Below are 54074 nucleotides of genomic sequence, written 5' to 3' on the forward strand. Positions count from 1 at the left end.
GTCCCCAAATAGAAAATGTTTAGAGGATATCCATCACATTAAATTAATTATTTATACAGAAGGTCTGGTAGAAGATGGATAAATATCATGATAAATTCCCGCTGTTCTTTTATATGTACCCCATAACTAAAGTTCAAGAAGGGGGTGTAGGGGCTTTTTTCAGACCCTCGTGCCATGAGGTGACAGACAGAATAGTGTCCGGTCTGTTCGTTGTGAGCGAGTAGGTTAATGCTCCCTCTCAGCTCTGTGCATTGCTGTATTCCCAGCAGGCGTGGAGACGTTCGGTGTGGGGTGAAATACTCCAGCATGTTTTTTCTGGGAGCAATTCAGCAGAAATATCTTGGCTGTGAGTCATGGGGATATTGAGAGGTGGGGCCGTGAAATCCATGGAATTTGATCTCAAAACACACTCCTCATCTCCACACAAAACCTCGGTTTATGGTGCGGAGAAATCTGGGCAGGTATGGAATGCGAGAGGCGAAAGATTAACCCTTCTACTGCCAGCTGGCTCCACAACAGTTTACGGCAGTGCAAATATTTGAATAGATCAGGCTTTAAACAAAAATCCTTGCCGGAGCTGAGAGAAACCAGAGAAAAGGGTTAATGGCTGGAGGTGATTTGGGTGCATTTTAATCCTCAATAACAGATGAGACTTCAGCAGTCTGACCTGGCCGGAGTCCATGCTTCACAAGGAGCCAAATGGCATCAACATAACTCAGTGTAATGGGTCAGCAATAAAAGATTGTAGACTGTAAACTTGTGAACAAACATGATTGCTGTAACTTAGACACTGTATTGTCTTTTTGCTAGTAGTTGTATCATTGCGTATTAATTGAACAATATGTTATGTATCCTACACTTTCACCTCCCTTGTTCGGTGAGGTTTGTGATGCCGTCGGAATTACACAAACATGTTCAGAAGATTTCTCAGAGAATTTCATACATACCTTAGTTTTAAACGTGTGTTTAAATTTAATATAAAAGTTGCAAGATTGGTAAAACAGTTTTTTTCAGTCATTACTACAACATCTAGACTTGTGCACATGAACCAAAACTGATTCTGACAATTTTTTCATTTAGTTTTTGGTCCATTGGTTATTGGACATCAAATTTTGTTTCCTTCCCTTTTGGTTCAGACAAAATTTGGAGGGCTTTTTCCATTCAGAAAAAAAATTGGGTGTTAACCAGGCCTCCCAGGGCGCTTCTGTAAAAGGACAGGGTCTCGGCGCACATCCTCTCCCCCCTGATTGGAGGAAGAGGTAGGCTGTCCGAGTGGTGGGCGCCGTGCCTCCACACTTTTCCAGAAGTCCTCCAAGAAGCCAGAAGAACGTATACAGATCTGCAGTGAAAAAGACGAGCAAAAACTCTTTTTCCACTAATCCGTTTGTGGACACCCTGTCCGCTGTTCCTCCAACTGGGGAAGATCGTGTGCGCGGAGACTCCAGCCTTTTGCAAAAACGCTCCGGAAGGCCTGGTCAAGGGAGGTGATACTGCGGACCAGCGCACAAAGAAAGAAAACAGAAAAAAAGAAAACGCTCTCTCGTTTGCTTCATTGCGGAGCCCTCCATGTTTTCGGACATTTGTCCGATTAATGAAATTTGCTAATTTTGTTATTATAATTCTTACAAATCCGAATGTGCAAGTGTAATAACAGCTCTCTTAGACAACGGGTCTAGCTGTAGTGTAGTTAAATGAACAACAAAATACCCTGAGGCGGGTGGGTGTGCCTGTGCATTATTGCATCCTAAGTACATAATATACCAAACAGAATAACGTTAAATGAACAGAAGTATAATATTTCATAGGTTAAGTACACTGGAAACATTAATGGTTAACATGAAAAGATTGATCAAACTTTGGTGTTTAGGTAAAAGAAGTAGTTGTGTAACTTGCTCAGACTGCAGAGGACTAAAAGGTTCAGTGAAGTCAGCACAATGATTTTTACTTGGAAAGATAACTATTTTAATAGGCTTGTGACATCGCAAACACTTGTTTTACAATGTAAATCATAAGATAAAGAGATCATTACATCTGAGAATGAAAACGGATCCTGCAACGTTAGCCATAAAGCTCGAAAATACAGTAAGAAGAATAAAAAAAGCAGGCATCCTGGTATAGGATTCAAACTTCTCAACGTATGAGAAATAAATCAGTGGAACGCGAGTGGATTAAAAACATATATAGACAATAAAGTAGGCAGCAAGCTTTGAAAGGACTGTTTGTCAGTATTTTTGTTTCCTTAAGTTATTAGGAACATTGAAACTAAACAAAACGTGGCCCGGGGCTGGACCTCAGAGACAGCAAAAACATAGCGTTAGACTTGTATAATTATCATTGGTGATATTTTGGGGAGTTCAGGAGACCCATGTAACAAACGCATGCTTCATATATACCGAAAACACGCTGCATGCAGACAAGGACACAAGCTGCATCAACACCACCAGGCAGGCAGGCCCATCTTACAGCACGCACCCATAATACAAACAATTAAATATTCTGTAACATTCCCTTATATCCCTACGACCGTTTTCCAGTTCCGGTAAGTATTACTGAACAGCCAGTAGTTCCAGGGGTTTTCTAGTAGTGGAATGGTGTTAGCCGGAACATGCGACATGTGTTATAGTATTCTGTGGGACTCCAGGTGTGTGAATGGCATCATTTACTTCAGAAGGTTTAATAGATTTCCACTTTCTGGCTATGGTTAATTTCACTGCGATAAGGAGGTGGATTGTTAATTTCCCAGCTCCTGCAGGGGTTCATGGTGGCAAAAAAGTCAAACAATGCCACTTCACGTGTGATATCTGAAGGATCCCCCATAACCTCGCAGATCATCTGGAATATTTCAAGCCAGGTGCCCTTCACAACAGGGCTGGACCACGTATGACCAAAGATTAGCAATGAACTCCAATCCGTGGTTCTAAATTATATAGACCCTCGGCATTACCAGTTGGCACAATGTGGTTTAAAAGGTGTGGTTCCTGAAACAAAACATTAATTGTGATATCTAGCATGTTAAGTAAACAAACATTAGCAGATACCGTCTTATTCTCTTTCTGAAGATTGTATCGCATAAAACATAGAAACGTAAGATGCTACTATTTGAACAATCTATTAAGTGACTGCATTCAAGCCAGATCACAATTAAGTGATTACTTATGGCATAGGTTTGGACATTCACACATACTAGGAATTATGCATTTGGTTAAAAAAAAGTGCAAATTCAGAGTGGGTGGAATAGCCTTGTCAAATAATTCCATGTCCTATTACCCTGCTAGGGGCAATATCATGACCTGAAGGTGAATCTGTCAGTCGAATACCAATTTTACTGTTAACTACACGAAGAAAAAAAAATAAACTAACCCCCAACTGCCCTATCCCAGGTAATAAATCGAGCCTCTGGTGATCATCCTTAAAAAGAAGCTCAAATTCCATAGGCAAGCTGCAGCAACCACGCAGAAAAATCGTTTCACAAGGTCAGGTGCATTAAGCAGCTGTTTGGTCCCTTGACAGATCCACCTGCTCTTGTAAAGGAATTACAGTTTAGAAAATTCATATGATAATGGCTGAGAAGAAACTTAAGGCTCCATTATGATTCTAAGAAAAGAGCGGTCCAGTCATTTTGTAATCTTTACGGCTCATGTACGCTTTATTAAATCAAGACCATACATATTGTATCGGTCAACCCCCTTTACACTACTAGTGAGAAATCACTTCCATGGAAGTTAACAAACATTTAAAATCACATTTCGTATTACTAATTTCTCAACAAAACTGAAGAAAAACGAAACATTTCACTTTGAATATAAAAATATTTTATTGCTTTTTTTCCCCCAGAACAAAAATATTATTTCATGTTTTCCTGCATTGCTCTAGAATGTATGGGTCTATGGGTTGCAAATACAATATCAACAATGGTTAAGGTCAGGGAGAAGTTATGTTTCTTCCTGTAATTTAATTCTAACCCTACCATGTAACAAAAACAAGAGTCAGCACCAAGACTAAACAAAGATACAAAACACCAGATAACTGTTGGATTATTAAATATGGTGGTATCTACTGAGCCGTGATATAACGCCAGTGTTTTATAAGTCCTGTAATATGAAAAGGCACTGCCATGACTGGTGTGCCAGTCACTAGAAACTGCGAAGCTTGTATATCAACCCCTTTATTCCTACCTGCAGGCTTGGTCTTGAATAGAATTAATAACCCAGAATGCTTACAGACATAAAGGACACCTGCCCATACATAGAGATTGTGAAGTGTGCTTACAATATCACTGTATGTGGGGTGGGGAGCTTAAAAACTGGAGGTTGTTTACACCATGATGCAATATGTGTTCCATAATAATGCATATTCAAATATCCTTTTCAGTACCCAGTGTCACATACTTGAAATTTCACTCAACAGAGTTTAAGTCTGGTTAATGACTACCCTTTTCTAGCATGGGCTTCATATTTAAATCACCATTCGTCTCCAGTCAGAACAAAATAGACAACTGGAACTCTGCTATATTCGTATCAGATCTCCATTGCTAATGCAATGATTTAAATACATGGTAAGATTCTTCCCTCCACCAGACTCCACTCATGTTTTTGTCTGCGATTTAGCTTTTGCCTTCCATTGCTCTTTCGTCTCATTCCACCTTTTCAGTCGGCTTAGTCTCTTCCCTTTGTTTTTCTTCTTTGGTGCCTGGCCTTTGGCCGCCTTTGGAGCTGGCTTTGATGAGGATCGGTCTTTTTTAAACACCTTGGATCGCGTTCCTTTATTCTCCTACAAATAAGCAAAGAACTGTTAGAAAAGTAGTGGCTGGGTTCTTGTCATCGTATGTACTTTAATGCATGACAGTATCCTCTTTAAATTCTCCCACTTGCAAATACACAGAGGATTTCTGAATTCCCTTATACATAAATTTGCTTCTTTTCCCACCCTATAGAAAGAAGCGGGGCTTGCAGATGTGTTCAGCTGAACAATGACCACATGTGCTATTTACACCATACAACGGTTTGGGGGTATAATCAGACTCCCCAAGCAAATGATTTCAACAGCGGCACTTTCCTGCCACTGATTGCGGCAATAAAACGGGACCACACTTTTAGCGTTACATTTTTAATTCTAGGCTACTGAATGCATATTAAAGTACTTACCCTGCATTTAGACCCCCTATAATACTTTGTATTTGACCTTTGGCTTCAGACTCAAAAGTACCTACTCGAAGATCCTTTGTCTCTCATTCAGGTTTAAATGCCTCACGCACACTGCTATTTCACCTAAATAGGTTTCTTCTCTAGATCAGTCATCATATGTACCTTAATGCACATATATATATACACATATTATATTATATTATATATATATTTTCATCCTTGCCAAGCAGTGGAGTGAAAACAGGACCACCGAGAGGGTGTTGTGGTGCAGAATCTGCGAAAGTGACTTATGTTGTAGAACGATGCATATTAAAACGCTTAAATATGTATTTTTCACTGGCCGAGACTTTTTGGATAAGGTTTAATGAAGCAGGTACTTGTAGTTAGACATTTGCAAGCGAGTAATTCTATAGCCGTGTAGCTATGCAGCTGAGATGGACCATCAGGCGTTTTCGTGTTCTAAACAGGCCCACCCAATGGAAGCTGCTCGCAGGTTAAGGTATGTGTGGCATCCCTGGACATGCACTACAGATAAGCCAGGTTACAGGGTTATTAACAGCATTACATAGAACAGGTAACACACCTAATTCGCCTAAACTCGCTTATGACGCAACTAAAACAGGGTCTTTGTATGGAAGCAAAATTGCACCATAGTGTCACAAAAAATATGTTAAAACATGAATCGGAACAGTTTTGGAAACAGAATATTTTGCCTTTTCGGAAAATCAACAACAAAGGGATGAAAAACGTGGTTCGCATACAGACTTTGATGCGGACTAATCACAGGGTTGGATATGTCATATACATATGACTTTCCTTACTTAAACACCATATTTTAACATCAGTTTTTAAAGTAATCCTAGTAGCAAGAAGAGTGATAAAGCCAGTTTACTTGGAGATCTGATTGGTGCGTCAAATGATAGCTTTTACTCTAATGTTGTGCTGTTGGCTCCTTGTACGTGACACAAGTAAAACTATCTTGAACCTGAGTGTGCAAAGTTACACTTATATGGAACATTGACAAGATAAAAAATTCTGGCTTCCCTGTCTGACGGCAGCACTGTTCTGGATGGTCTGGCCTGCAAAGGCTTCAGTAGTTAAGTGCTTATGTGAGGAGATCTATGAAAAGTCCCCCAACAGAAATTCATAGATCAATGATCCATGATTGCGAGAAGAGGTTTGGGGTGGAATTCTGATCTCCAATGAACAAAGACAATAAATAGTGCATTAGAATTATAATCCATAATTACTTAGATCTACTTTAAGCAATCAGTTCCCTGAGACATATCAACTATATATATATTATTGAAAATCAGGCAGAAGGGTACGTGGTTACATTAATACTTTTGTAAGCTGACAAGTTATCTTTAAGGAACTAGCCAAAAGGAGGACTTACTGGTGTGCATTCCCATCAACCTCCACCAGATTAATAAACATGTCAATACAGAGTGGCCTCAGTTTCCTTGCAGCATTAACTTTGGTTATATCAGTTCGGAGAACATTTGATGTAGAGGTCTATTCCTGTAAAGTATTACATCCTCCCATCCCCAGGGGCTACCGCCATCCATTTAGCTAACATGGCCTCTCGCACTTCCCGGTAAGGCATGTTTTTTTCTCTTCTGCTACCTTAACCCATTTTTGCATAAGGGTAATAAAAACTGGAGTTCCACATCAGTTTACATCATTATAATCTGTCAATGCAACTGCAACTTGAGCTGCAACTGCACACAACAACCCTGCTCAGGTTAGATAGCAAAACACAATAGAGCCTACAATAATTGCAACACTTTGTAAAGTTTACCCCATGGCAGACACAACCCTTGTTCCTTTCTGGGTCAATTACATATTGGAGGTAAAATAAGGTCATCCTGCAGCACAGAAAACACAGCTCCTTTTTAACATTTGTCAAAATTCTGTTTTCTTCTTTTACAAGCTGTGCTACATACGAAATTACGATTTCCCATGCAACAAAACTGTGCGTAATAGTCAAAAGATTGCAAAAATATTTTAATGGAGAATTAGTATCCTTATTAATACAGAATACTGTAAATATTGCAGAAATGTTTTTAAACCTTCAAAAATCTCAAAAAGAAACACAAAAAAAAACCATACGATTAGCGCCAACAAGCCTCCAAGAAGGAAGTTCTGGCTTTCTTACAAGCGTTCCATTAAGTGCTAAGTCATCTACTGCTGACACAGCCATAGAAATAAACGTTTTACATGGAGACATAATCAAAAGGAAGCAGACTTCTCAGTTTCAACGGTGTGGATTTTTTCCTAAAGGTATTGCTCTTTATACGTTTTTTATTATATATATATATATATATATATATATATATATATATAAATCGGCTATGCATTTATTGTGCCTATGGAAAATCCTCACCAAAAGCCTTTGGAAACTTCGCTGCTGTGAAAGCACAGTTCGTATTAGTAAATGGAAAATAGTTTTTTTTCTAATTTATATTATGAGCCTATTGTAGACAGTATCCGTCTCACTGAGGCGAAGTACATTCTCGTTTATGGCTGGTTTAGTAGCCAGAATAAAATGTCCTTCAAGAGGATGAGTTCAGCCCTAGTGTCAGGCACAACCAATGTGTGTATACTTCAGATACCGGAGCTAGAAAATCAGACTTCTGTGTCCTGGCTACCTCTATGGAAAGAAGAGGGCATACTTAAGTACACATCCTGCACGTGAGCTGCAGCACTCCTGTTGCATCACATAAATACTAGCTGAATATGGTTATTGTCTGCGATGGGATTGGTATCACATGCCCTTTTTCAGTGGATACAGGCTGAAAAGAGGATGGATGAAATTGAGACAGAATTCTCTATTCTCTATCTCCTTTATCTTCAGAACACATGCTTCAACTTGCAGGCACTGAAATGAATTACAGTCCATACAACATTGAGTTAATACTACCATGATCTCAATGTTTTCTGTTGGGGCTGTATGTTGGGGCCGTATATAGATCTTTCAGCCTCATATGGTAGTGAATTGGATCAAATTAATAATGTAATACATTTTGGCAGCTGAGACACACCTGGTTTGTGCACAGTTTTTGCCCAGGAGGGTTAAGATTGCACAATTCGCTAGATTATGAGGGATCCTGCAGAAAAGAGATTTCATTAGAAACCCTAGGCCGGCGCCCAAAGTAGCTGCCCGGCTGTGGGAAACAAACAGTACAGCACTGTGCATATTCACTGCTGCCACAGCGATTTTATTGTACAGAAAGGGGTCATTCCCCGAGGATTTATCATAATATTCAGAGAACAACAGGCGAGTAACTCATCATCTAATAGTCTGTTACTTAAAGATTTACTAGGTTTTATCGCGCTGAAAGGGTAGGAGGCAACCCTAGTAGACGTCATATGGAATTCTTGAAAGGTTGGGTTGAACTATTGTAAGGAATGAATACGTACAAAGTGATTTAAAACGACAGACTATATGGGCCAGTCAGTCCTTTTCTGCTATTGCTATCTATGTATCTAGCTGTGCTGTTAAATATGGAGCAAAGATTAGCTGCAAAATGAAGCTCTCACTTTATTGCATGTACAGCACAGTGAATAAACTTTGAACACAGATGCAAAGTACTACCTTCCACTAGTAACCGTTCTGAATCCAGCACTAAAACGTTATACAGTCACATTTACACTTCCCTTTTCATATGGGAACCAGCGCTTTACGCATTCACGGATTATAGCGGGTATAAGAAGACTAACACGTCTGATTTTCAAATCAAAGGAAATGAACATTACAGGGAGAGTCTAGTAACAAAAACCTAATGGTTAACCAGCTGGGGAGTGTATAGCGTTTCACGTGAAAGAAGTAGAAACTCTGTAGTATAACCAGAACGCCACAAACACTTAAAATGCTTCGCGCTTGAATTTTCATGGCCTGAATGGAACGCTTCTAGTTCTGCATGATTTTTAACGAATGCAATGCAAGGAGCACGCGTTTTACTGTGCAGTCTCCTGGCATTCAGACGGTCTTGTCTGACAAAAGGGCAACTAGAATCATATGTCTCTATTACCACCTGATCAGGAAATTTACCATGTGACCAAACACAGGGGTTAACTTGTAGGACAGCGAAACAATTTTGGCATGGAAAAGGTTTAGTATGCAGAATCACAAGGCAGTATGATAATGACTGCGTGTCTACTAGACTGGATTAAGGAAACCGAGAGAAGCCCCCTCTATAACTAATGTGCGGCTGCCAAAAACATAGAACGTGAAAATGATTACTGAAAGTAGGTCTTTTGTGCAATATGGGAACGGTGGAACACAGCCAGAGTCTGCTGACTAATACAATTCTCTAGGGCAGCCCAGAACTCCGAATCCAACAATGACTTCAAACTTCCAGACTCCCTCCTGCACCTCCCCCCTCTCCACTGATTTGGGAGTGGGTGTTTTGATTTTTTTTATGCAGTCTCTGAGCCCATAGTTATGGAATGTAAAGGAACAAGGCAACTTTCAGGCCAACTCATTAAAGGTTTAGCATAATTATATGTTTTTTACGCTAATACATATTTTAAAAAGAAAAGAAACAAAGAAGGATAAAACGCTGCGTGGTGGGTGGAACGGCCAGACCAGTAGGGTAAGGGTACATGATAGTTGGTGACTAAGAACACATTGTAGCATGCTGTCATCCTTACACTTACTGGAAAGACGTGGATCAGCCTTGGTGGGCTGCAATGTCAGGGCTATTAGCAAATCACAGGCTATGGGGAACATAAATGGCCACCGAAGAATTCCCGATTGTGTTCCACACTGGCCATTTCTACACACTGCAGGCCAGTCTGCCAAACGCTGGCTATTATATACCACTTAACTGAAGTAGAAGGTTCAGAAGGTAGCAGAATGTATCCTCTGTGTTCCAACACTTGGCACCACTGAATGGCTGTTTGAAGAAGTAATCAGTGGCAAGAAAGTGCTCCAAATGACATTAACGGGAACACTTCCCACACATGCTGGGTCTCAGACCCCTGGAGGAACACATCAAATTTATTGCTGGAGCTGACTGGCAGTAAATAAACCACGTGTCAGGAGTTGGCTTCAGCCAAACACATTCCTTGCATGGAAAGTAGCTGGGGGATAGGCAATGGTGCAAATGTGTATGGGGGATTCAACAGAATCCCTCTACATATTTACAACAGGGACTCCCCTGTGAAACGTTAAAGGGAGCACACAGCTATCACATGAATTAAAGTGCATATGATGGCTGGCGTGTCCACTTAACTATTTAAACCAATGTAACCTGTACGACAACTGGAGGAGCATGAAGGAGGGGCCCTAATTAACAAAATTAAATACGTTTCCATGAGATATAGGTAAAAGTAACTATTACTATCAGTTTAAAATGTTATATACAAGACATTTTATGCTCTAGTAAAGTATTTTCTTAGCTCGAAAGAGAGCAAGATTTTGTTTGGAAATACAGCTGCAGTGGCTTAATCCCACATGAACTCTCCGTAAATGGACAGGTAAGAGTTACACTGGGTTAGCTAGACATCCATGGGTTTTTCTCAAATTACTCATCTGGCAACCATTAATCTCTACCATATCTTCCTCTCTTACAGGTATGAATATCACATATGAAAACTCGATTGAAAAACAATTTTATTACATCTGGACTATATTTATTATGTAATGTATATTTTTAAAATACATTTTTATTTTTATCCAAACACTAGAAAACCCTATCCATTTCTAGCACTAGCATCTACTACATTGTAAATGATTGGAACATATTGCATCTGAGCCACTTCTTAATCCCTCATCTCCTGCTTTATACCCTTGTTTTCACCTGGTACAATTTTTTCATATTGAATATGAGCCACCCTGAACCCCCTCATCTGCTTTAACCCCTTGTTTTCACATGGGCTGTACCCCTTTTTCTGGAATTAACTACCTTAGTCCATCAGACTTTTTCAACCCACCTTTTTCAACCCACCTTTTTCAAGAAGTGTAAACCATTTGTTCCTAACACACAGCCAGCATTCTAATCAAGCCACCTGAATGACAAACAACCTCTACAGACCACCCTGACACGTTCATCTCATCCCTGTACAAGCAGTCCCCTCTTACCGTTTCACTTCCCCTCAACCACAGACTAGACTGTAAGCTTGCAAGACCAGGGCCCTCTTCTTCTTTTGTACTGGTAATTGTGCGATTCTGCTGGCGCTATATAAATGTAATGTAAATATACCAAATAGACCATTTACTAGTCCTTTAAGGATGAGGGTACCAGAACACCATGATGTCAGACTCACCTGAATGTTTGTTTTCATATGCAACTGAGGTGGAAAGGTACAAGGTGGCCATCCATTATGTGTGTGGCAAGGCAACAGGATATTGGGGTCCAAGGGCACCCAAGGGACAGAGAGGGAAGAAGGAGCCTTAGGGAGGCTACTGTGGGCCCTGTGTAAGTTGTAGGCTCCTCTTTTCATTTCTGAGATACTCTTGTAGATGTGGACGGAGGAGTCTCCAGATGCATGACTCAAGAGGTAATTTCCATCCTGCAGACTTGGCAATAAAGATTTAAAAACAAAACACATATAAGGTAGCAAAATCATGAATGAACACATGTTATTAAATGGATGTCTATCATATAATCTATTAAGGGATGGGAAAACTAATGAGCTAGAGTTTTAGATCCCCTGTTTTTGAGGCCAACCCGCATATTTTTTTCTCTCCTCTTAATAGACTTAACGGCTTTGTGTCATCTCCCACATTACATGTGACCTCTTATTCAAATGTTTCTATATTATATGTTATTTGCTGTGGAATGTGCACAGTTTGACATTTTTCCATTATAAATAATTTAGCAAAAGGATAATTTGGGTAAAATCAATAATGCATCTCTCAGCATTGTAGCGAAACCCAAGTTTAAGTGATGGTTATTAATATATTTATAGCTTACAGGAAAGGTTTGGGCACTGTACTGATCTTGTATCGTCGTGGGATTAAATAATGAATATTCCTCCAATAGCAGAAGTTGGACAAGCTGCTCTGTAGTCTCGGTAATGATATATCCAAGTTGGGCAACACAAACACACTATTAGTTGGCACAGTTCTGGTATGGATAAATTTGTAGAAAGGTTTCTTGGTGGGCCAAACAACTCTAATTTGAATGTTTCAAATCCCAGTGGCTTTGAAGACTCCATTCCTAAATGTTCACAGTGTGCCCCCATCTTTTTTGGGATATTTAATACAGATTTCCACCGGTGAAGCACTTCTTGCCCTTTGAGTCATTTTTAATTCTCCTACATCACAGAGCGCAGGCCTGGTTGAATATCTAGTATTAAAAGAACGATATTTAGAACAAATATTGTTGTAATACTCACCCAGTAACACGTTTGAGGATATGGCGGAGAATGACAAGACTGTTCGTAGGGCTACACACAAAGAAACAAAAAACAGAATTTTTATAGAAAGCAGAATTGTACAGAAATGTATTTGCCCCTTCACGATTTCTCCTATTTTTGCGTATCTGTCACAATTAAACGTACCAGATATCAGACAGAGTCAGAGTAACCACAAAATGCAGTTTTTAAATTAGGATTTCATGTACATAAGGAAAAAAGGGTATCCAACCCTACCTGGCCCTTTAGTTACTATTTAACTAGACACACCCAGGCATGATTACTGTCAGCCCTGATGAATCTAAACCTCAATAGATCCTGTCTTGTATAGTCTTGTCAAAGTATAGTAGACTAGAAGGTCTCAAAAAAGCAGCACATGATGCTGCGACCTAAAGAAATACAAGAACAGATGAGAAGCAAATTCACTGGCATCTATCATAGGGTTATAAAAGGGTTATACAGTCATTTCTAAGGCTCTGGGATTCAAATGAACCACTGTGAGATCCACTATTTCCAAATGGAAAAAACTTGGCAAGGTTCACCACTATTCCAAGAGCAGCCGGTTAAAACCCGAGGGCCCATTTTGCACAGACAAGTGTTAATTTTTCTGTTGAAAATGCATTTGTCATTAAGGGGGGTCCTTTAAATATTACACAAAAATAATGTATACTAAATTAGATTTCAATGTTTTATGACACTAAAATCAGCTGACCGAGTTTACCCGCTGTAGATTAATTCATAATATTTTTCATTTGTTAAATATTTTTTGCTCTCCCCTCTATGCTTTACTGCCCCAATCTCTCTCTTCTGATTCCTTACCCTCCACCAAATGGCCAATAAGAAGGCTGCATTTTCTTGGTTGCCAAACTACTTTGCTTTCCAAAATTCTTCAGAGACTAAATGGTAACCGAGCATGTTCCAGATTGCCTCCATTGTACTTTTGTGTTTGGGGAGGACCCAAGTTCCTAAAATGATTTACATTTCTGTTGAAATCAGATTTCAACACTGAGCAAAGGCGTGTTACTTTATGCTGATAGTATGATTTTATATTTACAAGCTGGATATCAGCTTTAAAATAATATATGCCATATCATAACCCTCCAAAGAATTTATAAATTAAAGATTATATATATATATATATATATATATATATATATATATATATATATATATATATATATATATATATATATATATATATATATATATATATATATATATATATACGTGCCAACAATTAACGCAGCGCTTCTTACAATACATATATTCAAGGAGCAGGACAAGACTACAATTGACAGACAAAGCGATACATTAGATGGAGAGAGCCCTGCTCGCAAGCTTACACTATAAGACTTTATCACTGCACAATGTTACAACTTTAATGCAAAACCACAAAAAAGCCAATTCATTTGTAAAATTATTTCTACACCTCACTTTATCGAAGGCCAAACAATTAGTTGAAACCAGTATCTAAAATGGATTATAGCATACAATGCACTTATGGTACCAGACTATGCAATATCTTGAGTGAAAATACAATTCAGGAAAATGACTTTTCATGTTGGGTTTGTAATGGACTTACTTGATGTTACCGAGTCTATCCTTCAGTGCCTCTGAATTGATTTCTTCCAACAAGAAGAATTTAGATGTCAAGGCATCGATGTGACCTGTAAGAATGTAAAACCTTCAGCGGGAGAATTTGCATTTTACATCTGTACCACACAAACGTAGTATTTTTTGTTGTGTTATGTTTATTAAAATGCTTAATCACTGTGCTGTAAAATGGGACCTTAACCTTTTTACAGGAGTCGATGTAATCCCCCATCCACCCTAAAGTCCACCCCATCCAAGTCTAAAAACAAACTTTTTAGGTAAAAATGGTGAGAGGGTTGGAGGAGATTTTCGATTAGGATGTGTGTGTGGAGGAGGGTTAAGGAAATAGATAATATAGATTCATGACCCATCTTAGCCTTGGGAAATTGTGACAGGAGTGGTGGGATCAGCATGGATAAGTAAACAGCTAAACCACAACATGTTAAAAGTTGCTTAACACAAAGCAAAGTCACTGGTGGTAATCTGAAATGCCTGCTAGCTATTTAAAGAAGCTTGAGAAAAAAACTAGAGTTAAAAACGGCATTATTTGAAAGCTTGCTAAGGGATATTACTCAGGAACATATTTTGTCCAATAGCACGTAAAAGCAGGCATGTTTCATAAAGGACAGATCATGTCAGACTAACCTGGATTCTATAAAGTGGTGAGCAAAAATAAAGACCAGGGTTTCCCAGCAGATGTGGATTATTTGGAATTTACTAATTAAAAGAGGAGACATTTTTGTACCTGGTTGAAATCTTGCTTAAAAAGATAGAGTTCAGAGAGTTTTAAATGGAAAATTCTCCAAATGGAAGAAGGTGGTAAGTGGAGTTCCTCAGACTTCTGTCGTAGGCCCACTGTTAACTAATGCCTTTATTAATGATCTTAGTGGGTACAGAAAGCCATGTGTCATGATCCCACAAAATTAGGTAAGGTAATACAGTCTGAACTAGAAGTTACTTCCCTGCAAGGAGCTTTGGTCAAACCAGAGCACTGCAAATGTATGCATTTTGGGAAATAAATATGTTTTATGGAAATTATTAAATGAAAAGGATTTGGGAAGAATTGTAGCGATAAACAATGTTCAATGTCAGGCAGCTGCTGCAAGGACAAGCGAGATATTATCATGTATAAAAAGAAGTATAGACCCGCAAGAGGTAAATATAATTTTGCCTTTGCATAAGTCAACACAAGTCTGTGTACCTGCGTTTATAAAGGACATTATGGAGCTTGAAAAAGTGCTGAGACGGGTATAACATGTTTACATTAGGAAAAATACATCTCAGCTGACATATACAAATACATACGGTCATCTTCGATGAGCTGTTCTTTAATAGGAATGTGAAAAGAACAAGGGGTCATACTTTCAGAGTTCAAGAGATTTTTACTTATAGGAACAAAACGGGTTCGTTTCTACTCACAGACGTGCTATCAAATTTGATAGATACCTTTAAATATGGACTAGATTTTTTTTTTTAGCAAAGAACAAAGAGGAATTGGCTGTAAGGACTGATCTACTGAGAAATAAAAACACAAAAGAAACCCTGCCACAAGGTTTAAATTCTGTGTTACTTGGTTATTTCAGTGTATACCATTATTTAAGTGCATGACAATAAAGAGACGTAGCCTTAGAGGAAAAAAATAAATAAATAAAAAAAAAAAACAACCCAAAAAACAAAGTGCAAAGGATATCAAGAAAACACTGTTTGTAACCTACTCTAGCTAAAGAGAAGTCCAATGGGAAAAAAGGAAAAAACTGTGCCAAACAATACACTACAATATGGCAAAGCCAAGTTTGTTTTATTGTCCACAGATGGTGAGGGGCTTTAAACATACCAGGCAAACAAAAGATTCCACATTCAAAGCTTTATTTTTTTTAATTAAAAAACAGCTTCAGTTTTTTGTTCTTAATGGACTGGTGAATTGTTTTAGAGAAACTTTTTTTTAAGACTAGGCATCTTTCTGTGTGTGGTGTCACCTGTGACTCCATCCACATAACACAGCGATGACATCATGTTCAGCCCACACAACTCCTAGTCTGTGTCTGCTAACATAGTAATTTGGGTTGAAAGAGGGACCTTAAAGTTTAACCCCTCAAAAACCCTACACTTCACTCCAAATTTCCAATCGTGCCTGAAAAAGAGTAAAAATTCCTTTTCCACTGCCTCCCATATCCCTGTATATTCTTCTATGCTATTTATATATATATATATATATATATATATATATATATATACACACACACACACACACACCGTTTTGGCTCGGATATAGGCCGCACCCTAAAAGTTAGGTGCTTTTTTAAAGAAAAAAAATTCTTAGTAAAAAAAAAAACCCAACACTTACATATGCTGCCACTCTGCCCCCACGAGATATGCTGCTACTCTGCCCTTCCCAGACATGCTGCCACTCTGCCCCCCCCAGATATGCTGCTGCCACTCTGCCCCCCCCTGAGATATGCTGCCACTCTGCCCCCAAGAGGTCCCCCCCTAGACTTACCGGTGCAGACTCCCCGGGGTCTTGCAGGGCCGGTGGGGGACAGCTACGCAGTAGGCGTACTCAACTTCCGGTGCTGGGACTTCCGCCGTGGGAAGTGCCGGCAAGGAAGATTGTTAGCGTACATCGCGCAGACGTTCACCGGCTGTGGCGATGCAAGCGTTAACAACCTCCGCTGCCGGCACGTCTGCACGATGTGCTTTAACAATCTCCCTTGCCGGGACTCCCCCAGTGGGAATTCCCGGCAAGGGAGGTTGTTAAAGCACATCGTGCAGATGTGCCAGCAGCGGGGGCTGTTTATGCACATCGCCGCTGCCGGTGAAAGTCTGCGAAAGGCTATCTGAGCACATCCGAGAGTAGGATAGGGTCCCCTGCACCGCTGCGCGGGATCTGTATCCTAACCCCGCTGCTAGACCCCAAATATAGGCCGCACCCCCACTTAAAAGACTTAAAAGTGGGGGGAAAAAGTGCGGCCTATATTCGAGCCAATACGGTATATATACATACACACACACTATATATGTATATATATATATATATATATAATCACATATACATACACAGCCCATATTTAAGGCAGCAATTGAATTTAATAGCACATCTTCTGTTGACAGTAAATTTCACAGCTTTATTGTTCTTACTGTAATTAACATTTATTGCATCATTAGGTAAAAATGGATGACCTCTTGTTCTTTGTACAGTCCTCTTAATAAAACCGTTAGAGTAGGAATGCATACTTCCATAACATGTCAAAAAATGGCAATAAATACGGAAGAACATCCAGCGAGGTGCAGAAATGAAAAGTTCCCCTTAAAAGCCACAGATATCAGATAAAAGCACGTAAAAGTCTGCACGCTGTCTTCACAAAGCGTACATTGATTCTAAACCCCATAAAACAACAGAAATCTCCTATGATCGTTGCAGCCTTAAGCATGACTTCATTAGGGAAAGGCTTAGAAAATGGCAACACCCCTCTTACATCCATGGAGGGGGGTTTCTAATAACGATACACTACATATTATAATACACAGTATGGATAATGAACATATAAAAACAGGATATTAGTTTGCTCTGCCACAGAGAACAACGTAAGGTGAAAGTTCACAGAAGTGGCACTTGGTTGTGTTGTGATGCATCTTCCTCTTGCAGATATAAAGAGTTACAAAACATCTGGGTGAGTGCGGGCATACCCCTCAGCAGCTGCAAAGTGTCTGGTGAATGAGTCATGGTGTGCGAGCGTTAGGGAAGGAACCCCCACCCACCAGACACACATCAGCAGAGACATGGATTGTGACAGTGGAAAAGTACCTATTGTCCCACCTAATACATCGCTTTCTAATTCAAAAGGACATTTCTTCACTGTAATCCAGATTCAGGACAGACCGTGTTTCGCATTCATAGATCGTCAACCATCACGTCAGTCACACTTACAGATGTACATTAAATATTCATTCTCCTCTAGCAACTGAATTTAAAAATTCGTACGTGGATAGTGACTGAGCTGCAGGGAGAGGCTCTGCCATAGCAACCGGGAAACAAAACATTCATTTCTTTCCAGAACAGGAAATCAGAGTCAGAGAATACAACCAGCAAACCGGATGAGTGCGAGCGGCTGCCACGGCGTGACTCACGCTGGTTATTGCGGAACACTGTTGAAAGAGGTCTCCTTTTCCAGCACGTTTCACATTCTTTTCTCCCCAAGCTTTGTAAGAAACAATGCATTGTTACAGGCCAGAGAATCCGTCTCTAGATTTAACGGCACGATGAGAGCGCTGCGAGAGGGAATGCAACAGGCATTTCTTTGACTTTTTTTTGTAAAGAAGCCAGCAGAAGTTTAAATTGTCTCCTTAGTTTATTTTGATCAGACAATACCGGACTGCTAGCAGCTTTTTAAATGTATTACTCATACAGAACCTAATTTTTCATAGGTGGCATGGATATCTATCTGCAGTATCCCATTGCATTTGTGAAGGGTTAGGGAACAGGAGTTTGTTAAAGTTTACAGTTAGATTGTAAGCTCTATGGGGCAGGGTCCTCCCTTCTTAATGCATTCATACCTATTGTTCTTCAATCAAAGGCCTGTATGGTTATTGCACCTGCCTCCATCGTATATCAGTAAAGCAACATAGGTGAATACAGACGATGGTGCTTGCTTAACTGAAGGTTAAGTAATGTGTTAATATGCCTTCAGGGTACTGCTGCAGATGATGTAAACACGGGCGCCATCTTTCATATTCCTCAAAACTATATTTAGGTGGAAATACTAGCAATCACTTTCAGCCACAGCCCTGGAAAATATTCCACCTGAAATAGTAATTACCGTATTTGCTTGATTATAAGATCAGGTTTTTTTCCCGAGCAAATGCTTGTGCTTGTGACAGCCGGGGAAGGTCTGCGCGATGGACGCAGACAACCCCCGCTGCTAGCCGCACCTCCTTACGGCTGCAGCGGAAGTTGCCTACGCGAATCACGTAGACGTCTACCCGCTGCCCGGACAACACACCGGGGACTCAGAAGCACCGGTAAGTTTGGGGCGGGGGGGTAAAAGGAGGGCATAAGGCATTTCTGTAGGCGGAGTGCTTTATGAAATGCCTTTTAACCCCCTTAATGCCACTCTGCCTCCAGAAATGCCTTTTAACCCTCTATACGCCACTCTGCCTCCTGAAATGCCTTATACCTCCCTATATGCCACTCTGCCACATAATATGCCTTTTAACCCCCTAAATGCCAGAGTGGCATATAGGGGTATAAGGCATTTCTGGAGGCAGAGTGGCACATAGGGGGTCAAAAGGCATATCATGGGGCACAGTGGCATATAGAGGGTTAAAAGGCATATCATGGGGCACAGTAGCATATAGGGGGTATCAGGCATTTATGGGGCAGAGTGGTAAGCCTGGGGGCAGATGTGCATAACTGGGGGGCAGGTTGGAAATCAAAAGGAAACAAAAAACAATTAGTATTAGTGCGCTCTAAAGCATTTCTTAAAAATCAGAATTGCAACACAGCATTCCTCAGTCACCCCTGCAAATAATACTCAATTACCACAGAAACTGTGATGAATCCATGCATTAACCTGTAATTAATAACAATGCACTATGGTAACGGTAAGAGATGACTTAATCGAGTGAGCTACCAAGGCCCTTGACACATTACTAACTATTCAGTTTATGTTAATCCATGTGAGTACCTACTGCTACAAGTCCTCAGACCACCGCCCCACAAGCAACGGACCGAAGAAACCAGCCCTTCTGACAAACGGTTTATAGAGAGAGACGAAACATCATTATTTCGCTATAAGGTCAGTTTCATGCATGTAGCCTTCTGGGCTTTTAAGGGGAATTATTGTCACATCGGCTGTAGCCACAACTGCAGTCATTTATGAAAACTAGTTATGTATTCTACAAACAAGACCTGCTTGGAATTAACACATTCTAACAATGGGCATCATAAAAACCTGCATTCACGCCAAAGATTTTGTTTGAAAATAAGGGACTTTTTCACTAAACAAAAATGAGCCCATATCACGAGAAATAGGTACTCCTAGTTTAATTCAGTTTATCTGTGAAATTTGATTGGTCTATATCATCCCCATGGAATGACTGACGTGTTCAGAACAGAAAAGCATATCTGAAGCAGCTACACGGATCCATCAGATTCTTGTCCCTGACAGAAATGCTAATGATTGGAGAAGCCCAACGATGAGCATCTCCGCAACTATGCAATACACGGTGCATATTTAGGAATGGCTTCTTCACCATGTCCTGTGCTTTCTCTCCGATAACTATATTTGATTGTCGCACAACCTCTTCCACCAATTGACTATGGTTGAGCATAAAAGTGTGTAAAAGTACGTATCTGTATATCTGTTATCATTATGATCTAAAAAGGAGCCAAACAACAACCTGATAATAAATGGCTTCATATGACCACTAGCCTTAAATTAACGTTGTTTGCATGGTGAGATTTTCAAAATCAATGCCAACATTTCATAATTTCTGCCAGGGTATGCAAACTTTTGAGCACAACTGTATACAGGAAATGGCCTTTTAACCCGCTTATTATAAACACGCAAAGTACTTATTTTGTTAGCGGCCATCACAGCAATGGGGCGACTCACCGATGTAAAACAAGGTGCTGGGGTGTACGAGGCTCTCGGTCCAAAGACGGCAGGTTTCACTCTCTGTCAGCACTTCTGCTCCATAATTGCACTGATAATCCATCTTAGTCAGTACGTAAATGGGGATGTGCTAAAGAAGGCAAAAAGAGGGCTACAGGGTTGGCTTTTCAGAAAAAAAAAAAAAACAACTTACTTGAAATCAACTTCAACAACGTACATAAAAACCTGGCCTCATCTGCTAACGCGTACTCATAAAGCATTCTTACTTCCCAGAATGAATAGCACAAAGCTGGCTCACAAGCGGTATTATATTATATTTACATAGTGCAAAACTAATTTCGCAGCACTGTACAATTAAGTCACACATAAGTCAACATACTTAAGCCTTCTCTTACCTGTTTTTTTTAGTGCCATACCGTAAGTTTTTTGCCATTTTAACCATATGTTGGTTTAATCTAGATCCCTCTTCTCCATGTTTTATGTACCTGCACAAGTTATACCTTTGTTTTTCCAAGTAGGGCTTTCATTTCAAACCATAGAAACATGCAACCAAAAAAAATAACTTAAAAAAACTATATATATATTTTTGACAGTTTTGCTTAGAATATCTCCTACAGAATATGTGGCATTAATGAACATGTTCGGCAACATCCCATGATAAGAGACATACCTCACATACATATATATTTTTTTTATGTTCTAGAGGGCCACATCCATCCCTTACATAGTATCCTATAGGGTAGTATTTTTTAGACTTCTGGCTTAAGGGGTTTTGGGGTCGTGAAGGGAAGATTCTAATTTTTACATGTAGTGCTAGGTAGGACAATGTGATGTAAGGGCTTTTAATATTTGTTTGCACTGTTAAATTAAGTGCAATTGCATCTTATGTATGCCAGTGATATCACAATGACATCATTCTATTGTTTATTTTTCATTTTTACTTATATTTCAGTATAATAAAATGGAGTGTTAGCGTGTATGTATGTGTAGGTATGTATGTTAGTGTCTGTATGTTAGTGCCTGCCTTGGGCATGTATGTTAGCTAGTGAGTGTATCTACCTTGGGCATGTATGTTAGTTCATGTGTTTGCTTAGGCATGTTACTGTGTATGTGCCTGAGTATGTTTGTGCATGTGTGTCTAGGTAAGTGCTAGTGTGTGAACATGTGTCTGAGTATGTTAGTAAATGTGTGTAGGGGTATGTCAGTGTGTGAAGATGTGTCTTTGTCTAACATGTTTGTGTGTGTGTATGTTAGGGTATGCGAGTATTTTAGTGTGAGAATATGTCTTTGTCGGGATAAATTAGTGTGGGTATGTTTGTCTGTGTGTGCTGGTCTGAGTGCCCCCTCCCAAGGTCAGGCTCTGGAGCCGCACCTGGTTCACCGGTGGAGCTGCTTGCAACAGAGACCTCAGCAAAGTAAGTGGTGGGGATAAAGGGGAGAGACAGTAAGAAAATTGAGCTAAAAAGAAAGATATAGGGGAAAGATAATAAGGAGAAATTGGAGATACAGTGAGAAGAGGATAATAAGAAGAGAGCTGAAAAAAGAGAGATAATGATAATTACAGATGCAGAAAAGTTGCAGAGATAACAAGAAAGGGAAAGGACAGTGAAAAGAGAGAGGAGGAGAGCTCATGAGAAAGGGGGAAGCAGGGAGAAAAAAAGAGACAGAGGAGGAGTGATGAAACGAAAAGGGGAGAGAGAGGGAAAAAGGGCCAGGGAAAGAGAAAGTAGAGAAATGGGAGCAGAGATAAAAAGGTGGAGAAATAAAGGGAAAGGGGACAGGGAGACAAGAGAGACAAAGAGAAAGAAGAGAATGATAAAAGGGAAAGATAAACAGAAATAGGAGTGATAACATAACTAAGTAATTATATAACGGCTCTCTCCCAGCGGGACCCAAAGCACTTTCAGTGCACTTTTGTAATTAAATAATGTCCCCATAAAAAAAAAAATCAAAAAAAATCTACCTTTCGTGTGCTGTTATCTTTTGCTCGTCGCTGTGTGAGTGCTTTTTGGACTCTACTTTGAATCAACAAGAGCATGTCATCCAAACTGAAGAGTCTATAGGCACAGTTGTCCTCAGGCTTCACTGTGTATGCAGCCTCATCCTCAATGGACTTCAGCAGCTCATCTGGAAGTAAAGCTACAAAAAAAAAAAAAGGACAGACAGGGTTATAAGAGAATCCATCTATCCTCCATCACAAGACAAAGTGGACAAGTACTTCCTGAAATAGCCACGGTATGCACAGCTAGTTATACCCAACACTATTGATCTAAACAAAAAGTTTGCTTACATCAGTCTAAGGTTTTACCGGCTATTAGGAAGACTCGATGGACAAGTCCACAGATGGACAACAGACAATTCTTCACAGCTACCTAATGGTTACATCTAAAGGGATCTACTCCACTATCCAATGAAAGAAAGGATCATGTATAGAGACAGAAAAAGAAAAATACAAAGCGGGACTTACATTTTTTAATGTCTGGTGGCTGATTCAGGGACTTTATCCTGTGAATGTCCTCATCTACTTCAGACAATTCCTTGCTAGAGGACAGTTGTACAGGTACAGTATTTTCCAGCAACTGCCCACTCCTCTCTTGGCTCACTCCACCAGCCTCTTGTGATTTTTTTGATTCTGGTTTCAGGAGAAGAGTTTGCATCTTTAGTATTTCACCCACAGGATCAAATTGCTTAGAGAACCTTTTAGCAGTTTTCTTTGGCTGACTCTGTGGTGGGGATAGAGGAGTACTGCACTCTACCGTAGAGACGTTCATCTCTTTGCTGTTATTTTCAAGGTCAATGTCGATGACAAGACGTTCCTCCTCTGAGTCACTGTGAATATGTTCCATTGTGCATGGCTGCTCGGCTACTACAGGCAAGGTGGGTTTTGAAAAAGACTGCATCATGTTTTTGCTCTCTTTGTCAGAGCCAGAATCGTCTTCGCTGTTCTCTTCACTCACCATGCAGTCTTGTATCTCATCTGACTCAAAGCCTTTGAAAGAATCTGTACCATCCGAGTCTGACCACAGGGAATGGATGCTAGTGTTTGCTGTGGGAGCAGAGATGTTCTTGTCATCTTCAGAAATTGTACGATTGGTGACTTGCTTCTCTTGTTTTAATTTTTCCAACAGTGATTTATTTATAGATGTATGTACAGATTCATTAGTTGTTACAGATTCAAGGGTCTTGGATGCCTTAGAAGGCGTTTCGACAGCTCCAAAGGTTTCAAGTTCGGTCAAGTCACTTTCAAAATCCACTTCCATGCCTTCACAAGGCTCCTGCATTCTTGATCGACTATAAGTCTAAGAGGGAGTAAGAAAAGAAGTGGCATACAATTAGATTTTATCAGCCACCCAATCAATTATAGCAGGTAATGACAGCTTTTTTTTTCTCTTTTTCTTAATATAGTCATAAAACATATAATAGCAAGATATTTATCACACTGCATACGTATCAACTGAAATCAAGAAAAATACAAAATTCAAAACAAAAAAGTATTCGGAAGCAGGATATCCCTTTATATGCTGCAGCTAGAAATTGATCCTTAAGAATATAGGTTTTTCTTTGGGAGGGGAAAGAGAGATAGGAAATTATTTTCTCCATTAATGCTCAGAAGCATATAATGGGTAATTTCTTTAGTCTATATCAGCTGTATTTGATGTTGGGACTTGAACAAATAAGGTAAAAGTATTATTAAAAATATGGTAGCTGAAATAAACGTATGACACTTATTATTAAAACAAGACAAAAGCACCAAATATGGTTTGAGCAGCGAAAAAAGGCCCAATAGAAGAGCCAACTGGTTCTTACCCGATGCCCAATTCTATATTTCTAACTAAAGATTAATTATAAATATAGAAAGAATACATTTACGTTTAATCAAAAATAAAGTATGTTTAAACAATGTATTAGCCTTTTACATCTATCCAATGAGTGTTTGCCGATTACTAATACATTACATTCTTCTCACTTCCTACAGCTATCAAATCGTCTAGAATTGTACCAACACCCACTCTTACTTCCTAGTGCCCCCTTTTTGTTTATGTGCTTTGCTGATTTCCTGCTGAAGCATCCGCAAAACCACTTTTTGGGGTGAGTTCATTATCTCCACCAGGTTAAGCAGTTCTAATACTGAACTAAAGCAAGATTTAAAGGCGCACTTCTGCCAAAAAAACACCACTAACTGAATATTCTAGCATTATAAAGCAAATACACACAGGCCTGTCACTTTCTTTCTCCAATGGGTTAAAAGTGTCAGTAAAACATATAAAAGAATATTCTCTGTAGATTTGGCAACAAAAATGTAACAAAAATGACTACAGAGACTACATACAGAGCCTCATCTGTAGTCATTTTTGCTAGGTTTTTGTTGCCAAAGCTGCAGAGAATATTCTTTTATATGTTTTGCTGACACTTCTAACCGTATTAACCCATTGTAAAAAGAAAGTGACACATAGCTGGAGCGGAAAAACACCAATGGTAAAATACTTGCTAAATACAGCAAGAATTCAGACCCATAAGGAACTGTGGTTTAAAGGTCACATGCTAAAGTCTGCTGTTAGACTGAATACCTAAATGTCATTTACTGTAAACCTTCGTAGTTTCCGGAGATCACATGGATTGATACCGACTTTTATTTGCGATTGGTATATCTCTAGAGCCACCTAGTGGCCAGCTGACCTCATTAAAAGGACACGCCAGACAGCATATCCACTTCAATGAATATAATAGCTGGTCCTATCTACCGGTAATTATTCCGAAGAAGGACTTGTTACTAGTGGGGTAACTGATCGATCAGTATTGGGACGCATACTTTTTAATATTTTATCAGTGATATTACAAAAGACCCTGATTATAGGTTAAGGCTTCTTGCAGATGATACAAATGTCTGCAACAGGGTAGACCTCAGTGGTGGAACAAGCTAAATGGCAATTGATTTAAGTAGGACTGAAACAATTGATAATTGATTGATAATAATCAATCTTTTTTTTCCCCATTATCGATTAGCAGGTCATTCAATTAGGTGGTCGGGGTACAGCAAGCACTATTGTTTTAAAGTAAAACACTTTAAAAATGGTTATGGTTTTCAGGATAAAAAATATCAGGATGAATAGCATGAAGGAGAGAAGGGGGGGTTACAGTTAAATCCCTTAAGTGTTTTAATGTATCCAAGTACAGGAGGAAAGTATTTCAAAAGAAGAAAAATGTTTAGAACAAGAGGACATATTTTTGATGTAACATACGGAAGTGTTACAATGTATCTACCCCACCTCAGTAAAGTAACAGCTTCTAACTAGAGGTGGGAGAGGCTAATACAGCGAGGGAATCTACATGTGCATATTATAGGCCTATGGGCATCCTGAATTCTAAGACAAGATCAATGGCTGCTTAAGATCGGAGTCTTACATCAGGAAAAATGAGCAGACTGGATGTTTTTGCTTGTCAAATTATATGTTTCTACGTAAAAAGAAATCTGTTGTGACTAGCTGTGTAAAAATAGTCTCCTCATTATTATCTCCGGCTCATTTTCTGCTTCCCTTGTCTGGATTCCCCGAAGCACAAAACTTACTTAAGTATGCTACCTGCGCACTAATACACCAATTTTTTTTGCTCGAATATAAGACAAAGTTTTTTTAGATGCAGGGGACATGGATCCTGCTCTCTGGCAGCTGGTGGTCATCTGCATGATACGCACAGACAACCTTCTGATCCTCTGTAATAGAAGCCCCGGCGGAAGTGCCAGGCAGCAGTGGAGGTTGTCTACTCGCATCACGCAGACGTCCACCGGATGTCCCCACTAGACACCAGAGAGGCTGGAGCACAGGGAACAAGTCTATGGATGCATTGGTAAGTCTAGGGGGCAGAGTGGCATATAGGGGGGGATAAGGCATATCTGGGGGGCATGTTGGCAAATAAAAATAAATAAAATGCATATTTCAGAGAAACTTGCCAAAGAGTTAAAGCCACCACTTTAGCAACTAAATCAAATTGTGTGACTTAAGTCTGGAACCTTCGAGAACCCCCTTAAGTACCTGAGCAGTAAAACCTAGATTGGAGAATAGTGATGTAACAATCGTGAAGGAGAACTGCCAGTAAGCTGAGATATACAAAGTACTAATTTGTACACAAACTATGACATACTTACTTCAAACTCTGGCCTGTCCAGCTTCATGGCCTTCAGCACAACACCAGATTTCTTTAACATGAGCAGATCCAGGGAAACCTCATGAAACATCTGACTTTTCTCTCGCATGCTCAGCTCCTTCGAGGGAAGGGGCGAATCCATATAAACTATCTTAGCCTGCTTGCCTCCTGGTGAGAAATTGAGACACATCACAAACGAACGCGTAGCTATGAACACCTGATATAAAACGCTTTCTAAACAACAAAGTTTTGCTAGTTTAAGTAATACTGTAAACAGATAGGTGCATGTAACAGATCTAACATCAGGACACTTTCAGAACACATCACCCAATGGCTCACAGCAGGAACCAACCCAATATAAAACATACTCATATGACACTATCCATCCTCACCTGCTGAAGTTATGGTTTCCACGCGTAAAGGAATCTCCCATTGTTCTTTATAGCTGGCCCCGTGGTTGTTAAGCAGGGTATACAACACCTGAGATGTCAGAACTACCTGTGGACGGTATTTTGTGGCTAGCTTTGTTGCATTAGGATCTGAGCTCACTGTCTGTTTAGGGAAAAGGAAAGAATAGAAGTACAGATATTAACATCCTGGTAGTTCTGTTCACTACACCTAGCAGAAACATAATCAGTTGACAGTTTGACTATGCTCGGCCTTGAAGGAGGAACCTGGTTTACTTGTCATATTAACTTCTTCCACATCAATTTGCTAACTGTGGCAAAAAGCAAAACCGGTGATATTTTTATTGGCTAACTGAATCTCAAAAGATTTCTAAATAAAGTAGGTAGATTTTGGCGGGGTGTCCTTACTCACCGTATGCATAAGGGCAGCTTTACTCGCCGGGCAGATATTAGATGACAGTCTCTTGAATGTGGTAGGAAGCTCCAGCTCAACAGTAGGAAATAAAACTTTTACAAATGGGGCTGAACCCTGTGAAACAAACAAATCCAAAAAGTATTAAGGGGTCTCCAAATAAATAATATGAATACAAACAAAAACAACTCTCAGATATTAGAGCTGCACTTCCAATGTAGTGTTTGATACCTTTCTTTTAACCTATTATCTAACGTCGTAGATCTTTAATGTTGGCTATTCAGATATTGTTATTGCCAACCATTATGCGGTGGTCTTGCACCAGTTCCTCAGTGCTCAATCTCAACTTTTGGTTTCACATGTAGATAAACTCCAAATGTAACAGTAACGAACTGGCAGCTAGTCCAACGGTTATATACACACACACATTATATATATATGTGCATTCATAGGAACCACATGCTTTATGGTCCTTAACCATAGGTGCAAATTGTATTAACTGAGGGGTCTGAGGGGTCCAGATTTTGGTGACCGATGTTATGGGTACTATTATGCTATGGGCACTACCAGTTTTTATGCTAACAAAGGCGTATCAGTGACGGTTACATCTAGGAGCTTGTCTTAGATATTTTTAAAGTGGTAAATCGCTTGGACACTGCATCTTTTGCAGACAGCCTCACCAACGATGAATGCACATTAAACTACTTAGTATGTACATTTATATGTATTAAAAAAAAAAATGAAAAAAAAAATATCCCAACAGAAGCATGACACTATGTAGTCTAGCCTCTAATGTTCCCGATCTGTCTCCCCTCAGCAAAGCCACTTTTACATCATGTGCATATGTTACACAATTTACAGTACAATCTAATCCTGAAATCCATGCAAAAAGGACTCCACTATTTAACAGAATAGGCCAAGAGATATTTATTGTTAAAAGCAGAAAGTGAGGAAAACAGAGTTGTCCGGTACCATAGTAAGAAGGCTCTTCTCCAACTTTAGGGTCAGGTTGGGGATAAACTTTCCTCCCAGGATACTGGTGACTTCATGAAGAGTATAACATTCTGGATATGTCTTCACATATCTTTGGCAGGCTTTTAGTAATTCCTGAAAGACAAAGTGATACAAATGCCATGGTAATTATAGTGACATGTTGCGCCGACACATGCCTTCAACATTTTAGCTGTCAAAATCAGGATCCCTGTGCTGGGTGCATGGCAAGAGGTGGTGAGAAGGATGACCTTAGATGTTTGGCCCCCCACCTTACAGAACGCAGCTGCAAAGCATCGCTAGGCGCTCACACGAAAGCTGCAATAGACGTCTTTGCAGCAACAGCAAAGACCCCCATTGATTTTACTGCTTCCTGGGCCAGTCACGGGATAGTAGATGATCCAAATCCAACCAGCCCATGATCCCTACTGCCCATGACAGTGCAGGACTGTTGGGAGGTATGTTGACCCATGTACATTGCCCAAAATCTCAGCTTCTTCTTAAACTTTCTGAATCATTTTAAGTAAAAAGCAGGATGATCTATAGAGCAGCATGTAAGCATACACCTAATACAAATATAACATCGGATAAAATGACTACAATAGTTAGTACAAGATGGTAGCAAACATAGTTCCTACTAAAACAAAGACAAGTCATTTACTGAAAGCTATACGAAGTTTTATCTCACAAGATTAGTTATATTATACCATAGGCTTCCAGTACATAGACTAATAGCAACGTGTCAGGATCTTCTTAGATTCAGCGAAAATACATCTGTGCATGCAACTTCTAAACACAAAGCTTCCTTGTGAATATGATTGCATGGGAGGGACCAACATACACTATATGGACAAAAGTATTGGGACACCTAGGGATCACACCAACAGGGACTTTGCATTGCATTCTAAATACATAGACATTAAATATGTAGTTACCCCCCCTTGCAGCTATAACAGCTACAACTCTTCTGGGAAGGCTTTCTACAATATTTTGGAGTGTTTCTATGGGAATGTTTGCCTATTCATCCAGTAGAGCATTTGTGAGGCCAGGCACTGATGTTGGACGAGAAGGCCTGGCTTGCAACCTCCATTACAGCTTATCCCAAAAGTGTTTGATGGGGTTGAGGTCAGGGCTCTGTGTGGACCAGTCAAGTTCTCCCACAACAAACTCATCCAACCATGTCTTTATGGGCCCTGCTTTGTGCACTGGGGCAGGGTCATAGAAAATGGCCTTCTCCAAACTGATCCCACAAAGTTGGAAGAATATCATTGTCCGTTGTCTTGGTATGTCCCCTTTACCCTTCTCGTCCAAAAATTCCCACAAACGCGCTCTAAAATTTTGTTAAAGGTCTTCCTAGAAGAGTGGAAACTGTTATAGCTGCAACAGGGGAGGGATGAGCTACATATTAATGTCTATGCACTTAAAATGCAATGTCACAAAATTCCTTGTTGGTTTAAGGGCCAGGTGTCCCAAGACTTTTATCCATATATATGTAAACTAACCTGAGTATAGAGCTGGGCATCCGCAGAAAGCCAGTTGTAGTCCTCTGCACAGCTGCGGGCGCTTTGCTGTAGAAACTTCTGGAACTCTGCATATTCGCTGCTTACTCTAGATTTCAAGAACTAAAAGCAAATTACAAAATCAATGTTATCATCAAAATCATAACAAAATACAAGGTTGTTATTTGATAAAAAAACAAACAAGCAAAAAAGTTTCATGTGCCTAAAAAATAACATGGAACAATGTAATCCAAGTACATACAACTAATATCATGACCGGAGAGAAAGCAGAACGAGAAGGACAGCTTTTATATTTGATCACCCATCTAACACGAATATCACTTGCTTCATCTATGAAGAGTTACCCCCTGTTTCTGTGTTGCAGTGCTCCGTTTCTTAACCAATAACTGGGTTAGAGAAAAATAAAGACAATCTTAAGGATGAAGAAGTGTGCGTGTCTGGCTCTCTTCCACTGCTCTGGCTCTCACAGGTTGTACTGAAGACTGGCAGACTACCAGTCTTGGCACCTTGCAGACGATCAAGGTCTAGAGAGATAGCACATTAATAAACAATACCTACTAGCAACAGAAAACACCTCTGAACACTGAAGAACTTTACAAATGGTAGGTACATTTCACTGCATACGATATGAAATGGACCTCTGTATGGGACAAGGTAAGGCTTATCTTTACCAATATTCTCCCTATGTATCACATGCTAATATTAAAGTCACTCCAGCATAACCTTCAGTCCAAATTAGCCGCTGTGCTGACCACCTGGAAACATGGTCCGTCATTACGGCTGACAGATGGACAAAACTCGACACAATAGTCTCTGCTCTCCATGCCAAGCAACATTACAATGCACTTGAGCACAATGCTGACTGGTCACTCAAGGCCATCATACATATAATGGGGCAACATTTACAGAACTCTGGCACTTTATGGACTGGAGTTGATATAACAACACAGTCCTCAGACTGCCTAGCGATAAAGATGAAATTATATAACTTTGTGTGGAGCCAGCCCCACATCATAGCCTACAAAAGTGACCAAAAAAGCCCTGTAATGTTAATGGCATAAAAAAAAAGAGCCTGGCATTCAAAATAGTAGGACACCTCAAATTCCTGATGTATAACCCATGAGCCCAATAGTTGCTATTGGTATAAAACTGGGTAGGTGTTAGCTGCACTTATTGACTTTTGTACACCCTGCCTGGGAAGACACCGGAGGTATCCCTTTGGTGAAAATAGATTTCCCTCCCCCAGAGGACTACTGGATATTGTTTCCCCTTATGGAAATTAAATTACCCTCTTCACTTTCTTCCAGTATGCATATACTCTTATATCAAATATTAACCACTTGTAAACTGTGATCCTACAAGAGTTTGGCTGAATTAACAAACTCAAAAAGTAATAGATACAGTACATATAGAGGATGGGTTACCAACACAAAATTATATATATTTTTTTTTCAGGACAGAAAGAAGGGCTTTCTTTAGATACCTACTTCAAAAAAATTGTGAAAAATCAGAAAAGAAAAAAACAAAACAGTTTTTCTGACGTTTTTAAAAATCTTTTACTCATCTACAAAAGCTAATGAAGAAAATTGCTAAATAAATTCTACTATTTGTCCTGACTTTAGAAATACTCAATGTTTTTATTTTTTTTGTGCAAGTTATAGGGCAATAAGTACAAGTAGCATATCATACTATGCCAATGTCCAATTTGGATATTTGAATATCCAAACCCAGTTCAGTTTACCCCCATCAAACCATATATGTTTGAAAACTAGACATCCCAGGGTACTGCAAACACTAGAATTTAACTCCCCCCCACACTGTACTAAGGGTATGAATGTATAGCTTTTGGTATGTGTCACTGCCAAACAACACTCCAATATGTGTTCAGCAACACCACTTGAGTACAGTGATACCTCCCGTGAATAGGTTTATCAGGTTTTTTTTTTGGAGGGGAGGGGACACATTTGGGAGGTGCACATTCTTTTTGTAATTTTGACATCAGGTCAGTCTGCGCTCATGTCCCTTTGGGACATCTTTGAACCCGGGCAATTCAATTTACGCCATCGAATCCTCTTGAAAACAAGTGTATTTTTTAGTGGGCAACATGTCTCTCTCTGGAGTGGGTTTCCAGTGTTGCTGAATGCCTCGATATCAAGGTATTTTAGCAATAGCATTTGAGCTTAGGAGGTGAGCCTTGATTGCCTCCTGAGCTCTCTTTTAAAGCAGAAAGCCACCATATTGTACTTGGTGCATGTCGTCACTGTGAGGAGCGATCTCACAAGGCCTTTGCAGGAGTTTTCATGTTGCTGAATGCATGTCAATTGTCATTAAGGGGTTAAAGCCTATGTAAAATGTCCACCCAAATACTCCATTATGGCAAATATTGATTCTTTCAAGATGTAGTTGCCATTAATATTATTTCTAGCAGTCTTCCCGATTTAATTCGCGGGGGCGGGATCATGATCACTTTTCACCTAGATTTTGTTTTTTGGGTTTTTACAACTAACATTAGATAGGGGAGACAGTAAACAATCTGTTCACCAGGAGCCCATACCTCATACTGTTCATATTCACTCCGCTCCAGACCCCTGGGAACAAAGTCTTTCTTGCCATGGTATTTAATCATGAGATGAACATATGACTTCTGCTCAAATTCAGTCAGTAACGAGAAACGGGGATAGGCAACGCGGGGTTCCGGGAGAGCTGGCCCATCAGCTGTACATTTCACCTCATCAGCTTTCTCTGGGTCAGAGGGCTCTGAGTCGGGCAGCCTTTCATCTGTCTTACAGGCTTTTGGGAGAGATGTCTCTGCCCTGGAAAGACAAAAGTCATACAGACAAGAGTCCATGGGATAATAAAAACTTTGAAGTGCATTGGGGGACAACTCTAGCTATCACATGCACGTTAACAGGTATGATAACTTTGTGTCATCTTTAAATTACTGTTCACCCCCATCTCAAATGTATGGAGGGATTTATCAGAATACCATTCTATGAATACACTGTGTCCCCACTCCATGGCTGGCAACCGAACACATGACCTGCTTACCAGTCTACATGTATGGTATACCTTTGGCCTGCCATGTCCAGCGGCCCAGTGAGAACTCCAGGTTGTCTAACAAGAGGTATCATACAAATGTACATAAATCACTCCCACTGATATAAAAATGGAGTGCTTTCCTGTCGGTGACTGGCTGCGTTAAATAACCAAAACTTGCACCAAACAGAGAGAGCAGAGGGCACTGCAGTGTTTTCACATAAAAAAATATTCATTTTTACCCTATAAAAGTACTTGATATGCATTCTTCATTGACGGGCCTTAAAAACGTTCGTACTATGCTTAACATTTTTTCATGGTGCTCGGGCTTGTTTCCAAAATGAAAAGTCTGAAGAAACTCCAGCAATGAGAAAATGAAAGAACGCCAGCAGCACTTAGCTGTAGATACTTCACCCACTGCCTTTCCACATAGAAGAAATGTCACAGGGATAAAAGCTGGCACATCAGCACAGAACACTAAGAGGTTGCCGACTAAGAGGTGTCAGAACAGTGGATACCATTGATCCAACAGTGATCTTTCACAAAAGCTGCTTTAGCAAGTGGTAATGGACAGATACAAAGCTTGACACTTTAAAGGGTATTACCCAGCATCGCATCACTGTTAATCATAACAAGTCAAGAAGCTCACCAATATTCTTGGCAAAATGTCTAAAATGTCAAGCTGGCGAATGTGATTACAGGAACACTTCCGACCTGTTTTTAAATAAAATGCATAACGGAAGGGTTTTTGCATGGCCAAATCAGTACATGCATTCTCTTTTTATAGGAGACTTCTGTCTCATTTTCATACACCGCCTTCCAGTTTTCACGGAAGTAGTGAGTACGAAATCAGCATCTCTCATATAAGTCCATGCGCGTCTACACATGGGTGGAGAGCGTCTCGGATACCTTGGAACTACTATCCAAGCCAGAAAAGTGAATATAATAACTGGAGGGTCCTTTTAATTTGTCAAGACAAGAATTGGTTGATATTATTACATTCACCAAACACTGGTCCATATGTATACACTAGAAACATAAAATATGCACACTTACTTGTTGGCAAGGAGGAAAAGTTCAGCAAGAGTTGGTTCCAAGGAATATTTCTCATAAGACGCTTGTGTGAAGAAACAGTTCCTGCCATTCTGAGGCACGATGTCCCTGTCAAAGATAAAGCATACATCACGATGACAAGAGGAACCCAACTGCATTTACATTTCACACGAGCTGACATTTCTTGCCGCGGATTGGTTGCTTAAGTTCAGCGTTCACCAGCGCTGGATGACTGGAGGTGGGTACATCACGTGCAGGGAGATGCATTTGTACTTCCCTTGAGCATTCCACATGCGCAAGATGAGCGTGGACACATCATACATGTACTATAAGCATGCATGTATGATTTGTAAGTGTGTAAACTGCACTTTCCCAGGTGTATGTAAATACCCAGTATTCTAGAAAGGTATCTGTTATAAGTGCTGGCTTAGGGCCACAAGCAGGGCACCAAATTGTACCTTAGCCTTACATTAAACAAGCATGGGTTTATATGCTTATGGTGGCCCACTGTAGCTTATAGTGGCCCCAGCAGCATTTTCCGTGGATATAGGCAAAGTAACTTGTGATTCTATCTTTCATTGTCATCATTACATTTTATTGACAGGGCAGCAGGATGTGGCGCAGCATTAACACAACATTCAGACTACCGTTAAAATTAAAACGACGGAACTATAGATCTGTCTGTCAAGTAATTTACGGCTATGAAGTCCTTCGCTGGTCTCTTACCATTTCAATTGACCCGGTCCCTCCATTCTCGATTTCCCCGTGTGTAGCACATGAGCTCGTCAACAACCATATGTCATCCAGTGCTTGCAAGTGATTGGATAGATTTTCACACGCACTGTACTAAACACACGAGACATAAACTGAGAGCCACCCATGCAGCAACCATATTTGTGGAGTCCACTTCACAGACTAGGAAAACTACGTCTCCGAGTAAATGGCTGCCGCACACCACGTCCTATCTCAGAACCGCAGTCTGGAAACAGCTCCCCATGTTTTCAGAAAGAACACATAGACCAATCGACAAGCGCACATTGGGCAAGAATTTCTACTCAGGCTGTCATTGGTCCTCAGGTGATCATGTGACTGGCAGTTAATCTATGATAAAATGGTTTTGTACCGTGTAATCTATGTAACGATTAAAGGATGCCACTAAGATTTCAAGTACAGTGGCAGCTGGTACGTTCTGGTACTCGAACAAAACTTATTTTATGCGAATATCTCATTTGAGATGTATGAAGATGAGGCGATATTCTTCCTGAGTTGGAGAAAAAAATACAAAATATATCACTATTAGTTATAATATTCCTTTACTCCTATAGTTAACGTACAGGGTAGGTTTACATTTTTCGGATGTAGGTATTTATATAGAAAATGTGGCTCTTCACTCTAGAACTCAATACAAAGAGGTTCCTTGTAATGCATTTATACAGACAGGTAGCCATCATTAATATCAGCCCTAAATATCCCATCATAAAGGTACTATGTCGTGATACACCGACTGTGTTAACCAAATGGTTCAAATACCGCCACTCGTGGAAACCTTGACTTGTCATTATTTAAAGATACACTTAATTAAGTGACCTGCATTCAAGCAGGGAAGCCAACTATAACATATTGGTAGCCAAAGCACCTATTGGGAGTTTTGTATATGATCGTAGCAGTGTATATTAGGAAGGAGTCTGTTCTAGTCTGTGACCCTGAGAATTGCCCCTTCACCCTGAGATTGGGGCAAAAACCCTGAGAGTTCCCAAGTACACACATGGCTTACGAATATACCTAGTGGGCAGTTACTTCGAATCAGAGGTAATATAAATATCAGGCCTTCTAATTACAACAGAAATGTATCTTAAAAGGTTTTCATTAGGATAGACTTTGTAAGCATTTATTTATAGCTACAGGTATTTTGAGAGAAAATATACTGACAGATCGGAAACAGAAAACAAGGGTTCTTTTGATTTTGCATTTGTTACTCAATATTCTACAGCTTTTAAGCTTGTAGATATTATTAAACATTGTTGGACAATTTTAAGGAATGAGCCAATCCTAAATTTCCGCATTCCCCCATTATGAACAATTATTTGCACTAAAGCACCCAATACCAAATCTACATTGGCACCTGCACTAAAAAAGCTTAGGTGGGTAAAGAGTGAGTTGAGTCAAAAGGTTCTTATCTTTCTCATAAGGAGTAAGGTGCATTGTAGTATTTTCCCATGACCGGCACCCAGAGAACACCCGTTTCAATTAATGGGAAGGAGAATGAATCTGTGAACCGAAACAAGCATTAGTTATGGTTGATGAAAGTTATATATTGTCCTACCAATTCACAAGAGACTTCTGGTCAAGTTATCCAATGCTTTAAGTTGATGCAGCCAGACATGAGCTCATTTACAGAATGGGACCCTCAGAGATTAAGAGGAATGGGACCTGCATCATTGGGTCTGTAGGCTGCTTGGGTGTGATGGTCCTTTCGGTGGGTGGGTTTGGTTGTGCGAGGATTCCCGTGGTTTGTTTCTGGCCCAAGAGGTTGTATACAATATATTTAGAAGTGTGTTCTGTGTCCTGTGCGGTGGTATATTGATATTAAGTCAGGGGCATCCGTGATGTACACCACCACAACGTATTTGAAAGGAAACAACCAAGATATAAGTGAAGTAAAGACTTTCAGCTTTAATTCAAGAAAAATATTGTATGAAACGTTTAAGAATTGCAACCATTTTCATACACAGTCCCCTTATTTCAGGGGCTCAAATGTAATTGGACAATTCAACAATCATAAGTAAAATGTTCATTTTTAATGCTTTGTCGAGAATCCTTTGTAGGCAATGACTGCTTGAAGTCGGGAACCCATGGACATCACCAAACGCAGGGTAATGCTTTGTAATGCTTTGCCAGGCCTTTATTGCAGCTGTCTTCAGTTATTGTTTGTAGGTCTTTCTGTCTTGGATTTTGTCCTTAGCAGGTGAAATGCATGCATGGTCGGGTTGAGATCAGGTGATTGACTCGGCCATTGCAGTATATGACACTTTTTTGCCTTAAAAAAACTCCTGGGTTGCTTTCACAGTACATTTTGGAGAGAGGCAGCAAAATGGTTAAACAATCCACGGTCAAGAACAAGTAGTAACAGGAATGGAAACGCTAGGTACTGGACACCGAGCACTGATCCACAGGAGCAATCGCCTTTTAAATGTTCCCGGGGTCCTGGTCAGGCTGTGACGTCACCAGCTTCAGCCGCACGGAGCCCATGGGAGGCAGGGGGTATTTGGGTGGGGTGCTGCGGTTCGGTGCCTGACAAGCACCGCAAGTCGGTGCCCAACGAGCACCCTGGGTGCCCGCCCCACAGTTGCGATGGATCGGCGCCTGACACAACATAACCAACTAAGAGGGCGGCGCCTAATACAAAAAAAACAGACCTGCTTTTTATATTAAAGCTAAATATATACAGTACAGCAAATCAAACGCTTTTAACATGGATTTAAAAAACAATTCAAAGACACCTGTTCATTCAACATACGGGGAGCCAACGTATTTAATGTACCAATCCCATAAGCTTCTCTCTGCAATAGAAGTTCAGCGCGATTCCCACCTCTATTTAAAGGAGGTATGTGATCAATAGAAATAACATTAAAGACTGGCAACTGACATGTAGCTAAAAAATGTTTCTGCCTGTGTGTGGAAGGCACCATATGTGAAGAAGTCACACATCCCAGACACCTCCAACAGCCTTTTTGTGCATTTGTAACTCATTCCTTCTCAGAACTATAACAATGTATCGGATGTGAAAACATTATCTGTCACATTAATTAGCACCTTTCCAATAACAAAACAACAGTTGTTCACACAAAAAAAGAAGGAAGAGTCTTATCATTTGAAATAAGCTTAATTGTTTTTGCCTTATGATCCTTTTCAAAGTTGGATCATCTGGACTTTGACTTTTGGTGTGAACGTTGTCTTCTCTTCTGGATCATCCCTTGGTACTGTACTACAGACCAAGGCTGCTTTAATCAGTGGGCAAAGTGGGCCCTCTAACCTTCGGGGGCCCACTGGCAGTCATACTGCCGGTTTGGGGCTAGGGTGATCACATGTCCCGGATTGCCCGGGGCAGTCCTGCAATGGGACTTTAAGTCCGGGCAGCCTCAATCCGGGACAATGCCTTGTCCCGGAATGAGGAATCTGAGTGAAGGAGGTCTCAGCCAATCAGGAGAGACTCCTCAACTCTCCTTATTGCCTGAGAGTTCAGAAGCCTCTCCTGATTTTGTCACAGTGTTTGTTTGTGTGACTGTGTTTGTTTGTCACAGTGTTTGTGTGGCTGTGTTTGTCACAGTGTTTGTGTGACTGTTTTGTCTGTTTGTGTGACTATGTTTATCACTGTGTTTGTCACTGTGTTTGTCTGTGTGACTGTGTGTGCAATGTCTGGTAATAGAGGAGTTAATTCTCTGAATCTACTGCCTGGTATTAGAGGGGTTAACATTCTATATCTACTCATGTCTGTGATGAGTGTATGTATATTGTTAAATCTGAAATCAACATGGTTTCCAAGGCTTCTTAATATTTAATATATAATAGTACATGTGAATCAGTGTGTATGTGAGTTATATACATATATATAATATGTAAAATGTATTTTATGTGTATGTGACGGTGTGTATCAGTGTATACTGTGACAGGGAACAGGGCATGGTGGTGGATAACATGTACATTTCCCACAAAATACTCCAGTGCTCCACTCCACAGTTTACTTGCAGCAGGTGATGCAGCCAGTCCAGGAGTTCTGGTTATCCCAGAGAGTTACTCACCTGTTACCAATGAGCGGCAGGGGGCTGCTACAAAAAGGAGCCCTGTGAGTTATTCAGGGGAGAAACACACAAGCAGTGAGTGAGACCGCATTGTCTCCTAACAAATCTGCTGAACGGTTCCTAAACGGAAAAGGTCTGTGCTAAATGTTTTTTGTTGGTAGCGGGTAAGCCGTCCAACGATAGTTAGTTGCTGTTTGTCAGTAAGTGCTCAGAGAGCAAGGCTTTTCTTTTTGTTTGTTTTATTTATGTTTGTTTACAGACCTTTTAATAAAAACGACTACAATTCTAAAAAGAATTCAGCCTTATGTGGTATTTCAAACCTTAAGACTATGTGGTTACATGATCCCAGCTCACAATACCTATATACCGTATATACACCTGTTTGTGTAATGTCATCTGCTTCATAGTGTGTCCCTAAATGGCAGAAAAAAATGTGGTCACCCTGTTTGGTGCCCCATCTGCGCTTTTAATCACCCCCCATACAGCACCTATTCCCTCCACTACACTACCTGTCCCCCTTCTACAGCACCTGTCCCCCCACAGTGGGGGGGCGGTGGCTGTAGTGGGGGGGAATAGAGACTAGTAGTGGGGGGAACAGGGCTAGTGGGCCCTCCTCTACAAGCCCCCTGCCCCCCCACTACAAGCCCCTGTACTCCCCACTACAGCACCTGCCCCCCCACTACAGGACAGGAGGGGGGCCCACTATTACAATGTTTGCCCAGGGCCCACCAGAGCCTTGAATCGGCCCTGCTACAGACAGTCTTGCTATCTGCATGTACCCACCTGCTCTACAGAACCTGCTGCTATGAGCCTATTCTTAAATGCCTGTTGTTTTCCTGTTGTGTCTGCAGATGATACTAAAGGGAAACCCAAAGGCTAAAGCAGACAGCTGTCTACAACTTGACACAGTAACACCCTTTGCCTCCAGCCGGGTTTTTATGTAACTTAGGTAAAGTATACAGAACTGGACATTTTAGATTCTGTTTGAATAAAACCTTTTTGGTGCCTTCCGTAATGTAATCCTTCATAACTCAGTGCTCTAATAAATCAACAATTGTAATTCTGAGACCCCAGAGGCATTCCCAAATAAGTGACCATAAAGAGTGATTACACTTAAATTGATTGACTTCCCATTCAAAAGAGTTGGGATAAGTACCGTATTTGCTCGATTATAAGACGACCCTGATTATAAGACGACCCCCCAAAATCTGAATATTAACTTAGGAAAAAAGAAAAAGCCTGAATATAAGACGACCCTAAAGGAAAAAAGTTTTACCAGTAAATGTTAATTCATGTAAACTATTTTTTTTAATAAAAGCTATGATTGAGAAAAATATTTTTTTTGTTTTTATTTCTTGTATTTTCCAGCCTGTCCCCCAGTTACGCACATCTGCCCCCAGGCTTGCCACACCAATATGGCACTGTGGCCCATGATATGCCTTTTAACCCTCTATATGCCACTGTGCCCCATGGTATGCCTTTTGACCCCCTATATGCCACTCTGCCTCCAGAAATGCCTTATACCCCTATATCCCATTCTGGCATTTAGGGGGTTAAAATGCATATTATGGGGCAGAGTGGCATATAGGGAGGTATAAGGCATTTCAGGAGGCAGAGTGGCATTAAGGGAGTTAAAAGGCATTGTATAGAGCACTCTGCCTCCAGAAATGCCTTATACCCCTATATGCCACTCTGGCATTTAGGGGGTTAAAAGGCATATTATGGGGCAGAGTGGCATATAGGGAGGTATAAGGCATTTCAGGAGGCAGAGTGCTCTATTAAATGCCCCCTTAACGCCACTCCAGAAATGCCCTATGCCCCCATTTAACTAACACACACACACTCTCTCCCCCCCCTCCCCTCCCCTCTCCTCTCTCCTCTCTCCCCTCTCTCCCCTCTCAGCCCTCTCTTACCGGTGCTTCCAGCCGGGGCAGCGGGTTGACGTCGCCTTCTGCTGCAGCCGGAAGGAGGTGGAGTTGGCAGCGGGGGTTTGTATGCGTCCGTCGCGTATACTTTCCCCGGCTGTCAGAGATCTCTGACAGTCGGGGAAGGTCTACGCGACGGACGCAGACAACCCCCGCTGCTAGCCACACCGCGTAGACGTCAACCCGCTGCCCCGGCAATACAGCAGGAAGCACCGGTAAGTGTGTATGATGGGGGGGGGTGAGACAGGAGGATCCAGGTCCCCTGCAGCGGTGCGGGGGATCTGGATCTTAGTCTCCTAATCAGACTCTATTTGAGGTCTGATTAGAAGACGACCCCGATTAGAAGACGAGGGGTATTTTTCAGAGCATTTGCTCTGAAAAAAACCTCGTCTTATAATCGAGCAAATACGGTATTAGGTACAAATGACAAAGCTTGTGATAAAACATCTATCTCATCTTGTGACAAAGCACATTCAGATTCATTGAAAATTGGTACTAAGTCCGGTGGCCCAATGGTTTCGCTTTCTGTCCTTGTCTGGTATGTGATCTCCACCTTGATTTTTTTCGCCTTTTTTGGTGAGCACTCCCAAACTGATTTGATGTTCCGGGGCCCGTATGAGTATGGTTTCTTAATAGGAAAATATTTTCTGTAATGCCAATTTTCAGATTCTGTAGTACCATTCATACACCTGATGTTGATTAACATTATTCAAAGCCTTTTTAGGTGAAAGGCGTAAGATGTATGCCTTCTGTTTGATCATATAATGCACTTTATGAATAATCGTTGACTTTTATCACCGGACTACCTTCTTCATTTGAAGAGTGAGTGGTCCATTTTTAGCCTTGTCTGCTGCTGTCAGAGCAGTGAGTAGGATCATATGTGGTTGTGGTTCTTCCACAACCAGAATCATTATTTATTATTATTTATTATCTTTTATTTATATATCGCCAAAAATGTATGCAGCGCTTAATACAATACATATATTCAAGGGGTATGACAAGACGAGAATTGGCAGACTAAGACAAACCGACACATTAGGTGGAGAGATCATCGATTGAGAACTGAAATCCTCTTTTTGCAAAACTCTGGATTATTTTGTCCAATTGAAGGAATGGGGTTTTTTTTTTGGATGCCTCGTGGTATCCTTTTTGCTCTATAATAAACCCCTATGGAGAGACCATACAAATCCACACATATGTACTGTATGTGTGTACGTGTTATTCTACCTAATCATTTTTAATATGATATGCTGTATCAGTACCCATAAATGTCCACCAGAGGGAATGCGGGTTACATTACAGTGAATAAATATAATTAGGCGGTTTTAACATAAAAGTGTATGGTGACAGTGCTGCCGGGATATGGTTCACCTAGAGAACTTAAAAACCATGTGTGTGTGTATATATATATATATATATATATATATATATATATATATATATATATATATATATATATAACCACACAGTGTACACATACCTCCATGATTTTTTTTTAAAAATGGGCAGAAGAATTAATGTAGTGAATAAGACCCCCATGTTTGTCTTCTATACCTATTCCAAAACATCCTGATACACTTGTTCCTACGTTAATACTTTTTTCCTGTCATCCAGTGGCAGTACAAGTGGGTAGTAATCTTACTCGGGACAAGTAGAACCTAAAAGTGAATAAACAGTTAAAATATCCGAAGCCCCTCCTCCTTACCCATAAAAACCGGCACCTCTCCAAAGATGGCAGTTTTTTTCTTGTCCCTTTCAGGGACGGACGGTAGAATCTTCAGTTCCGGACGATGCTGGTGAGGCGCACGGGTTGCTGCCTGGGGGTTCCTCTTCCTCCGATTGCTCCCCGGGTGGTGAGCAGAGAGAGGCTTTTCCTTCCGTAGCGGTTCGCGTTACGGAAGATGACTGTTATGCATCCTTTTGTATTTGTGATGCGGGAGCATGCGCATTACGGTGGAACGCACGCCCGGGTGTCGTTGCATTCCACTGAAGATCCGATCGCGCTACTGAGCATGCGCGAATCGGATCTTCCGGAGGGCGGCATTTTTGAATGCTATAAAAGGCGCTTTTTCCTGTCTGACTGCAGGAGCATTGCCAGTACAGGATTACCGTGTCACCAGCCCCCCCACACGGTTCAGAGGAGTTTAGGGTAAGATTTTATTTATCTTGGCTCTATACTTTCTCTGCCCTCATATAAAAAAAAAATTGTCGTAAGAAAATGTGTAATTCATGCTCGGCGGAACAACTTGCTACTGAAAAGCAAAAAGATTTGCATTCCTTCCTGGGTTGGTTCCAGGAGAATTTGGCCCAGACCTTTGAAGCTTTTCAACTTGCTGCTGCTCATTCCCAGGAGAAAAGGAAGGAAAGTTCGCATAAACGCAAGAGGTCCAGATCATCATCTAGATCAGACCTTTCCTCCGGTGAAATCTCTCACTCATCTCTTTCTACTTCAAGTAATAGTTCAGAAGATGAGGTTTTTTTCCCTCCTCAGGAGCTTCGTAAGCTTTTTAAGGAGGTTTCGCGTCTGTTACTAGAGGAGGATTCAGAGAAGGTTAAAGGTTTTCCGGTTCTTCCGAAATTAACAGAATTTATGGAAAGAGAATGGAAGCACCCAGGTAAAAGAGCCTTTATTTCAAAACAGTTCAGACAACTGTTTAAACTTCAAGGGGAAGACACATGGGATGATCCCCCTAAAGTGGACTTCCAAATTGCACAACTTTCCAAAAAGACGACCATTCCAATTGGAGGGGTGTCAGGTCTTAAAGACCCCATGGATAGAAGGGCAGAAACTTCGTGCAGGCGCATATTTCAAGCTGCAGGTTCGCAGTGTAAGGCAATGGTGGCCAGCGCAGCGGTGGCTAGAGCCCAGAATATTTGGATTCACGCCTTGGGAGAATGTCTCTCCGATGACTCAGATTCTGAGATTTCCAGACTCCTTAACAGGTTAAAGCTCTCCAATAGTTTTTTGTTGGATTCATCTCATGAATCTCTTAAATTATCGGCCAGAACTATGGGATTGTCCTCAGTGGCACGAAGAGCCCTGTGGTTACGATCCTGGACAGCGGATTCGGCATCCAAGGCCTCTTTATGTGATTTACCTTTTGAGAGGAAAAAGCTGTTTGGAGCTCCGCTAGAAGACCTGATCAGACAGATGTCGGATACCAAACGAGCTCTCCCTCAAGATAGAAGGATCAAGTGGAATCGTAAATACCCTTATCGGAATGCCAGACCTTTCCAGTCTTCCCGCTCTACAAAAAAACTTCTGGCAGACTTGGACACCACGGTTCATTTTCTAGAACAACATGGCTGGATCATCAACAAGGAGAAATCCAATCTCCTTCCCTCCACCAGGATCCAGTTCCTGGGGTTGATGGTGGACTCAGTTTCCCAGTGCATCTTCCTCCCGCAATCAAAGATCAGGAAGATAAGACAGGAAATTTCCTTTCTTCAAAGGAATCCTACCTGCTCTGTCAGAAGGGCTATGAGTGTCCTGGGTGTTCTTACAGCGTCCATCCCTGCGGTCCGTCGGGCAAAGTCTCAGCTGCGTCCCTTACAGTGGCAGATCCTTTCCAAATGGTCAAGAAAGGAAGAAGACTTAGACGCAATCTTCACAATATCACGCCAAGTCCTATCTCAGCTGAACTGGTGGAAGAAATCAACCCATCTTTCCGGGGGTCTCTCGTTCCAACCCCGACATTGGATAACTCTAACCACGGATGCCTCCAGAATCGGCTGGGGGGCGCATTTAGGTTGCCTCTTCAGGCAGGGAATTTGGTCTCCGGAAGATTCTCATCAGTCTTCAAATTACAGGGAATTAAAGGCAGTCCTTCTGGCCCTCATGGCTTTCAGGCCCCATGTAGAGGGTCGTTTTGTAAGAATCCAGTCGGACAACGCTACGACAGTGGCTTACATAAACAAGCAAGGAGGAACGCGAACACGAAAGCTTCAGATTCTGTGCTCTGTTTTAATGAAGTGGTCCCAACAACATCTGCAGGACATCTCGGCAACCCACATCAGAGGCTGCTACAATCTTATTGCGGACGACCTCAGCCGAGCAAAGTGGTCTCAGGCGGAGTGGTCCCTGACCGCGCAGACCTTCTCCATCTTGGTGGCAAGATTCGGCCTCCCGGAGATAGACTTGATGGCTACCAGAAAAAACAGGAAAGTGCCGGTTTTTGCGTCCCTCAACAGGCTGGATTCTCCTCAGGTTCTGGACGGCCTTTCAATTCAATGGAATTTCCGTTTGGCCTACATATTTCCTCCGGTAGCCTTGATCCCGAGAATTCTCCTAAAGATTTGCTCAGACAGGGCCAGGGTCTTGGCCATCATACCTTACTGGCCAAGTCGAAGTTGGTTTGCCCTTCTCAGACAACTTACCTTGGCATCCTGGGAACTTCCGACGTCAGAGCCTTTGTTGGACAACAGGGAGCTTCGTCCAGACCTCCTTCGGATGTTTCGGTTGACGGCCTGGCTTTTGCAAGGATGATTCTGCGGAACCAAGGTGTTGACGGTGACCTTTCTGATCTTTTGTTGAATTCTGTGAGACGCTCTACATCCAGGATATATTTTCGTATTTGGGAAAAATTTCATCTGTGGTGCTCTGCTCGAGGTTTGACTGTCTTCCCTCAGAATATCAGCTCTATTCTGCAGTTCTTGCAAGATGGTTTGGATTCAGGTCTCAGTGTTTCTACCTTAAAGGGTCAGGTCTCGGCACTTAATCATTTTTTTCTTTCAGACTTGGCCTCTCACCTTCTAGTAAGACGTTTCTTTAAAGCCGCGACCATTCGGCGTCCCCCGTCAAGGTCTCCTTTTCCTACCTGGGACCTTACTCTCGTCCTGCAGGCTCTTTGTTCGGCTCCTTTCGAACCATTGGAGGAAGTTTCATTGAAGATCCTTTCCCTCAAGACGATTTTTTTGGTGGCGATTACTTCAGCCAAGAGAGTGGGGGAACTTCAAGCCCTCTCGTCTTCGGCGGATTTCACTGTTTTCCATCAGGACAAGGTCGTGTTGCATTTGAAACCCTCGTTTCTTCCAAAGGTCATCTCCAGGGCGAGTATCAATCAACCATTGGTTCTTCCCTCGTTTTTTCCGTCTTCTTCCTCCCCGGAAGAATGTAAATGGCACTCCTTGGATGTTAAAAGGGCTTTGGACATATATCTCAAGCATACTTCATCCTTCCGCACCACCGACCACCTTTTTGTCAATTTTTTTGGTCATTCTGCTGGTAAGGCGGCTTCAAAGGCTACCATTTCTCGATGGCTTGTTGACACCATTCGTATGGCCTACCAGGCCAAGGGCGAGTTGCTTCAATGTCCTGTTAGGGCTCACTCCACTAGAGCCATGTCTGTTTCTTGGGCTGAAAAGGCTTCGGCTTCTCCTGAAGAGATCTGCAAGGCGGCTTCCTGGTCCTCGTTCAATACGTTTATACAACATTACCGGCTAGACGTCTTTTCCTCCTCTGCGGCGGATTTCGGGCGCAAGGTGCTTCGAGCTGTTGTCTCCTAGGCATTTTTCCCCCCCTTCTCCGGGATCTTGTTACATCCCACTTGTACTGCCACTGGATGACAGGAAAAACTTACCGTAAATTCCTTTTTCCTTAGTCCAGTGGCAGTACAGATTTCCCTCCCTTCGTTGAGAATAAACTTTACTTTGCATCCATTTCTGTGTGTCTTGTTACTAACTGCCATCTTTGGAGAGGTGCCGGTTTTTATGGGTAAGGAGGAGGGGCTTCGGATATTTTAACTGTTTATTCACTTTTAGGTTCTACTTGTCCCGAGTAAGATTACTACCCACTTGTACTGCCACTGGACTAAGGAAAAAGGAATTTACGGTAAGTAAAAAATTTCCGTTGTCTTCAGTGTTTTTTGTTTTTTTACTTATGTCTGGATCTTTTCTATTTGTCATATATGATAATTTGACAAAGGGCCAGACAGGTAGTGACGAGGCGGACCTGGCACTTTATGGCTGGCTACACTACGTTATATTATGCTCATGTAGCGTGCGGCTGGGCGTATCCAGCGGCCAGCATTTACCTGGTATGCCTGATGGCCAGTCCAGGTTTGATCTGACACCACTTACATCCAAAGCTGGCCTGTCTGAACTACTATGAAATGGTCCATATGCTAAGGCCAATTAATAAGCCTGCTCCTTTCCTCTAAACTTTAGCTCTAACATGACACAGACTCCACTTCTCCCGATTACTATAGTTACACTGGACTGACAACCTTACTTTGAAACCTTACTGCTGAACAGTATGGATTTATATAAAATGCATTAATATTATCTTTTTTTGTGCTGTTCTTCTTTCCCTTTTTATTTTAATATAAGTAATTTTTTTTAAAAAAGATTGCAAGTTATCAAGGTATCCAAAGGCATCTGATCATGTGATCTATGTATCATTAATATGAAGATGTTTATTATATATATCATTTATTTCTAAATGACCATTTGCAATGGAATCATATTGCCTGTGAGCATGATGATGCCTTAATTCTGGCTACTCTTGTTCATGCAGTACACACACATCAAGTTACTTTTGAAATAATAAAAATATCTTAGACCCCTGTCTTTGTCCCCCCCCTTGTCCCTGTTTGCCTATTATTGATGGAGCAGGGGGGCCAGGTTAGTACTGTATTTCCCACGAAAAGTTATTTTGTGCTTTGTGCTGAGAATTGTGCCCTTTGTAATTCTAAGATCATATGTGTGTAACCTTTAATAAAATTGTAAATTTAAACAAAACCATGAACTCAATAACTAATGTTTTTGATATGTAAACAAATGTTTGCTGGAATGTGGCTTAAAGACCTGAAGACACATTACAGAAAGTCTCCAAGTATGTACAATTTCTAAGACCCTATGAACTCAAAACTGCTAAAAGAAATCTATAATCACATTAGAGTCTAATCATATTTAATTCTAAACACATGCCTGAGTATTACAGTGTCGAGTATAATTCCGTCTTTTATGGAGGAGGCAATTGACATGAAATTCTACATTAGGTTTTCTTATTATAATTATTCATAATGCAGTGACATGCTATGGGAAGATAAAGCAGGCACTGATTGATCTTAAACTTTTTTCCTGTGACCCAAAGCAGTAATATCACATTCAGTGCCAACCCCGTCACTGTGTTAACAGGGGAGGGTTGGTACCTTTCTTTTTTATATGTACAGTATCTAATAATTCAAAACTGCAAAAACATATGTTCAAATATTTTTTGTTATCAATGTTTTCACTTATGAATCTATCTATATTCCATTTTTAACTTCTTTGTGCTGTCATAGTCAAAGTACACACATTTGTGACACATAAACAGACTTGGTAGATTTACCTCATGGGTGGTAAAAATGAAAAACACCAAAACCTAATAAAATAGGAGTTAAACAGCCCCCACCCACCTTTACAATACTACATACGGTAGTTGCACTGTGTTTAAATTCCCCTATTGCCACATTTTGTAAACAAATGTCCCGGTGCTGCTTGCCTGCCATTAGGAGCTCCGGTGATTTCTAGTCTCACATGATCAGCCTGCACAAACATCAAAGTAATGGCCTTTCAAATCCAGTCTATATAACAGCAAGACCTGGAAAAGTCACCAAGGAAGCTTACTAATGAAATAAAAGAGGATATACTCTGTATAAAGAAAAAGCATCCCCTGTCTGATGTTCTGCATTGTTGCATATTTTAGGTCTCCCTCCTATTGATTCAAAGCATGGTTCCTTCAATGATAGCAAGTTGTCTGTGTCATGACGCAGCAAAGCATCTCCAAACCATGATACTTCCACTGGCATGATGTTCTTAACATGGAGTATAGTGTTTTGTTTTTGCCAGAGATAACTGAGCCCAAGAAGTTCCACTTTTAACTCATCATGAATGTTTCTCCATGACTAGACAACAGGGTTACCGGGTTCAAGATTACTTTGCTGCTCCCAATTGTATACACTGACGTGCGAAACTTGCTCTCTCACATGCACACTCTAATACTATACATGAACAAACACAGTCACTGAAACACCGTATGCTAACACCCATGCGCACAGTTACTCAAGCACCATACACTAATACACACACTCTCCAACAACATACACTAATACACGTGCACACTAGCACAATACGCTAACACACACACTTACCTCGTGCTGACTTCAGAGCAGCTGCACAAAGTATGTTACAAGGGCACCTGGGTATGGTGCACCAGCAGCACCCACTTCAGGACATGCCTGCTAGATGACCATTGATGTATTTCTTAAGCAGTGGTTCCTTGCTTGCTATTCTGCCACATGACCCACATGTGTCCAGTCTTTGGCAGGATTCCCACAATCTGGGGAGAATCAATACTATCCCAAAATGTCTCCATGTAGTCAATGTGGTTTAGTGGATTTTGTGTAACCCTTTCCAGACTCATGTAAATGAATGGTTTCCCTCAGATATTCAGGAATAATGTTTGAATGTGGCGTGATATGGCTTTGGTGCTGCTGAAAATGTCAGTGTGATAGCAAGGGCCAGAACTCGTTGGATTTATACTGAGCAGCACTGACTCATAAGAGGCCAGATTGTCTTAAAAATTTTTTTCGCATGATATATGTTTGATTACCTAACATTAAATATATTATCTTTAGTCCAACTCCCCCGCCCTATATTTTACCACAAGCCAAATCAGACAAGGCAGTAGTACTATTTCACTCACCTGAATGCTATGGAAATGCCACTTGAGATTAAACATTTAGCTAGCTTGTTCTAAATTAGCCAAAGTGCAACCACATTATCCATCAGCATTTGCTGCCAGATCTATTTTGACTCAAGCAATTTTGATTCAGTAGCAGGACAGTCTATATAGAGCTACTCAACACAACCACTGGCTTCTCACCACTACTAGGAACATAGTATATAGTTTACGTAGGTATTCTCTACTGGCCCAAATATAAGCCTCACTTCAAAATATACTTATAACAAAACTTTCAAGGACTGACCCATATGGCTATCCTAAGTGAAGTGAATCTTTAAATGACATTTTATTGTACTTAATCCTCACTTTATTAAATCTAGTTTGTATTAGTATGTTTTTATCTACACAATGGTGATGGCTTTTATTTGTGCATTGCGCTGGGTCAACAGACATGGATTTTGCCTTTAAAGTATGCTTATTTAATCTAATTGAATCCACAGAAATAGATGCCAACCTTTATAGAGTCAGTAAAAAATCATACCTTGTTATAAAATATCACACACTCACAAATCAGATCCTGATTAAATTTATTGCAGAATAATTTACAGATTGATTGTATTTAGAGGAGAATACCCTGGCCTCAGTGTCTGATACAGATACCCGCACGCCAGGTGCGTATTATATATTTATATATATAAACCAAAACAAACAGACCCATAAATGTGGGATCTTATTTTTTTGTTCACAAAATATATATATATATACGGTAAACTAGCACCACACAAAGAGAAACACAAAGGGTTAACAGGCTAAATGAAACCTGAAACAAATTATAATATATATAGTTAAAAAGTAATTTTAACAGCATAAAGTGATATTTTTAATACTCTTTTCACTGCCAGAGGCCTTGTAATACATTGTTTTGCAGACCTCATTCATACAGAGGTGGATCTAAACAATTTATATATATTCTGAGTAGTAACATATCTTTTATAGGTAAACATAACCTGTATGCAGCAGGAAAGACTGAATAACTAACCCATAGGTTCCTTCTTCAAGCAAAAAAAAGGTATATTGTGATGCTTTAATATATATATATTTTGATCTTATGTTCCGAAAATCTATACAAAATGATACTTTTATTATTCTGCTTCATGTGGGAGCATTATGAATTGCGGAAGTTGATTGTATTGCTTCTCTGTGGAATGGACCTAAACAGACTTGAAAACATTAAGAGGTAACTTTGGGTCTAAATAGCAGTCTGTCAACCTATTAAGGAGGTTATAGCTATTAACGTGGGACTGACACCAACCTACCAAACAAAGAAAATAACACCTAGGATATATTTATGATATATAATATTACAAGTTTTGCATACGGTGCACCAGCAATCACGGTATGTCTTACATCCATACATTTATCCCACTTCAATTCACTTGGTAACTTTGTCACCAGGACTGGGGGCTTCGGTACTATTCTGCTCTCCTGCATCAAGCAGCAGCTCTTATAAAGATTGTGGTCTATATGATATATATATATAAATATATATATATATATATATGCCGTTGCCATGCAATGTATTAAGAGCAGCTATTTCACACCAAATGTTCCAGTTTTTAGCAGAACGTAGTAACACTAGATAGGCTTAAATATGCATATTTTCCATTTAAACCTCTTAAATGGTGTTCTTTCTTCCTGCTCTGTTACGCTGGTACTGTTACGGTGACAGAGGTTTGACAAAACCACTCAATGTGCACTTGTGTGTCGCTGACCTTTTAAACATTTTTTAGGGCTCTTATATTGCCATTTACTCATAAGCGCCCTATGCTAGTTAACGCCACCGCTTGACATGTCTTAAACTGTCCAGCCCTTTACCATAAGGTTTACACGTCCCATATTGTGCAGTTCCATCAAATACCAATGAGCAGTGCCTATTAGTGAAATCTACGTTAATTTCCATCGCTCTGAAGCAAGAGAGACTTCTTAAATCATTGCAAAGTTCAACAGGGACAACATGTTTGAAGTGGAGTATACATTTTAAAAAGATACATAGTGCACTAAAAAGGTAGACAAAACACTGAAAAAACACATTATAGATAAAACGCAAGACAAAAGTTAAATAAAACAACAAAACTGATTTGAACATGCAGATGTATTTTCAATAGTTAAAAGACAGTGGAAATTTATTGCTTCAACATTCAGGTATCTATGGCTGGATAACCGTAATTATTATTTCTTATATGTATATATATGTTTTTTTATCATTAAGATACAAAATGTTTTGAGATGCAGGAGGAACATGGAACCAAAAGCAAGAAAATACCTGGGGCTACAGTCAGTTCGCAGGCCTTGAGGGGGTCTGATACCCGTCGCTCAGCATTAAATACACTGCAGTTAAAGAAGGCTGCAGCCCACTGTCCATCTGGTGCAAGAGGCCTCATCAATGTGAAATACCATAACACAATGTGAAGTATAAGCATGTAAAGGTGCACACAGCACCAAAGTATCAATATAAAAGTATAAGGAACAAGGGAACAGATGGAGAATTATTAGTTATAATATTGTGGTAAGAATTATTTATAGAATTAACTAATACGTTTGTTACAGGAGGGAACTGGAAAGAATGGGTTATGTGTTCATGTTAAAGAGGTTGAATCCTAGCAAGTGAGCATCAGAAAGTAAGACAAGTGATCTAAGTGTTAGCATTAAGGAATGGGTCAGTGATAACCGGGCGATGGTGTACTTGGAAAATCGTTTGAAGTAGACCTTGTCATCTACAGAATGTATATTTTCATTAAATTAACTGATGTAGCAACAATTTACAATCTGTACTGTGTTGCTCTTTTAACAAGTTTGAACATTATGAAAGGGCATACGAGGTTGGCATAGTTTACCTCTCAATGCTTCAAATGGCCAAAAGGGACACTTTTGTGGGGGAAGCCCTACTGAGCCAATGGTAATTGGGTCCCAGGAGGGGTACTGTCAATCCTAAACAGGGACACTCGGGAGATTTGATATAAGACAAACTGTTTATAATCGCATGAAAGAAACAAATTAGCTTCCATCACATGGGAGGGTGAATTCATATATGGGGATAATTATGCAAATACTGATTTAAACAGAAACGGCCACTCTCGTAAGTCATACAGACATGGGGGATTTGTAATTACACGTATTAGATATTTTAATCTTTAGACACTATTCATTAGGTTTAGTGCGTGGGCTGAACTCTCCAGATTAAAAGTAAAAAATGAAGGCCCTTTTTACCATTGATAAAGGTTTGTGTACCCCATGTTTTGTGTAAAGCAGTTTCTAAATTGTTGGTGCTATATAAATAACTAATAAAATGTAGGGTGTGAGAAGGTGACAGGTCTTAAAAGAAGTAATTATATAGATGCAATGTTTCTTCTGTTCTTCCAAGATGATGTTTAACATGTATGGGCCGGTGTTATGTTCCAGTTCCTCCACTATAGGTCAGGGGTCCCTCATGCAACAAACACAGAGGACAGTACTCACTGCAGAGGCAGCCATATAATCCCCAATGTCCAAATAATTTAGTTAAACTATGTACTATTATGGAGAAATACTCATTTAATACCAGGCAATCCAGCCAGCCTTTCATTTTGTAGCATGCTGGGAGTCATAGCCTATGGTGGCTGAAAGTGCTATCTCCACGATCACTTTCTGGGTGAATATTTCTGCCAGCAAGAAACTTTTCAATGGTTTTTTTCACCATCTTATATTATGATTTACTTCCTTGGGGAAGGGAAAAAAAAAGCGATGACCAAATCATTGGATTATTTGGCTGCCCCTTCTAAACTGCCTTACGAGATGGATGTGTAATTCCCTGAGGGAGCAAGGTACATTTATATATTTAACACATTCTATTTACATATTGCACATTAGAAAGGGTATGGGGGAGTGCAAACCATAATGAGAATTAATAAACCGTTACAGAAAGCGTCTTGGAATGTTCTAATGCAATTACAGTCAGTTTACAAAATGACCAAGAATGCAAAATAAACATGCTGCAATCCCCAGGACTACAGAGTACACAACGTACTACACTTTTAGTGCCACTAGTGCATGTAGCATGCAGCGTTAGCTGGGGGTGTGAATACTTTTAGCATTATGTGAAAATATCTTTTTTTGTTTATTTTTTCATTGGCTCTTGGGTACAGGTGTAATGGATGTACTCTGTAACACTATATACTGCAGCATATTGATTAAGGCATCCTAACCTCAGACAATACATTATCACTAGTTCAGAACACAACAAAATGACATTTCTGCTATGGCACAAATAAGAAAATTAAACACTTATATTATTTGTTGTTTTTTTGAGTTTTTCTTTTTTTACCAGAGACAAATTTCAGCAAAATACAAAGGTTTCCTTTGAATGTTTTTTTTTTC

General features: G+C 40.4%; 1 protein-coding gene across 1 annotated transcript; it reads right to left on the reverse strand.

The window, feature by feature from the left end:
* Nucleotides 1-1180: 1180 nt before the first annotated feature.
* On the reverse strand, nt 1181-32878 carry LOC149297685 (little elongation complex subunit 2-like). Its single transcript, XM_089488165.1, has 14 exons — nt 32738-32878; nt 30166-30285; nt 28646-28780; nt 27674-27790; nt 27247-27406; nt 26856-27022; nt 23181-24012; nt 22677-22852; nt 20714-20843; nt 14092-14176; nt 12492-12542; nt 11418-11670; nt 4615-4770; nt 1181-1339 (listed from the first exon to the last, which is right to left on the reverse strand). The coding sequence occupies exons 1-14, from the start codon at nt 32807-32809 to the stop codon at nt 1181-1183; spliced, it is 2613 nt and encodes an 870-aa protein (XP_089344291.1). The 5' UTR covers nt 32810-32878.
* Between the last annotated feature and the right edge of the window lie 21196 nt (nt 32879-54074).

Source organism: Sceloporus occidentalis, unplaced genomic scaffold (assembly GCF_023333645.1).
Source record: "Sceloporus occidentalis isolate IW3139 unplaced genomic scaffold, rSceOcc1.0.p SCAF_37, whole genome shotgun sequence".
Classification (NCBI taxonomy): domain Eukaryota; kingdom Metazoa; phylum Chordata; class Lepidosauria; order Squamata; family Phrynosomatidae; genus Sceloporus; species Sceloporus occidentalis.

Excerpts from the sequence above, each read along its gene's own strand:
- LOC149297685 (XM_089488165.1), bottom strand. The coding sequence starts at position 32,809 with ATGATTAAATACCATGGCAAGAAAGACTTTGTTCCCAGGGGTCTGGAG. Across the intron at positions 27,791-28,645 it reads AGAAGAGCCTTCTTACTATG|GGTTCAGCCCCATTTGTAAA; the intron begins GTACCGGACAAC and ends TTTGTTTCACAG. Across the intron at positions 27,407-27,673 it reads AAGCTGCCCTTATGCATACG|ACAGTGAGCTCAGATCCTAA; the intron begins GTGAGTAAGGAC and ends TTCCCTAAACAG.